This window comes from Rhinoderma darwinii, chromosome 10, assembly GCF_050947455.1.
Source record: "Rhinoderma darwinii isolate aRhiDar2 chromosome 10, aRhiDar2.hap1, whole genome shotgun sequence".
Lineage (NCBI taxonomy): Eukaryota > Metazoa > Chordata > Amphibia > Anura > Rhinodermatidae > Rhinoderma > Rhinoderma darwinii.
In genome coordinates, this window is record NC_134696.1 from 57,224,774 (window position 1) to 57,285,721 (window position 60,948).

A 60,948-nucleotide genomic window follows, 5' to 3' on the forward strand; every position below is an offset into this window, starting at 1 on the left:
TTAGCAGTGTACAGGGACTCAAATCTGACCATGAACAAGTTCTCATAGCTCAGGGCAAATATAGTCCCTACAGCCGTCCCTTAAATCTGTCTTTTGATCATTGATTCTAATCTAATTTTGACTAGGAGGTCTAATATCTTTGTCTTTTAAAATGTAGTATATAAGTAATCTTTCAACTACTGTATGTGATATGGAATACCACCAGTAGCAAGGTTCTCCTAAAGCTCAACTATAGTCCAGTAATTGGCAACTTGGTAAATATTTTTCAAGTAAGTGAATAAATGCCCAATATTGTAGGCCTCCCTGTATTTTGAGAGTTTTTTTTCCTACTTAAAGGACTTATCTAGTTTATAAAACCCATTTTGATGTACCCTATTAAGCAGTTACAAAAAGCGTATTTTCGTTTGGAGGACCTGTCCTGCATTACACAGACAACCCATTGATATGAATGGGCACTCTGTAATGCTTAATTTTACCTGTGGTGGCGCTGCAGGGAAATTGAACACTTAATGCCAGGTTTCCCCATAGATTACAGCTGATTCATGCGGGTCCCGTTTGGGGGACACTTTGTGATCAGCTTATTTTCAAGAAACCATTATAACAAGTAGGGATTGTTCAAGGCAGAGAACACATTTAGAGTTTATCTATTGTTATTTTTATGTCTAAGTACGTAGGTCACGTGTGATTTCATTTTATAATATATCTCTATGGCTGTGTTCACGCCCTCCTTCATTCTTTCCCATCAGCCTTCAGTTGTTTTTGATGGTCAATAAATGAAGAAAAAACAAACCAGATAAGTCACAACTGATCATAACAGATTCATCATGGTTCTTGTAAAAACGGAAATCTTGATGCAAATGTAAACAGTCTTTAACCCCTTCCCAATATATATACGGTGTTGTCGGCAAGGGGTTACCGCAAATTTCTGTACAGTTACAGTGCAGTGATGGTGCGTGTTCAGAAGCCAAGCCCGCACAATAACCAGCGGATGTCAGCTGTATGGAACAGCTGACACACTGCTGCAATGGTCAGGACTGGACATTGCTCGGATCCCGGACGTTTAACCCTTTAGATGCCACACACAATAGCGACCGTGGTATCTAAGTGGTTAGTAGCGTATTGCGGCCCCCCCCCCCCCCGCAATCACGTAGGCTGCTATGGCAACCAGAGGTCTAACAATGGCCTCCAGGTCTGCCATTTACTGAAGGGCCTAAAAGGCTTCCTATCAGTGTAAAACTGACAGTTATAAACACATTGCCCTACATAAGTAGTACAATGTATTATAACAGCGATCAGGCATTTGGACATTCGAATTCCCTAGCAAGACTAAAAAATGTTTATAAAAATCTAAAAAACAATAATTATTATTACTTATTGGAGGAAAAAAAAAAACTACACATAATTGGTATAGCTGCGTCTGGAACAACCCGAACTATAAAACTATTAGTTATTCTGTACAGTTACAAATTGCCATACCCGGGAGCACCCGCTTAACAATTTATGGAGTGTGTCTCTCTAGTGGCACAACAAATTAGCAACTGAAATAGCATATCAGTGAAAACATTTTAATTTTCACTTGGCACCATCTCCTGCGGATTCATTTCTGGAAAACACGTGTGGTCAAAATGCTCACTACACTCCTTGATAAATGCCTTAGGCGGTGTAGTTTCTAAAATGGAGTCACTTGTTGTCTACACTGTGGTGGTAACTCAGGGGCTTTGTACAACGCCCGAAAACCAATACAGCAAAATTTGCGCTCCAAAAGCCAAATGGTGCTCTTTTCATTCAGAGCCCCACTGTGTGCCCAAACAGCAGTCTATCACCCCATATCGGGTATCACCGTACTCGGTAGAAATTGGGTAACATATTGTGGTATATTTTTTTCTCCCATTACCCCTTGTGAACATGAAAATTTTTGAGCTAAAATTACATATTATTTCACAGCCCAATTCTAATAAAATCTTTGTATCACCTGTGGGGTCAAAATGCTCAGTACACCCCTAGATGAATTCCTCAAGGGGTGTAGTTTCCCAAATGGAGTTACTACTCAGGTGTTTCTACTTTACTGGTACCTCAGGGGCACTGCAAATGCAATAAGACGCACAGCAAAATCTGCGGTCCAAAAGCAAAATGTCGCTCCTAATCTTCTAAGCCCTGCCGTGTCACCAAACAGCAATTTATGACCACATATGGGGTATTTCTGGACTCAGGAGAAATTGCGTAACAGATTAGGACATGTTTTTCTCTGCTTACCTATTCTGAAAATGAAATATTAAAAGAAAATATATTCACTGCCCAATTCTAATAAATTCCATGAAATACCTGTAGGGTTATAATGCTCACTATACCCCTAGCTAAATGCCCTAGGGGTGTAGCTTTCCAAATGAAGTAACTTTTGAGAGTTTTCCACTGTACTGATACCTCAGGGGCTTTACAATTGCGACATGACGCCCAAAAACCAATACAGCAAAATCTGCACTCTAAAAATGGTGCTCCTTCCCTCCTGAACCCTGTAGTGTGCCCAAACACCAGTTTATGACCACATATTGGGTATTGCTGTATTTAGGAATAATTGCGTAACAAATTTTGGTGCTTTTTCTCCAATATTCCATGTAAAAATGAAAAATTTTCGCTAGGACTACATAATATAAAATTGTATATTTTTTAAATATTTTTACAGTCTACTTCTAATAAAATCTATGAAACACCTGTGGGGTGAAAATGCTCACTATAATCCTTGATGAATTCCTTGAGGGGTGTAGTTTCCAAAATGGAAAACACAGGCTACCGAGGTCACATGAGATGAACCATCTTCACAGTAGAGCGCCTGGACACTGAGCAGTCGGCAGAGCAGGAACGCGTTGCTGTGACAACACCAGAGAGGTAAGTATAGCCTATTTTTTCTGGCTGCCTTTTTCGCAAATCACCCTCCATGACAGGACCACAGGAGGTAGGACCCTGCCTCTAATAGGGACAAGGGAAAGCACAAGAGGTTAAATAGCCCTCTCCACCATTCCTCCTCAGTGTTGTTTCCTGTCCCTATGGGGCAACAAGAGTTGTTTCCAATAGTTATACAAAAAACGAGGCAAGAGAAAATCAATCTAAGGCTGGGTTCACACGACCTATTTTCAGACGTAAACGAGGCGTATTATGCCTCGATTTACGCCTGAAAATACGGCTCCAATACGTCGGCAAACATCTGCCCATTCATTTGAATGGGTTTGCCGACGTACTGTGCAGACGACCTGTTTATTACGCGTCGTCGTTTGACAGCTGTCAAACGACGACTCGTAAAAATACAGCCTCGTCAAAAGAAGTGCAGGACACTTCTTTCAGACGTTTTTGGAGCTGTTTTCTCATAGACTCCAATGAAAACAGCTCCAAAAACGGACGTAACAAATGCCGCGAAAACGGCGCGAAAAACGCCACGAAAAATGCGAGTTGGTCAAAAAACGTCTGAAAAGCAGGGTCTGTTTTCCCTTGAAAACAGCTCTGGATTTTCAGACGTTTTTGGTCACTACGTGTGCACATACCCTTATTCTGATCACTCCCCTATGGTCAAAAAGGGCCTGGTTCGATCTCCTGAACAGTCTGAAAATAACAGATCCTTGGATTTTACCAACACTCCCAGATCTTCTCGATCAGCGACCAATCCTACATTCAGATCCGCAGAAATTCCATTTAGCGGCCTGGCTTCGGAGAGCCTGATACTAAGGTCGGATTCACACGAACGTGATTTGCGTCCGTGCAGCCCGCGTGGTTTTCATGCGGCTCGCGCAGACCAATACAAGTCTATGTGGCAGTGCAGACAGTCCGTGTTTTTTGCGCAGCGTTAGTCCGCTGCGTAAAACTCGTGACATGTTCTATATTTCGCAGTTTTTCGCGCATCACGCACCCATTGAAGTCAATGGGTGCGTGAAAATCACGCATTCCCCAAGGAAGCACTTCCGTGGGACAAGCGTTATTCGCGCAACAGCAGTAAAAGAATGAATGTAAACAGAATAGCACCAAACGGAGTGTCATAATGATGGCGGCTGCGCGAAAATCACGCGCATATGAACAGGACACACGGAGCTGACACGCTGCTGCCACGCGCGCAAAACGCTCACATTCGTTTGAATCCGGCCTCAAAGCCAGAGGGTTATCAGAGGTCTTCATAAAGACGCTACAAAAAAGTAGGAAAGGGGTCACTAATGAGGCATCAATTGAACAGATCTGCAAAACAGCAACCTGGTCACCTGTTCACACTTTCACAAAACATTACAGACTAAGGCCCCACGCACACGAACGTAAAAACGCCCGTAATTACGGGCCCATAGACTTCTATTGGCCACAGATACCATCCCGTTTGCTTACGGGAAGGTGCCCGGGCTGTTGAAAAATATGGAACATGTCCTATTTCAGGCCGTAATTACGGCACGGGCAGGCCCATAGAAGTCTATGGGGCTACCGTAATTACGGGTGGCTACGTGTGTGCACCCGTAATTACAGGAGCGTTGCTAGGTGATGTCAGGGGCTAGTCACTGTCCAGGGTGCTGAAAGAGTTAACTGATCGGCAGTAACTCTTTCAGCACCCGGGACAGTGACTCCCGCTGGAGTTAATAGTATTAAAAGTTAACTTACCCAGAACTCCCTGCTTCTTCTTCCAGTCCGGCCTCCCGGGATGACGTTTCATCCCATGTGTCCGCTGCAGCCAATCACAGGCTACAGCGGTCACATGGACTGCCGCGTCATCCAGGGAGGTCGGACTGGATGTCAAAAGAGGGACGCGTCACCAAGACAACGGCCGGGGTACATATGAACTTCTTTTACTTTCAATCGCTGTGGAAAATCTGCCCGAAAGGGCTGCCTCTTCTCTCTATCCAGCACTGATAGAGAGAAGGGGCTGCCGATTAGTGCAGAGAAAACGGGTCCGTAAATACGGGTGGAATACTGGTGACAATGAACCCGTATTTACGGGCACGAGTCCGTAAATACGGGTGGAATACGTGTGACAAAGGACCCGTATTTACGGGAGGAAAAAAGTAAGTTCGTGTGCATGAGGCCTCTGATTTCCAGTGAGAATCTTTTTTTTGGCAGGAAGATTCTCAAGCTGTAGTTTGTGTTTTTTGCGGGACGAGTTGTATTTTGTAATTGTACCATTTTTAGATGCTTATAATATATTGATTAACTTTTATTAACTTTATTTTAGGAGAGAATTTAAAATAAGCAGCTATTCCAGCATTGATTTTCACGTTATAAATTTACGCCGTTTACTATGCAGCGTAAATAATATGTTAACTTTATTCTATGGGTCGGCACGATTACGGGGATACCAAATATGTAAAGGTTTTATGTTTTCCTACGTTTGCACAATAAAAACCCTTTTAGAAAAAAATTACTTGTTTTTGCATCGCCGCATTCCAAGAGCCGTAATTTTTTTATTTTTCCATCAATGTGGCCGTATGTGGGCTTGATTTTTTCGGGCCAATGTGTAGTTTTCATTAGTACTATTTTAGGGTACATAGGACTTATAGATTAACTTTTATTTAATTTTTTATGGGGGGGTATGGGAGAAAAGAGAGAATTTTGCCGTTGTTTTTTGCGGTTTTTTTGGACGCCGTTCATCCGGCGGTTTAATTAATGGGTTCATTTTATTGTTCAGGTCGTTACGATCGCGGGGATACCATATATGTGGATGTGTTATTTGTTTTTACACTTTTACTAAATAAAACCACTTTTTGGGCAAATTGATTTTGACTGTCATTTTTTTTTTTTTTCACAAACTTTATTTAACTGATTTACATTTTTTTTTTAGTCCCATCAGGGGACTTCACTATGCGATGTGCTGATCGCATATATAATGCTTTGGTATACTTAGTATACTCCGGAATCGCTTAACAGGCATTTGCTGAAGGCAGACCTGGGGGTCTTTGTTAGGCCCCCGGCTGCCATGGAAACTCAACGGCGACCCGCGATTTGTTTGCGGGGGCGCCGATGGGGTGACAGAGGGAGCTCCCTCCCTCTGTTAAACACATTAGATGTCGCTGTCACTATTGCCAGTGGCATTTAATGGGTTAAACTGCCGGAATCAGAGTGCGTTTTGATTCCGGCAGTAGCAGCAGGAGCCAGGCTGTGTATAACAGCCGTGCTCATGCCACTGATCGCGTGGGTACACTGGCACAGGACGGATATATCCGTCCTCCTGCGCGAACTAGCAGCTGCAGAGGACGGATATATAAGGAGATGGGCGCTATAATGTAGGTGACCGTGATGCTTTTTATTCAGAAAAACAATCTATTTTCACCACATTAGGAGCGATTTTAGATTTATGCTAATGAGTTGCTTAATGCCCAAGTGGGCGTGTTTTTACTTTTGACCAAGTGGGCGTTGTACAGAGGAGTGTATGACGCTGATCAATCAGTGACCAATCAATCAGAGACCAATCAGTGACCAATCAATCAGAGACCAATCAGCGTCATGCACTTCTCTGTTCGGTCCGGGACTTGCGGCCGAAATACGTTCCGTCCTTTACGGACCGATCATGCTCGTGTGAATCCAGCCTTACACACAACAGAAAAAACCATGCAGATTTTAGGGTGTACGGCAGCATGCTTATTATGTTGCCCTGGATTCCCCCCAATAGAAAGGGTGAAATCCCCAACATATAGAGCATGTGCGGATATTAAAATCTGCGGCCTGCATGAAAACTCTCACATTTATTTGCTATCGCTCAGTCTTAGGTTATGTTCACACGGCCTATTTTCGGCTGTTTTTCGGGCCACAACGGTCTAAAAGCGTCAGAAAAATCGGAAGCAGAACGCCTCCAAACATTTGCCCATTGACTTCAATAGGAAAAACGGCGTTCTGTTCCGACGGGCCGTTTTTAAAAACGGCCGCCAAAATTAAGTGCAGGTCACTTCTTGAGACGTTTTTCATAGACTCTATTGAAAACAGCTCCAAAAACGGCCGTACAAAACGCCGCGAAAAACACGAGTGGCTTAAAAAAAATCAGGAGCTGTTTTCAAGGGAAAACAGCTCCGTATTTTCAGACTTTTTTAGTCTAGCGTGTGAGCATAGTTCACACAGAGTTTTTTTTACACTTTTTTTACACGGAAACCGCGCCAAAAAACGGCCGAAAATGCCTCGATTTCAATGGGAGGCAGACGCGGTTTTTACCACGAACGGTAGAAAAACGCTGCCGGTAAAAAGAAGCGACACGCCTTATCATCGGGCGTTACGCCTCTGACCTCCAATTGACATCAATGGGAGGCAGGAAAAAAACGTAATTCACTGCGTTTTTGCCTGTGGAACTCAATGGGCACGAGCGAAAAACGGCTTGCACGTAGATCAAAATCTGCCTCAAAATTCCGTTTTCTGCCTGCAAAGAACTCCGTGTGAACAGGAGTGAGTATATTTATTGAAAGCTGCACTGATTTTGGTTCTGCCTGGTTCACTGTGGTTGTAGTGAGTGACTTTAGGTGTGAACGTGGGCTGACAGTCATACAGTATAGCGTCTTTTCCACTAGAAGGTGTGAACGTGGCCGCAATACTCGGTTGTACAAGACGCCGGTTTTTGCATGACCGGCCAAACGTCCCCTCCCGGCGCAACATAGCAGCGCAGTTCCTGTAGGGGCAGTGAAAGCAGCCGCTCCCCTCCCCTCCGGAGTCCTCCCCTCCTCCCACACACAAGGCCTAGCACACAACACAGCCTCGTCCTGCCTTCTACACCGGCACTCTGTCACACCGCTGCTTCACGGCCCCGGCTCCGTCATGAACGTCTTCAGGTTCCTGGGGGACATTTCCCATCTGTCCGCCATCCTCATCCTGCTGCTGAAGATCTGGAAATCCCGCTCCTGTGCCGGTAAGACATAGCACAGCTCCGGTAGGATGTGGGCGCTGGTAGCGCTATGTGCCGGATCACGGGGGTAGCTGTGGTAACCTGCGGTCACTGTGCGTTATACCGGCAGGACTGTGCGCCGGGTATGAGCGGCTCATGGCAGGACGGAGGGAGGGATGAGCGGGGCTGATGACGTGGACGCTCCATTATCCTCCACAGATCAATGTATGGAGGCTGCCGGGAGGGCTAGAGCTCCGTGTATACAGACTGTTCACAGTATATCCTGCATTATCATCCACAGCTGCAATCACAGTTCTGCTTGTTCAGTGTCTGCACGGCGCTGTTCTGGGAAGTGTAGTTCTTACACCGGACTCTGTACAGTAGTCACAGGTGCACAGTCATCTGTCCCAGAATGCAGTGCAGCACAAAGCATTGTAGTATAGGAGGCCAGGTATGAGGGCTATTCCAGGACTTTGATATTGATGTCCTGCTCTAAGGATAGCTCGTCAATATCAGATCGGTGGGATCCAGCAATGGACCGCGCTGCTCCCCCTTCATTGTTTACCAGGCATAGCACCGCACATTTGGTAGCGGCTGTGCCTGGTATTGCAGCTCAGTCGCATTTGTTCCGCTGATCGCTGGGAGTCGGACCCCCACCGATCTGATATTGATGACCTATCCTAAGAATAGGACATCAAAGTCTCGGAAAACCCCTTCCTGTCATTTGACATACATGTACGTGATAGTCGGGAGGGGGAAGTGTGGAACGGGCTGAGCTCACGCCATACACTGCGGGTGTCCGCTGTCTATTACAACTAACTTCTCGCTTGTAAAGGCCGGGAATAGAGATTAACCGCCTAGATGCTGCGGTCAATATCGACTGCAGCATCTAAGCCATTAGACAGAGGGGGTAGGGTTAGTGTCCCAAATGCTGACCTTGGATAATTGTGCACGATACCGAGAAGGATATGGTTTTGTTGGGGAGTAATCTGCTGCTGCTCCACCTGTTTACCGTAATCGCTGTACGTCCATTCAAGTGAGATCAAGAGTATGAGAAAAAATCCAGGTATGATGAGGTCAGTACTCCTCCGAATAGTAGATTCATCCTGGGCCTTCATCAGGTATAAACACAAGTGCAGGATTCTAATAAAGTGTAGCTCCTAACATTTCTAGCTGGCTCTTACACCTAGCTTAGGCCCAATTCACATCACGTTTAGGCCTTCCGTCAGTCAGAGGTATAAGTCGGGAAGACCCCTGACTTATACCTCCAACAAAAGGCCCAAGTGTATCCCACTGTATGGGGCATACAGTGAGATACGTCACCCAGGGACCGGCCCTGGGAAAACTCCTGATATCACTGTCCATGTATGTGCTGTGACATCAGGAGCAGTGCTGTAGTCCTGGGGCAGAGTGCTAGCTGATGCTCTGCAAGGGGACTCCCGCAATGGGATACTTCTGACATCACTGTCCAGATATGGTCAGTGACGTCAGGAGTTCCCTATCGCTGGAGTCCCCAAGCAGAGCATCAGCTATCTCCCTATCCCAGGACTACAGAACTGCTCCGGATGTCACCGTACATACATGGACAGTGATGTCAGGAGCTCCCCGAGGCATACGATTAACCTATACCTGTGACGGAATCCATACAGTGGCATCTGTCACCCATAGACTTCCATGTTAAAAAGCATATATTGTGTGGTATACGTTTTTTTTGTGCGATTCCCTCTAGATGGAATAGCGTAGTCTTCTATGTTATGCAGTCCTTAAAAAAAAAAAAAAAAGTATACTAGCCCAACGGAAGCCAAAAGGACACACTTTTGGTCTGCGTCAGGATAATGGAGCCCAATGAACACATTTATCTTGTACGTAGGGAGCTTTCCTGACATACAAGATGAACGTAGGATAATAACATGGTGTGAATGGGGCCTTACATTTGTCCAGGCCTGAATTAGCTATAGGTTGGGTTCACACTTGCTGTTTTTGCCATGTCAAATATTTTACTGTAATAAAAAAAACAAAAAACATGTGGCTAATGTACGGAAGAAATGTACAAGTGAACCCAGCCTTATCCTGTTCTGGAGAACCCCTTTAGGCTTGTTCAGACCTGACAGACCTGCCACTTCACATAACATTTTTTGCACTACATTAAACGTATACGCCAGCTTCTGACGGATACGTTAAATATAGGCTGGGACAGATACCTTTACAGTGGCATTTGTCACCTTAGACTGTAATGATGTCTGTTAAACGGATGCCATTATGGGCTGTGGGTTACAGATGCCATCCTTAGACTCCTATGGTATGACATATACGTATGCCACACAGTAGCATACATCACCGGTAGGCTCCCATGTTCCAGTTCAGGACCGGGCTATTTTGCACCTTCAGGACCAGACACCGTTTAGCTATTTTTAGCACGTGTTAGTTAAATGGCTATAACTTTTTTATTTGTTGGGCTAACGACGTGATTTGTGCGACGTTTTTTCCGTAGACAATGCAGGTTTCATTTTTTATCGTTTTTATACACATCCTTTTTTGCTATTTTAGAATTTTTATTCATAAAGTTTGAAAATAATAGTAAAAAAATAAGCTTTTTTAAGTTTCAGCTATTTTTTTGGGTAATAACATAGTTTTACCCTAAAATAGACCTTTTATTTGTGATCGTCATTGTTTACTGTAAACTTTAATATATTACATGTCTATATTAGGGTAATTGGGTCAGCGCTAGCGTTACAACAATGATTGGCTGGGGGGGAACAGGTTTTTTTGGGGTGGGTATTTTATGTGTATTTATTATTAAATTTTTTTTTTTGCACTTTACTTTACTATTTTTTTATTACTATGGTCTGTCCCTCAAAGGTCAAAAAAGACCTTTGGGGAACTTTATATATATTTTTTCTTTCTTTTACACCATGTTTTTCCACTGTAACTGGATCTGCACAGCAGCCCCAGTTACAGAGGAAATCAGCCCTCTCATAGTGACGATTGTCACTAATAGGGCTGTGCTAGGTCTAGTAAGACCCAGCAGCAGTCTGTCAGTAACGGCACCCGGTGATCATGTGACCAGTCACATGATCACCGGGAGGAATAGAGACAGCGCCGCCGCTGCTGTCTCTATTCACATACACAGCGTTCATTGAGCGCTGTGTAAAAGACATTGGAGAAGACAGAAGCAACGAAAGCTGCTTCTATCCTCTCCTCCGGGTCCCCGGCAGTCACTGACAGCCGGAGACCCGACATTCAGCTGCCGATCGCGCGGGCAGCAAGTTAAAACCCAAGCCGTAAAAAGTCTATGGCTCGGGTTTTAAGGACCCTGACCGCTGGCCGTAAAAACACAGCCAGCGGTCGGGAACCAGTTAGAAAAAAATAATAATAAAAAATGTACCGCACAGATGTACACGTTAAACATAGGAAATGAACGTAGTGTGAAGGGCGGCCAAACCTAGCCCCAAAAAATTGGCTTAAAAGCCACATGCAGTTTTTAATACATTCTTTGCAGTGGATCTGTGGAAATGTTACAAGAATTGCTTCTATGGAAAACGGTTTTTCACGTGATTTTTCTTCCCCCTGGGTCAACACCACACAGATGGCAGGAATAGGGCAGGCTGTGATTTATCCATATAATGTGAAGGACGTTTTCTTAAGTCTTGTCCAGCTACATATAATCTACAGACGATCTGTCCACACCCGATGCTGGATGTGAACAGAGCCATAACATTTTAAAACGCATGTAGAAAACTGCATGTGTTTCCAGCGTAAACGCTGTGTGTGAATCATGCCCTAAGGGGTATTCCTATCACAAACATTTGACATATCAATTAAATACACCACAAATGTCCCACTGGAGAACAGTGGGGTCCTGCTTTTCCTGTTATGGAGAGTGGAAAAGGGACCTTCTCTTCCTATACAAGAATCAGTAGGGGTCTTAATGACTATTCCAGTCAATGTGCCATAAATGTTTGTCATGGGAAAATCCCTTTAGTAGTTGTCTTAGGCCAAATTCACACGAACGTGTGTGTCTTGCGCGCGCAAAAAAACGCAGCGTTTTTTGCACGTTGCAGTTCCGTGTGTCATAAGTGTTTGCTGCGTGATTTTCGCGCATATGCCATCCTTATGACATTCGGTTTTGAGGTTTAGAAAAATAAATGAAGGAAGTGCTTTTATTTTTCCCTTCATTTCTTAATTTACTATTGCGCGAATTACGCGCGACACACGGAAGTGCTTCCGTGTGCTGTGCGCGATTTTCACGCACCCATTGACTTCAATGGGTGCGTAATGCCTGAAAAACGCCCAAGTATGGGACATGTCGTGAGTTTTACGCAGCGGACACACGCTGCTTGAAAATCACTGAATGTCTGAACGCCCCCATTGACTAACATAGGTGCGTGCGACGCGCTCGAAAATCACGGACGTGAACTACGCTCGTGTAAATAAGGCCTTGTGGTTGTGTCATCCTCAGACAAATTCATGTCTCTGGTAAAGAGCTGTTCTGCGGAAATTCATTATTTTACACAAGATTATTTTTTTTTTTACTACAAACAACAAGTAATAAGGTCTGGATTTTGTATTTCTCTGATAGAAAACCCATTACTGATAAATTTACTTCTCTATTAATTAACACAATTCTAGTTCTAGTGTCGGATGTAAAATGGTCTTCTACACATTTTATTTTGGAGACACTTGTAAGAAGTTTTCCCAGACACAGACATCGATGGCTTAGGATAAGAAATGCCATTAATGTCTGATTGTTGGGGGTCCGATTAATGGAACCCCCAACGACGTCTAGAACCAAGGGGCTGCTGCATCAAAGGGTATTCCAGTAATAACAAATTATCACCTATCCGCTGGATAGGTAACGACTGTATGAATGGTAGGGGTCCAACCTATGGGACCCCCACAAATTGCCATAACGGGGGTCCTGTATGCCGCGTTTCACACCAGCTGCAATACCGGAGCCAGGAGAAATTGAATGGAGTGGCTTTCGAGCATGCACTGATGGAAACTGCCGAGCACAGCGCACGTGCCAGGGATTGAAATGAATGGTCGACCATGTAATGCATCGAGGGGCAAGTTCGGTTAAGTTCTGGCTCTTGGAGGGGTTCGTCCATATGCCCTAATAGGCAGGCAAGACCCCTCTGATGCCAAAAATTAGATTGGATCTTGTCTTAATGCAGCCGTAGCTGACAAGAAGGCTCGGCTCCGTAAATAAAAAAATGGCGGACTATGGTTTCTGCTCTAACAAATTATATAGTGTACAGAGGAACGTTCATGAATGAGCGCATAAGGTTTTATTGTTCTTGGTGGAGGTAAGCTGTCCTGACATGACTATTCCTGTTTGCAGGTGCTTGTCCGTTTGTGATCTGTTCACAATATACACTTGCATATACTTTATGATATGATATATGTGCAAATCCAGCACTTATAGGGGGAAATTTATCCCTATAGTAAAGTTGCAAAAGGGCCCAAAAGTCTCAAATTGCGCTGGAAATGGGTGTGCAATATGGGGCGGGGCGGCAGCAACCTGTCAAATTGATAATAATTTACGCCAAAAACTGGCATTAATTATAGGGGAGCTAGTGTAGATTTGACTCAAAATTTTAACTGGATCACTGCTGTTTCCAACCACCCCCATTTGTCAACATACTGCAATCTTCTTTTCCTTCATCTGGTCTGTATCATGGGAGCCTAAGGGTGATGGATGCCACTGTATGGCATTCGTCAGAGATATATATTAAACTTATACCTCAGGGAAATTTCCCTGGGCTGAAGTCCATAGGAAAAGCATCAGGTAACACTCTGCCTGGGGATTATGGCCCTGCGGAAGCCCTTGATGTCACAGTCAATATATCGACAGTGATGTCAGGGGTTTTCAACTACAGTGTCCCCGGTCAGAGCAACGGTAACGCACTGGCCTGGATCTTCGGGACTGGAGAAGCCCCTGATGCTACTACTCTGGCAGGGGACTCCGTAGTTGAAAGCTCCTGACATCACTGTCCATATATGGACTGTGACATCAGGGGCTTCCCAAGGCACAACTTCAAGTAGCGCTCTGCCTGGGGAGTTCGGGCGATGTATTCCACCATATGACTTTAGAGTGGGATACAATGCTACCTTCCATCGGCGGTAGATGTCGGAAGGAAAAAGACTAGATGTGAAGAGGGCCTTAGAAGTATTTACTAAATCAGACCTCTTCAAAAATCCTTTATAATCTGAAACGCATGAGTTTATTGTTAATTTTGGAGCCTACGAGTGCTGGTATTACCTAATACATTGTGGTTTTCGAGCCTCCTGAGCTTCTAGTTGTCAGCTACAAGGACATTGCGGGTGAGCCGGTTACCTCACAGTACTGTAGAGTTAGTGATGTTTTTATATATTATATAGTGGACTATAGGAGAGCAACTTTGTGTTTTTCTGTTTGATTTGGTATCATCGAGATGAAATGTGGTGTAATATCCTTGCAGTCCATAGCACATTATTCACTGAACTGGCTGTATTCTAAAAGTTTTGCAGCTGTGAATCTTATGAGATTTCTCCCAGAAATGTTTCCTTCGGTGTCTTTTGCGCAAAGTCTTGGGGTTCTGCAATTTGACATTATTCACAGATGAAAGGTTTTCAGTAGTGGCAGCTGATTGTATCGTCCTGATTTACAAGGTTCATGAATATAAGAACGGTAGGAGGTTTACTTCTATTGACTGCATTGTTTTCTCCAGCGATTCCACGGGAAGTCTTACTTTTTCAGGTATTTAATAAAAATTAAAAAAAATGAATGTGACCTAAATATCTGATAGATGTGGGTCTGTAACTCCCATAGAACAGAGGGGAGAGAGTTGGTCACATGCACGTCTGCCTCTCCACTCATTCTCCGCCTGGATGCGGCAACATTGATCACACATCCGAACCCTGCTCTCCGTTCTTGAGGATCAGTGGGGTTCCCAGACCCCGCTTATTAGTCTTTTATAACATGTCCTATTGACACATCATTAAACTTTTTTTTATTGCAATCGTATTAAATTAAATGTAAATGTATTACAACTCGTTAATTGTTTGTTGTTGGTTAAAGATTAGAAACATGTTTTAGCGTCTGTGCATCATCTTGTCTGGCCGACATCTTTCCCTCTTTTTCCCTTGCGTCTGTGGCGGATATGGCTCCCGGAGCATGTGAACGCTATCTCACGTACTGATCTGGAGCCTACATTTCCCATCATGCCCCTGACTGTGACGCAGAATGGGGCAGATTCATCGTCACATTTTATCATCAACACAATGTGCAAAGAACGGCGCCGAAAACAGACTGTAGACCAGTGGTAGGCAACCATGGTGAGGCAGAGATCTACTATAATAATACAGAGAAGGAGCGACCTTGTACACTGTACTTATACAGGGTGCTATTTGCACATCATGATTTAGATTTTTCACAAACCTACAGTTGCAAGAAGTAAGTGAACCATTTGAAATTACCTGGGTTACTGCATTAATTACTTATAAAATGTGGTCTGATTGTTATCTAAGTCACAATTATAGACAAACACAATATAAATAATAAAACACAAATATTTGTAGAGTTCATGTCTTTTATTGAGCCCATTGAGTAAACGTCCACAGTGCCGAGAGAAAAAGTAAGTGAACCTCTGTGTTAAAGATTTCTCCATGAGCTAATTAGTAAAAGGTGTAAGTGTGGGATTCACAGGTGCTTTGCCCATTAAATTAAGGCACACAAAGCCTGGTTACTAAGAAATTTATTCTTTAAGAAAGATTGGTTAGGCTAGAGGCAAACAACTTTCAGAAGACGTGCTATAAAGATGCATGATGTTGGAAAAGGCTACAAAAACATGGCTAAAGACCTAGGTGTACACTGTACAAAGAACCCAATGGTAGCAAAAGACCTACTGAAAACTACAAACTGCAACGGTTCACGTGTCCACTACTAAAAAAACACTGAACAAGAATTGTGTTCATGGAAGGACTCCAAAAAAAACATTGCGGCCCATCTCAAGTTTGCCCTAGACTGCCTGGATGGTCTCCAGCTCTTCTGGAAGAAAGTTCTATGGACAGATGAGATAAAAGTGGAACTCTTTAGCACAAATGCACAGCCCTATGTTTGGAGGAAAAAGAACCGTGCACGCCAACACCAAAAGCTCATCCCAGCTGTGAAGCATGGTGGAGGGAGCAGCATGGTCTGGGGCTGCTTTTCTGTCTTAGGGCCTGAACAGCTTCTGATCATTGAGGGAACTATGAATTCAATGGTATATCAAAACGTTTCACTGGAGAATGTGTATAATTGTGACTTCGATAATAATTACACCCAATTTTATTAGTATCTATACAGAAACCAATGCTTACTTTTTGTTTGTCTGTAAATGTTGCAATTACATTTTAGGTCTGCAAATCTTTTAAAAGTTTAGTTTAACTGAGGCATTAGTGACTAGTGATCTGCTCAGGACCTGTCAAAGATTACCATCTTAATCTACTGGTTGCCTAACTAGGGTGTAGACTGTGGAATATGAGCACACTGCAGACACTGACCTCCGGTACAGGGAGGAAGGGATGCTCTACACCTGCGGGCAGATTTCAATCACCTAACCGAAGTCAAAAGGATAAATAGAATAGAAAACTTTATTGCCAACTATGACATTTACAGAATAGAAAATCCGTCATTTACACATTGGAAAATGCAAAAAGCACAAACAGTCGGCCCATATTGGAAAATAAACTAGTATGAACAGGGGATTAAAAATGAAGGAAGAAAAATGAGTAAACAAATAACAATTCTAGGACATTTTTGGTGAGTTTTAACAAGATTACAAAAAAGAGAAACAAAAGCTTCTTAAGAATCAAGGCTAAGAAGAGTCCATATATATATATATATATATATATATACACCACAGACACAACACGTCATATATGGATATTATGTCATTATTTATCAATCGCATATAAACTCCATTTTTTGGATCCAGTGCTGCGGATATCGGAGGTGAAAGCACTACAGTCAAGATCGACTTAGGCCTCGTTTACATCAGCGTCGGGTTCCCTTTGAGGTTTCCGTTCATCCGTTCTGTCAGATGAACGGAAAGCCAAACGGAAACCATAGCTTCTGTTTTTGCATTACCATTGATTTCAATGGTAATGCTTCCATTGCAAATGGTTTCCGTTTTGTTTCTATTCCGTAAGGATTCCTTTTTTTTGCGGAAACGGGAGCGTAGTCGGCTATTGTTGTCTTTCTGTTCATGGGTTCCTTCAACAGAAAGATCGAACGGAACCCAACGCCGATGTGAACGAGGCCTTGGCCACAGCAAGCACAGCTTGGGGAAACTGATTCTTAGCACCGGATACACAGCCAGCTATTGGATTCTGCACACACTTACTTGTTTTTGTTTTATGTTTCACTATTTTGGTTTTCGTATTTATTCCTTTTTATGTTTTCCCCTTTTTTTTCCTATAACCTGTTTTCCGTATTCACTGTGTTGAGGAATCCGTTCATGTTTTACTTTTTGCATTTGAAATGGAATATTCTGTTTTATAAAATAAGTGTAGACCTGCCTAGATTAAAAATAGATTTGACATCCAGCAAAAAGTCTTCCGTGGTTTCTCTATATTAATTGCAGTTGCATTATTTTCGCAGCAAAGACATCAAAATTAGTTCCTCCATAATAGTTCCAAAAACAGATTTTTCAGGAACCTGTCACAGTACAGCTTCCTTTTAGATAAGCGCTCTGTACACATCAGAGTCATGGCTGCTGTGTACAATCGGATCCATTGACAAATCGAAATTCTGAGAGACCCCGTTGACTTATATCTGTTGGGGCTCCGGTATTTTGCAAATATAACAATATTTGTAGTGACCTGCATCGACAGCATCAAAGTCTATGGTTATAGAACATATAATTAACTTTATGTAATATGGATATTGCTGCAATTATAAAATGGACTGAAATGCATTACAATATAAACTAGGGCATGCATTTATTATGCAGTTTATGCCAGATGACTTGCAACAAATTTGCATTAAAATTTGCGACATTTCTTGTCATTTGACAAATTAGAAAAGTGACAGGCATGAAGCGTGCGCCTTTTAATAAATTAAACACATATTACTCCAACCCCTAGAAGCCAGAATGCTGGCGAAACGCGCGTCGGGTGCTCAATCCTTTTAATCTTTCCCTGGTGTAACACATGGCCATAGCTGCCTTATACAGGCCAATGAATCACTATTGCTTCCTACCTGGGTGACAGCAGCTAATTACAGCCGACAGCTAACAGCACGGCAGTGCTGTTCAGCATAGCGTATCCTGCGGTCACATACGAGCGGCTGGTTGTACGCCTCTTCCAGCCGCCGTTCTAATCTGACCGCCGGTGTAATTGCCGTGCGGCTCCCTTATTGCTGCCTACCCCGGTCAACCACGGGGACAGGGCCACACACTTAGCTCAGGTCCACTTACAGTGGATCTGCGCTTTGGCATATTGTCTGTGCCGCGTCTGAGTTCACACTGGGCGCGAGCACAGCAAGGGATTCACAGCTGATCTCCACGCTACCGCTCTGGCTCACAGAGCGGCGGCGTGAGAGTGCAGCTGTCTGCTCACCATTCACACCCTCCACGGCAATTTTGTTTGCAGGCACAGCAGGATAATCACTCTGATTCAGCCGTGTCCTACAGCAACATCACGGGCACGAGTGGTTTTTACTACTCTGACCCGTGTGCTTTAGTGATAGTGCTGGTCAGCATAGCGCATCCTGCTGTCACATACGAGCGGCTGGCTGTATGCCCCTTCCAGCCGCCGTTCTAATCTGACCGCCGGTGACACTGCCGTGCGGCTCCCTTATTGCTGCCCACCCCGGTCAACCACGGGGACAGGGTCACACACTTAGCTCAGGTCCACTTACAGTGGATCTGTGCTTTGACAGGGTGTCTGTGCCGCGTCTGAGCTCACACTGGGCGAGGGCACAGCAAGGGACATACGGCTTATCTCCACGCTACTGCTCTGGCCCACAGAGCGGCGGCGTGAGAGTGCAGCTGTCTGCTCACTATTCACACCCTCTGCGGCAATCATGTTTGTAAGCACGGCAGGACATTTACACTGATTCATTACAGGGCCGTGTCCTACAAGAACATCACGGGCACGAGTGGTCCTCATTACTCTGACCCGTGTGCTTCATGTTCACACTTTGCTGCAGCACAGCTCCAGGTGGTGTTATTAGCTACCCTGCCTAATTTTTGGACTGCCGCAATCTGAGAATACAATTGCTGGTTTGGAAGCATAGCCATATGTGTTCTTTGATGAACAACTTTGTTATGAATTACAAACCATAACAACCTCATTATACATGGCCTAGGTATGTGAGTTTGGGGGTCACTCACACATACCTCTTACACCATCGGACTTTTTAGTGCTTATTTATTTTAATGCATATTAATAAAAGTTACATATTAATTTCAGATCACATACTTTTTCTCCTTCCCTTTCCCTTATACATATTACTCCCAACTATCTCCTTTACTTAAATGGACACTAATGTTTCAAACAACTTATTCTAGTCTAAGGGCTTATTCAGATGAACGAGTGTAAACTGAGACGTAAAAAACTGAAGTGTTTTAGTCGTGCAAATTCTGTGTGAAGTTACTGCCACTAGGTGTCTCCCTCCCTGTAATCTGCTGTCCACCTCCTATTGTCAAGCATTGGCCAACCCTGGTTACAGAGCAGAAAAGACGGGCTGCAGAAGGTGGGGTTCTATAAAGAGTTTGCGGAGAGGGGAAGGGGGGCAAAGAGAGGTGAGTCCGCAACACGCTGCATGTAAGTCTATGGAGGGGGAGGAAGTAGGAGCAGAGGGGAAACGCAGAGACGCTGCTAGTAAGATGTAAACCCCAACCCAGTGCTGGATTCTGAGCTACACTACAATTTTTTTGTGTATGATCTCCATGCTGCTTCAGCTTATATTTTTATATATATATATATATATATATATATATGAAAATCCCACAGCACTCCGTGTTAGTGAAAAAAATGGTGGTTTATTAAGCCAGCACAAGCTGCAACGTTTCCGTCCTGCTATAGAACCCTTATCAAGCTTGACCTTTATCTTGCTTGATAAAGGTCCTATAGCAGGATGGAAACGTTGCAGCTTGTGCTGGCTTAATAAACCACCATTTTTTTTCACTAACACAGAGTGCTGTGGGATTTTCTTCAATATTGATCTATAGCCCCTGGATCGGGATTACCTGCTTGCACCTGAGACCATCTTGGAATTGCATTGTGAGTGCTGCTGCTTTTCCATTGTATGTGTGTGTGTGTGTGTGTGTGTGTGTATATGTATATATATATATATATATACACACACTACTGTTCAAAAGTTTAGGGTCACTTAGAAATTTCCTTATTTTTGCAAGAAAAGCACAGTTTTTTTCAATGAAGATAACATTAATCAGAAATACACTCTATACATTGTTAATGTGCTAAATGACTATTCTAGCTGCAAATGTCTGGTTTTTAATACAATATCTACATAGGTGTATAGAGGCCCATTTCCAGCAACCATCAGTGTTCTAATGGTACGTTGTGTTTGCTAACTGTGTTAGAAGGCTAATGGATGATTCGAAAACACTTGAAAACCCTTGTGCAATTATGTTAGCACCGCTGTAAACAGTTTTGCTGTTTAGAGGAGCTATAAAACTGACCTTCCTTTGAGCTAGTTGAGAATCTGGACCATTACATTTGTGGGTTCGATTAAACTCTCAAAATGGCTAGAAAAAGAGAGCTTTCATGTGAAACTCGACAGTCTATTCTTGTTCTTAGAAATGAAGGCTATTCCATGCGAGAAATTGCCAAGAAACTGAAGATTTCCTACAACGGTGTGTACTACTCCCTTCAGAGGACAGCACAAACAGGCTCTAACCAGAGTAGAAAGAGAAGTGGGAGGCCCCGCTGCACAACTGAGCAACAAGACAAGTACATTAGAGTTTCTAGTTTGAGAAATAGACGCCTCACAGGTCCTCAACTGGCAGCTTCATTAAATAGTACCCGCAAAACGCCAGTGTCAACGTCTACAGTGAAGAGGCGACTCCGGGATGCTGGCCTTCAGGGCAGAGTGGCAAAGAAAAAGCCATATCTGAGACTGGTTAATAAAAGGAAAAGATTAATATGGGCAAAAGCACACAGACATTGGACAGAGGAAGATTGGAAAAAAGTGTTATGGACAGACGAATCGAAGTTTGAGGTGTTTGGATCGCACAGAAGAACATTTGTGAGACGCAGAACAACTGAAAAGGTGCTGGAAAAGTGCCTGACGCCATCTGTCAAGCATGGTGAAGGTAATGTGATGGTCTGGGGTTGCTTTGGTGCTGGTAAAGTGGGAGATTTGTACAAGGTAAAAGGGATTTTGAATAAGGAAGGCTATCGCTCCATTTTGCAACGCCATGCCATACCCCGTGGACAGCGCTTGATTGGAGCCAATTTCATCCTACAACAGGACAATGACCCAAAGCACACCTCCAAATTATGCAAGAACTATTTAGGGAAGAAGCAGGCAGCTGGTATTCTATCTGTAATGGAGTGGCCAGCGCAGTCACCAGATCTCAACCCCATAGAGCTGTTGTGGGAGCAGCTTGACCGTATGGTACGCAAGAAGTGCCCATCAAACCAATCCAACTTGTGGGAGGGGCTTCTGGAAGCATGGGGTGAAATTTCTCCCGATTACCTGAGCAAATTAACAGCTAGAATGCCAAAGGTCTGCAATGCTGTAATTGGTGCAAATGGAGCATTCTTTGACGAAAGCAAAGTTTGAAGGAGAAAATTATTATTTCAAATAAAAATCATTATTTCTAACCTTGTCAATGTCTTGACTATACTTTCTAGTCATTTTGCAACTCATTTGATAAATATAAGTGTGAGTTTTCATGGAAAACACAAAACTGTCTGGGTGACCCCAAACTTTTGAACGGTAGAGTGTGTGTGTGTGTGTGTGTGTGTGTGTGTATGTATATATATATATATATATATATATATATATATATATATATATATATATATATATATATATATATGATAGGGGAGCAGGATTCTCCTCTTCTATGTGTGCTGTGTATAGAAGACATGATAGTAGTCAGGCTCCGCCCACTAGTTCAGAAACAACTGAAAATTAGAGATAGAGCCTGCAGAGGGAAAAACGGCTAAATAATGCCACATACAACATATAATGGCCAGAACTACGGTCGTTCCGCATGTACACACATATGACCGCTTATTCTGAAAAGTTAGGTACACTCTAAAGTGTCAGTCCAGTTAAACTCTCCCGCCTGAACTAACAGGGCATGGAGAGAAACTCCAACACTGGGCGCTACGGTTGCCTGCAGAGTGTCAGGCACAGGTCCAATTAATTAGAATTGGACCCGTGCACAATACTCTCTGGGCGTTGTATGTTTGCCACGGCAATAGTACCGCCCAGCGTGCAGAGGCGTCTCTCCATAACTGAACTGACACTTTTAAACTTGTCGTAAGATACGCCAGTCTTAGTAAATGTGGGCATAGGAGTTTATTGACTCATCCTCTCTTTTTGCAGATCTCAGTAGGTGATGCTTTTATTCTTCTTTTTGTTTCGTAAGACATTATTGATCACACTAAGAAAGCATTCATTAACATACATCCTCTCATACCTGGCTACACATCATTGTAAATGAAATTGTGAACGTTATGACACATGCACAGACTAATAATATATACTCCTGGAGCCATTAACTGTGCAAGCCGTGTTCAAGAGGCAGCAGTAAAGAAGGCCCCAGGGATATCCACACTAAAGCTGCTTTGATAAAGTGGATCGGACCATCCCCAGTTGCATAGTAGAAGGTATTCTCAAGGAATCTTAATTGAAATTTATATTGACAAACAGGTTGTTGCATTTTATTTCAGATATTAACCCCTTCCCTCTTTAGCCACTTTTGACCTTCCTGACCGAGCCTCATTTTTCAAATCTGACATCTGTCACTTTATGTGGTAATAACTCCGGAATGCTTTCACCTATCCAAGCGATTCTGAGATTGTTTTCTCGTGACACATTGGACTTTATGTTACTGGCAAAATTTGCTCGATATGTTCAGCATTTAATTGTGAAAAACACCAAAATTTAGCGAAAAATTGCAAAAATTAGCATTTTTCTCAATTTAAATGTATCTGCTTGTAAGACAGGCAGTTATACCACACAAAATTGTTTCTAATTAACATCACCCATATGTCTACTTTAGATTGGCATCGTTTTTTGAACATCCTTTTATTTTTCTATGACCTCACAAGGCTTAGAACTTTAGCAGCAATTTCTCACATTTTCAAGAAAATTTCAAAAGGCCATTTTTACAGGGGCCAGTTCAGTTGTGAAGTGGCTTTGAGGGCCTTATATATTAGAAACCCCCAAAAAGTCACCCCATTTTAAAAACTTCACCCCTCAAAGTATTCAAAACAGCATTTAGAAAATGTCTTAACCCTTTACACATGTCACAGGAATTAAAGCAATGTAGAGGTGAATTTTACAAATTTCATATTTTTTTGCAGAAATAAATTTTTAGTACAATTTTTTTTATAACACAGAAGGTTTTACCAGAGAAATGCAACTCAATATTTGTTGCCCAGTTTCTGCAGTTTTAGGAAATATCCCACATGTGGCCGTAGCGTGCTACTGGACTGAAGCACCGGCCTCAGAAGCAAAGGAGCACCTGGTGGATTTTGGGGCCTTATTTTTGTTAGAATAAATTTTAGGCACCATGTCAGGTTTGAAGGGCTCTTGCGGTGCCAAAACAGTCAAAATCCCCCAAAAGTGACCCCATCTGGGAAACTACACACCTCAAGGAAATTATCTAGGGGTACAGTGAGCATTTTGACCGCACAGCTTTTTTACAGAAATTATTAGAAGTAGGCCGTGAAAATTAAAATCAACATTTCTTCAAAGAAAATGTAGGTTTAGCGATTTTTTTTTTCTCATTTTCACAAAGACTAAAGGAGAAAAAGCACCGTAAAATTTGTAAACCAATCTCTCCCGAGTAAAACAATACCCCACATGTGGTAATAACCGGTTGTTTGGAGACACGGCGAGGCTGAGAAGGGAAAGAGCGCTATTTGGCTTTTGGAGCTCAAGTTTAGCAGGAATGGTTTGTGGAGGCCATGTCACATTTACAAAGCCCCTGAGGGGACAAAACAGTGGAAACCCCCCACAAGTGACCCCATTTCGGAAACTACGCCCATTGAGGAAATTATCTAGGGGTATAGTGAGCGTTTTGACCCAACAGGTTTTTTGCATAAATTATTGGAAATAGGCCCTGAAAATGACAATCTAAATTTTTTCAAAGAAAATGTAGGTTTAGCTAATTTTTTCTCATTTCCACAAGGACTGAAGGAGAAAAAGCACCGTAAAATTTGTAAACCAATCTCTCCCGAGTAAAACAATGCCCCACATGTGGTAATAAACGGTTGTTTGGAGACACGGCAGGGCTGAGAAGGGAAAGAGCGCTATTTGGCTTTTGGAGCTCAAGTTTAGCAGGAATGGTTTACGGAGGCCATGTCACATTTACGAAGTCCCTGAGGAGACAAAACAGTGGAAACCCCCCCACAAGTGACCCCATTTTGGAGACTACACCCATTGAGGAAATTATCTAGGGGTATAGTGAGCTCTTTGACCCCACAGGTTTTTTGCAGAAATTATTGGAAGTAGGCCCTGAAAATAAAAATCAACATTTTTTCAAAGAAAATGTAGGTTTAGCTTATTTTTACTCATTTCCACAAGGACTGAAGGAGAAAAAGCACCACAAAATTTGTAAAGCAATTTCTCCCGAGTAAAACAATACCCCACGTGTGGTAATAAACGGCTGTTTGGAGACACGGCTTGGCTTAGAAGGGAGAGAGCGCTATTTGGCTTTTGGAGATCACATTGAGCAGGAATGGTTTGCGGCGGCCATGTCACATTTGCAAAGCCCCTGAGGGGAAAAAACAATGAAAACGCCCAAAAAGTGACACCATTTAGGAAACTACACCTCTTTAGGAATTCATCTAGGGGCGTAGTGAGCATTTTGACCCCACAGATGTTTCATAGAATTTATTAGAATTGGGCAGTGAAAATAAAAACAATCCTTTTTCTTCAATAAGACGTAGCTTTAGCGCAAATTTTTTCATTTTCGCAACAAATAAAGGAAAAAAAAGAACCCAACATTTGTAAAGCAATTTCTACCGAGTACGGCAATACCCCATATGTGGTCATAAACTGCTGTTTGGGCACACGGCAGGGCTCAGAAGGGAAGGACCGCCATTTGGAGTGCAGATGTTTCTGGATTGGTTTCTGGGCGCCTGTGGGCCCAAAACAGTGGAAACCCCCCAGAAGTGACCCCATTTTGGAAACTACACCCCTCAATGCTTTTACCTAGGGGTGTAGTGAGCATGTTAACCCTGCAGGTGTTTTGTAGAAATTAGTGTGAACTCGATGTTGCAGAGTGAAAATGGGATTTTTTCCACAGATATGTGGACAATATGTGGTGCCCAGCTTGTGCCACCATAACGAGACAGCTCTCTAATTATTATGCTGGGTTTCCTGGTTTTAGAAACACCCTACATGTGGCCCTAATCTCTTGCCTGGACAGTCGACCAGGCTCAGGAGTGAAAGCGTACCATGTAAAATTGAGGCCTAATTTGGCGATTTACAAAGTATTGGTTCACAACTGCAGAGGCTCAGATGTGAAATAATAAAAATAAACCCCTGGGAAGTGACCCCACTATGGAAACTGCACCCCTCAAGGCATTTATTAAGGGGTGTAGTGAGCATTTTCACCCCACAGATCTTTTCCATAAATGAATGCGCTGTGGATGGTGCAAATTAAAAATTTATATTTTTCCCTAGATATGCCATTCAGTGGCAAATATGTCGTGCCCAGCATATGCCACTGGAGACACACACCCCAAAAATTGCTAAAAGGGTTCTCCCGGGTATGACGATGCCATATATGTGGAAGGAAACTGCTGTTTGGGCACGCTGTAGGGTTCAGATGGGAGGAAATGCCATTTGGCTTTTGGAGCGTGGATTTTGCTTGGTAGTAGTTTTGTTTGGAGTCTTACTGGTGTTTCCGTTTATAATGTAGGGCATATGTAAGCCGGGCGGAGTATATAAGGGGCATAGTCAGGTGGTATAATAACGGGGTAAAAAAAAACAATAAAATAATCCATAGATGTGTGTTACGCTGTGAAGCAATCCTTTCTGCACAGGCCGGTGTCGCACTGATAAATGGTGTCATTTCTTATCCCCCTTTTGGTCCACACTCCGCGCCTTTGTAGTTTGGGGAATTTTGCTGGGAAGTGTTGTCCTGGTATAATACGGGCACCGTCGCTCCAGCGGATATGTTTGGGCCCTCCCTTTCCTGGTTCCCTAATTTTAGGTCCTTGAAAAATCGCCTCTTCAAACAGAAGAAATGTTCCCCTCGGGCACAACTGCATATTTTTTTATTTCCTGACTTATTGGAGCCATAACTAATTTTATTTTTCATAGACGTAGTGGTATGAGGGCTGGTTTGTTGCGGGATGAGCTGTAGTTATTATTGGTACCATTTTGGGGTACATGCGACTTTTTGATCACCTTTTATCCTATTTTTTGGGATGCCAGGTAAACAAAAAAACGCAATTCTGGCACAGCTTTTTTCGGGTTTTTTTTATACAGCGTTCACCATGCGTTATAAATTACATGTTAACTTTATTCTGCGGGTCAGTACGATTCCGGCGATACCTAATTTATAGAACTTTTTCATGTTTTACAACTTTTTTGCACAATAAAATTACTTTTGTAAAAAGAATGTATTTTTTCTGTCGCCAAGTTGTGAGAACCATAACTTTTTAATTTTTTTGTCGACGGAGCTTTATGAGGGCTTGTTTTTTGCGGGACGAGCTATAGTTTTTATAGGTACCATTTTTGGATACGTGCGACTTTTTGATCACTTTTTATTCTAATATTTGTAGGGCAAAGTGACCAAAAAACAGAAACTCTGGTAACGTTTTTTACGGTTTTTTTTACGCTGTTCACCGCGTGCAATAAATAATATAATATTTTGATACCTCCGGTCGTTACGGTCGTGGCGATACCAAATACATATGGTTTATTATTATTTTTCAATAATAAAGGACTTGATAAGAGTAAAAGGGGATTGTGTTTTATTTGATTACTTGAAACTTTTACTGTTTTCAAACTTTTATTTTGTGCACTTTTTTTTACACTTTTTTTACACTTTTTCTCAAGTCCCACTAGGGGACTTGAAGTTCCAACGGTCAGATTTTTTTTTTTCTAATACATTGCACTACCTATGTAGTGCAATGTATTAGATCTGTCAGTCATTCACTGACAGCAAGCCGATTAGGCTTCGCCTCCCGGCGGGGCCTAAATCGGCTTCCGTAATGGCAGAGCAGGAGACCATTGTGTCTCCTGTTGCCATAACAGCAGTCGCCAGTCCCGATTGCCTGTCAGGGCTGGCGATCTGCTAGTAACCGCTACGATGCAGCAATCGCTTTCGATTGCTGCATCGAAGGGGTTAATGGCAGGGATCGGAGCTAGCTCCGGTTCCTGCCGTTACAGGTGGATGTCAGCTGTACAGTACAGCTGACTTCCACCGCTGATGACGCCGGATCAGCTCCTGACCCGGCGCCATCTTGCCGACAGCTACGGAAGCCGATCAGGCTCCGCCGCCGGGCGGATCTTGACCGGCTTCGGTGCTAGGCAGACCGGGAGGCCAGTATTAGGCCTCCGGTTGCCATTGCAGCCACCGGAACCCCGGCAATTTCATTACTGGGGTTCCGATGAGCTGCAAACACCTTAAGTGCAGCGATCGCGTTTGAGCGCTGCACTTAAGGGGTTAATGGCGGGGATCGAAGCTAATTTCGGTCCCCGCCGTTACAGCCGGATGTCAGCTGTAAGATACAGCTGAGATCCGGTGATGATGGGACCGGCTCAGCTTCTGAGCCGGTCCCAAACATTTGGCGTACATGTACGGCAAGATGCGGGAAGTCAGTACTTTCCATGACGTACATGTACGGCAAATGTCGGGAAGGGGTTAAAGAAATGTTCTGGAACATAAGTGTCAGGAACATTTCTTTATTTATTTATTTATTTTTTTTACCTTTCTTCTTGAAAAACTACCAAGCGCACAAAACAGTCATCCTGACAGTGATAAAATAAACTACGTAGGGCGAACAGAATAATGTGTGAAATCCGCAAGGCAGGGAGGAGGTTTCTCTTTGTAGGACAAGCACAGTCATTACAGGTAGAGGACGACTATTATTCCCTATACACGTACATGAGACTTGATGTTTTGTAGAATGTAACAGATATCAATATATTATTTATCATGTTCGTTTCTCTCTCTTAGGCATCTCTGGGAAGAGCCAGATCCTGTTTGCAATTGTATTTACCACTCGATACTTAGACCTCTTCACTAACTTTATCTCCTTCTACAATACTTCTATGAAGGTAATACTTCACCATCATGTTATATACTATATCACCATCATTGTGCACAAATCCCCACCGTTTATAGAACGTTGATTATCATAAACTGTTTTTGCATGTTTTTACAATATCTATATGTAGTTTGTATGTTCTCTCCTCTTCTGGGTACTTCAGTTTTCTCCCCACTACAAAATCCAAGCGACAGGTTAATTGGCTTCCTCTGAAATTCTGTGTGAGAATTAGAATGTGACATCCCCCCCCCCCCACCCACTGGGGACAGCGACTTATGACAATCTCTGTACATTGCTTTGCAATATGTTAGCACTATATAAGTAACTTTCTATTAAGATCCTTTGGCATGACTGGTAAGAATACTGGGACACTAGGTTTCAGCAACTTCTTCTCAATGGAATTCCATGTTTTTTAGGTTAGACCTGATACCTTTATTCTGCTGGTCAATATGATTACGCCGATACCAAATCTATATAGTGGTTTTTTTTTCGCAAATCTCTTTTTATTGAGTTTTAACACAAGAAAACAGATTCAAATATTAAACACTCGATACAGAGGAGTATTGCCAAAAATAAATGGTGGGTATATCAAGACGGCACGGAGGCCTTTGTTGGAGATTGAGATTGAAGAAATCAATTGTATCTATAGTTTTGATAGAAACACAATACAAACAACGAACTATATACAAGTTCCTATTTAAATTAAATATAAAGCAATGGGATCTGAGATAGTGCCAGATTAGATGACCTTCTAGAACAAGCAACCTTCTTTCCTTGGAAGTGTGATGTATTGGCTAAATGTAAAACATATAGTGGGAGTGATGAGGAATTGGGATAGGCTGTTGTTTCCAATAGGTGAGCCAAGAAAGCCAGAGTTTGTTGAATTTGTGGTGTCTACGCAATTCCCAACTTAGGAGTTCTTCCGTATCTACTTTCCTTATCCAATCTTGTACTGTAGGGTTTTTTTTAGATTTCCAACGAAACGGAATGAGTAATTTGGCTGCTGTAATAAGTTGTGTAAGCAAGTTATGATGGTTGGGTCAAAATTCTTCTGAGGGCAGCCAAAGAAGAACCAATGCTGGGGAGAAAGATACATGTTGCTAAGTAATTTGGGAGCACAGATCTTCTATTAATTTCCAGTAAGGCTGTATGCGAGGTCAGTGCCACCATATATGAGAAATAGAACCCCTGTGCTCCTTACAGCGCCAGCATCTATCTGTTATAGTAGGGGCAAATTTTATGCAAGAAGGTAGGGGTTCTGTACCATCTTGACCGTGTCTTAAAGGAATTTTCCTGAACGCGGACACATCTAGAGAATCCCTGAAAATTGTGTAGAATGCCTCAAACTTCAGTGTTGGAGAAAGATGCACCCAATTCTGTTTCCCAGACGACAAGATAGTTTGGTTTTTCCGTTACTTTTTCGGAGAGCAGGTTAGAATATATTTTCGAGAGTTGGCCCTTTAATGGGGAGGTAAGTAGTAAATATGTCTTGAGCCACGAAGGCTCGACAATGTCAGGAAATTGTTATAAGAAATGTATGCAGCTATTGTGGAAGCTTGGTTCATCTAGGAATGTTAAGTTAGATCTATCAGAGGTGGTGAGTAAATCTTCTAGTTTAGTGATTGTTTTGCCTTTAAAAGTTTCTAGTACATTTTGTTTGGGCAAAGATCTCCAAAAGGAAGAAGAAGTCCTATGTCCCTGCAGATAGTTTGGTAGAAGTTGTAGTGGTGCTAAAGCTAGAATCTTTCTGGGAGGGGTAAGGCAGAAAAATTGGAACTGCTCGAAGGACATACAGCAGTTGGGGTAGAATGTTGGTTTTGAGATTCTTTCGACCCACCCATGACAGGAAAGTTATATTAAGGGATGTGTCTAACCTCACCGCCCCCATACAGGTCCGATCGAAGACAGTGGACGGCAAGTGGTGTAGGCCATTCCCCCTTCACAAGTGTCTCCTCGAGTAGCTGTGCGCTTGCGTGTGAGGGGGGAGTGGCCTACGCCACTTGCCGTCCGCTGTCGTCGATCGGACCTGTATAGTGGCGGTGATGTTAGACATCGCCGCGCCACATCCTGTCTGATGACGCAGAACAGGAAGTGGGGTGGCAGCCATCTTTGTACCCAACGCATGTCACCGACGTTGCCCTCTCCTACCCGAGAATTTGCGTCCTACATTTTATTGGTCAGTTTGACTTCAAAATGGAGATCCCCGCTGGGATGACGCCACCACCGTCTGGCGTAATTTCCTGTGCAGGAGTTCCAACATAGGTATGTGTTCATTTGTGTTAGTTCTCATGGTCTCTTATTTTTATTAATGTATGTGCACATGGCCATGCGATGATCCACCTTCCATTGCCATACGGATACATTGAAAAGTGTGCTTGTAATTCGATTACTTTTGTCATTTATTGCTGGGGGCAGTTATTTGGCTTTTACTACATTTGTTCACTTACATTTTTGCTTGTGTGTATGGTTTTTTACATGCATGACCTGTATTCCATTATTTTACTGTTGGTCCTGACAGCTAGTTTGTAACTTGATCATTATCGCTAGCTAGAATTTTTTCCATGACGAGCTCTATCGGACATTGAATTTGCACATAAACCTTTTACATAAGGTCTCATTCAAATATTTCCATCTTTTGCATCCACATACCAGTAAACTATGTCATTTTTCACATATCTATTGACTCCAATACATACTCCTGGAACAGGCTGACACCATCATTTGCATTATATGACTCTTCTTTCTTTCTTTTTTTTTTTTTTTAATCCTTTTTGTATACAAGTCTTTAAAGGAACAGTGTCATCACAAATTATTGTTTTATATGTTAAAGATGTTAGTGCTTTATTAAAAACGTTTATATTCATTTGTGTGTTTGTGTTTTACTTTTTCTTATTTTTACACTTTTTCTTCCCTATGGGGGCTGCCATTTTTTGTTCCATTTCTGTGTGTGTCGATTAACGACACATACAGACATGGAATACGGCAGCCACAGTCCCATAGGGACTGCGAACGGCTCCCGTCCCATTGACTGCAGTGTACGGCGTCTGTGTGGGAACTGCGCATGCGCAGCTCCCACACAGTCCTATTCGAAATTGGCGCCGTCCGGCGCCATTTTCCTGTGGACCGGAAGTCGCGGCCGGACAGTAATATTACTACTTCCGGTCGCGGCTTCCGGATTTGTGCACTTGCACCAGCGGCAGCAAACGGAGCGGACGGGCCGGAGGGAGCCGCGGCGGCAGGAGCAGGTAAGAGATTTCAATGTATGTTCGTGTTTGTGTGTGTTTACTACTGTATGTAAACCTACTACACTGTGTGTTAGCTCAAAAAATGGCGACACACAGCGTAGGAGGTTACACCGTTCAAACCCCTCGTTTATCCCGGCACTAGCCAGGATAAAGGAGGGGGGGATGCTGAGAGCTCACTAGAGCGAGGGCTTTTAACCCAATGTTGCAATGCTGCAATTTTGGGAACAGCTCCATCTAGTGACCAAAAATGGGTAGTATTATAAATTAGAAATAATTTATAATATTTCCTGGACTCGTGCAAAAAAATAAAAAAAATTTGAACAATGTTTAATCACCCACACACTAAATGTTTAATTTTTTTAAAAAAAAACATGTTTTTCTGGCAACACATTCCCTTTAATAAAGTAAAAACTTTTTACATTATATCATGATCATTGTGTAATTATTGACCCACTCGATTTGTAGGTTTTTGTCTTTACAGTGATATACGTTGCTACCTTCCATTGGAGGTATACGTTGGGGCTGCTTCTGATGTATACATGTATACCTCCAATGGAAGGAAAAAAATATGATGTGAACAGGGCCTTATAATCTAATAAACCGTCAGCTTATTTGTGGAGGATAAAACTTTGTTTTCACCTATCTTTTATGTTTTGTGTTTTAATAAAAACATTTATGTTCTCAGCTTGTATATGTTGGAAGTTCGTATGCCACAGTATGGATGATCTACAACAAATTTAAAGCTACTTATGATGGGAACCATGATACCTTCCGTGTGGAGTTCCTTATTGTTCCTACAGCTATTTTGGCTTTCCTTGTTAATCATGACTTCACTCCTTTAGAGGTAAGGAAACATTATATTTATATTTCTTTATTGTTTTGGTTACCTAGTGGTGTATGTGTGTATGTTAATCGACACATACAGAGATGAAAAAAAAATGGCAGCCCCCATAGTGAAGTAAAAGTTAGAAAAAGTAAAACACAAATAAAATTAATTTTAATAACACACTAAGAGCAAATTGATATAAAAAAAAAAACTTTTTCGCGACACCCGTCCTTTAAGAAAATGTCAAAAGCCTTTTTTTGCTGTGCTGTAAATCAAAGAGACGCTAGAGAAGTGGTCAGGATTCTGTATACACATCCGGTCCTGGCTGGAGGTAATGTATATTCATTGTCATGACACTGCAGTAACGTTATAGTGTGTTTATGTGACTGCAAATAGCGATCTAGCTATATCTCTATGTGCTGTGTAAATGAATGGGGAGAAGTGTATGACGCTGATTGGTAACTGATTGGTCAGCGTCACACACTCCTCTGTACAATGCCCACTTGGCCAAAAAGTAAAACACGTCCAGTTGTTTAAGAAACTCATTAACATAAAGCTAAAATAGGTTATAACTCCATCAAAAATGATAGTTTTTCTAAATAAATAAATCCATTTACCCGATGAATTATTTTCTTTATCTTTCTCACTGAAGCAATGGTTGATATTAATCTGCAAAATTATATTGTTACTATATATACCGTTACTACTATCGTGATTACACATATGGTACTTATATTTACTTATATATTCACATATATAATGTTCATACTGTGTCCATGTGGTTTGACACTTAATTTTCAACATCATCATTTCCCTTTTCCATTCCTTTAAGCAGCATTCATTCTATCTTACAATTCTGTTTAATAACACAGACATAGATGCAGCCTCATGATATGATATCATATTTTTTCGAACACATCTCATTGATTAGCTGCCTCTTCCAGTCTATGTATTTATACATCTACCTAAGGATTAGCTACTATATATTATTAATTTATTCGTAGCATTATCATATGTGCAATTTGGACAGTCTAAATACCTGATGTCCTATAATTAGGAACCACTATGCATTCTCCTTTCTATAATCAGATTCCACTACCTGTCTGAAACATTCGCTGCAGAAGTGTGTAGACATGCGCACACTCACCTCCTTACGAGATTGTCAACGGAATCGGCTGTTTCCCAGCTCCGCCGTGATGCCCATGCGCGCCCTGTATGCACTGATTGGTGTACCTCCCAGTGCTCCTGATTGGACAGCCTGTATGCCTATCTTACTGGGTGGGGACTCGTCTCTTTTCAGGCAATTGCATTGGTTCTGAACACTGGCGTACTCACCTGTTTGAATGCCTGAGGTTCTAAAGGAAGGGAAACTCGAGCACGCGGTTATTAGCCCCATTTAATCCCCTGAGGACGCTGCTTGTGTGGAGAAACATGTCTGGGGGCTATCGTGTTTTTAATATCGATGTTAGACTTGCACTTTCACTGCAATCCAATCGCTAAATCAGCGGATAGTTCAGCAGTCTGCAGCTGCTGACTGAAGCAGTTACACTCCATCACCACAAATATCCATTTATATGCTACGGCAACCTACTCTGACCTGATACGTTGTGCTAGCCTATCTTGGCTAATTTTTATTTACCTTATATGTTGTACGTCTTTCCTTGGACATTTTAAACTTACAGTATTAAAAGTTATACTTTTATTTTTTTCATTATTGAAGTAGTTGGGAACTAGGGTTTCATTGTGCCTCAGGCATATTAGTTTCTTAAAGTTTTGAGACTGACACCAATTTTGGTTTTCACAGTTTGCTGCTTCAGTTTTTATAGTAACAATTTGCATTAACTCTAGATTATTATGAAGACTAAACAGTTGATTGCAAAGTCTTTGCTTGCCATAAAAATTAACTTCATCACAAAAATCCAATTTCCACTGCATTTCAGCCCTGCCACGAAATGACCTTCTTACATAATTTCAGTGATCTTCTCGTTGGCTCAGGAGAAACTGTTAATGAGGACAAGGCAGCCGATATCACATTGTCATGCTAATTGAATTATAAGAGCAGACTGGTTGCTTTAACCCCTTAATGTCTAAGCCTGTTTTGGCCTTGTGGACACAGCCAATTTTTGCAAATCTGACGTGTCACTTTGTGGTAATAACTCCGGAATGCTTTTGCCTATCCAAGCGATTCTGAGATTGTTTTCTCGTGACATGTTGTACTTTATGATACTGAAAAAATTTTGTCGTTAAATTCAATATTTATTTGTCAAAAACACCAAAATTTTGAGAAAATTTGCAAAAATATGCATTTTTCTAAATTGTAATGTATCTGCTTGTAAAACAGATAGTAATACCACACAAAATATTTACTAGTTAACATTTCCTATATGTCTACTTTATATTTGCATCGTTTTTTGAACGTGCTTTTATTTTTCTAGGACGTTACAAGGCTTAGAACTTTAGCTGCAATTTCTCGCATTTTCAAGCAAATTTCAAAAGGCTATTTTTTCAGGGACCAGTTCAGTTCTGAAGTGGCTTTGAGGGCCCTATGTATTAGAAAGTCCCCAGAAGTCACCTCATTTTGAAAACTGCACCCATCAAAGTATTCAAAACAGCATTCAGAAAGTGTTTTAACCCTTTAGGCGTTTCACAGGAATTAAAGCAAAGTAGAGGTGAAATTTACAAATTTCATTTTTTTTCTTCGAAAATTCATTTGTAATACATTTTTTCTGTACCACTGAAGGTTTTACCCAAGAAATGCAACTCAATATTTATTGCCCAGATTCTGCAGTTTTTAGAAATATCCCACATGTGTCCCTAGTGTGGTAATGGACTGAAACACAGGCCTCAGAAGCAAAGAAGCACCTAATGGATTTTGGGGCCTCCTTTTTTTTTAGAATATATTTTAGGCACCATGTCAGGTTTGAATAGGTCTTGTGGTACCAAAACAGTAAAGACCCCCCAAAAGTGTCCCCATTTTGGAAACTATACCCCTCAACGAATTTATCTATGGCTATATTTAGCATTTTGACCCCACAGTTTTTTTGCTTTATTTATTTGAATTAGTATATGAAGATGAAAATCTACTTTTTTTGTGAAAAAACGTAGAAATTTTAAATTTTTACAAGGAATAAAGTAGAAAAAACACCCCAACATATGTAAAGCAATTTCTTCCAATTATAGCAATACCCCATATGTGGTAATACACTGCTGTTTGGACCCACAGCAGGCCTCAGAAGGGAAGGCGCACCATTTGGATTTCTGATTTTGCTGGAATAGTTTTCAGTGCCGCGTTTGCAATGCACTGGAAGGATGAAAACCGTGGAAACCCCCCAATAGTGACCCCATTTTGGAAACTACACCCCTCAAGGAATTTTTCTAGGGGTAAAGTTAGCATTTTGACCCCACAGTTGTTTTGCTAAATTCATTGGAATTAGTCTGTAAAGGTAAAAATCGACTTTTTTTCTGTAAGAACTTAGAATTTTTACAAGGAATAAAGGAGAAAAAGCACCCCAACATTTGTAAAACAAAAAGTTCTCCTGATTATGTAAATACCCCACATGTGGTAATAAACTGCTGTTTGGACCCACACCGGGGCTTAGAAGGGAAGGAGCGCTATTTGGCTTTTGGAGCACAAAGTTAGCTGGAATAGTTCTTGGGTGTCATGTCGAATTTGCAAAGCCACTGAGAGACCGAAACAGTGGAAGCCCCCCAAAAGTAACCCCATTTGGCAAACTACACCACTTAAGGAATCTATCTAGGGGTATAGTGAGCATTTAGGCCCCACACGTCTTTTGCAGAATTTATTAGAATTAGGCTGTGAAAATTAATATCAACATTATTTCCACTAAAATGTTGAATTTTTTAAATTTCACAAAGGATAAAGGAGAAAATGCCGCCCAACATTTGTAAAGCAATTTCTCCCGAGTACGGCAATACCCCACATGTGGTCATAAATGTTTTTTCATTAGAAAGTAATTAACCCTTTCCGAACTGATCCATTTTTTGCTTTTTTCTTTTTCGTTTTTCCTCCCCGCTTTCCGAGAGCCACAACTTTTTTATTTTTCCGTCAATAGAGTGGTGTGAGGGCTTATTTTTTGCGGGACGAGCTGTAGTTTTTATTGGTACCATTTTTTGGTACATAAGACTTTTTGAGCACTTTTTATTACATTTTTTGCTAGAGCCAAGGTGACCAAAAAACTGAGATTTTGCCGTTTAAAATTCTTTATTTTTCACGGCCTTCACCGTGTGAGTTAAATAATGGTATATTGTAATAGCTTGGACTTTTACGGACGCAGCGATACCAATTTTGTTTTTTTTTTTTGTTTTTTTACATTACTTTAGAGAAAAAATGTGAAAAGGGTTTCTTTTTGGACTTTAAATATTTATTAATTTTTTTTCCACTAATAATAACTATTTACTTTTTGTTTTTACATATTTTATTAGTCCCCCTAGGAGACTTGAACCACCGATCGTTAGATCACTGGTAGAATACACTGCAATACTAATGTATTGCAGTAAATTGTGATTTTTACAGGCTCCTGTAACAGCGTGATCGCTGTTTCTGTCCGTTAGTCCCGGGTATCCGCTGTAATACACAGCAGACACCCGCAGCGTATGGCGTGGGCTCAGCGCGTGAGACGCTCCATATATCACCCCCCACACACCACGACATGCTATTAAGTCATGGTGCGCGAAGGGTTTAATGCGCAGCGGATGGTGCAGAGTGAAAATTACAATTTTCCACTGATGTGCCATTTTAGTGCACTATATGTTGTGCCCAGTTTGTGCCACAAATACCACATAAAATATTAACCGGGTTCTCCCGGGTATGGCGATGCCATATCGGTGGACGTAAACGGCTGTTTGGACACGCTGTAGGGCTCAGAAGGGAGGGACGCCATTTGGCTTTTGGAGCGCATATTTTGCTTGGTAGTAGCTCTGGCGTTGTGCTGGTATTTCAGTTTATAATGTGGGGGCACATGTAGGCTGGGCAGAATACATCAGGGTATATATAATAAGAGGGTATAATAATGGGGTAAATAAATAATAATCCACAGATATGTGGCCAGTGTCGCACTTATAAATGGCACCCGATCCTATCCGCTTTTGGAACGCTACACATTTTGCATCGCCATAATCTGGGAGCCGGAACTTTTTTAATTTTTTCACCACCGGAGCTGCATGAGGGCTTATTTGTTGCGGGACAATCTGTAATTTTCATTGGTACCATTTAGGGGTACATGCGATTTTATTGATCACTTTTTTTATGCCATTTTTCGCCAAGTCAGGTGACCAAAAACCATAAATTCTGACAATGATTTTTATTTATTTTTGACGGCGTTTACCCTGGGCTATAAATGACCATTATATTTTATTCTGCAGGTCGGTACGATTACGGCGAAACCATATGTATATAGGTTTTTTTTATGTTTTGCAGCGTTTTATCTAGAAAATAAATTATTTTTTGTGTCACTATATTCTGAGAGCCATAACTTTTTTATTTTTCAGTAAAAAAAGCTGTGTAAGGGCTTGTTTTTTGAAGGACGGGTTGTAGTTTGTATCAGTACTATTTTGGCGCACATGCGACTTTTTGATCATTTTTTTTATTGCATATTTTGGGAGGGGTGGTGACCAAAAAATAGTGATTCTGGCATTGTTTTTTGTTTTTTTTGCGGTGTGCACCGTGCGGGAAAAATAATATTATAGTTTTATAGTTGGGGTCGTTACGAACGCAGTGATACCAAATGTGTGTACTTTTTTTGAAATGTTCATTTTTTTCCTATAATAAAATACTTATTATAGGAAAAAAAAGCAGTTCTTGTTTATATCACTTAGAACTTTGATTTTTACACTTTTTTTTTTAAAACATTTTTATTCTTTTTTTTTTTTTACTTTTTTCACTTGTCCCACTAGGGGACACATAGACTTGCAGCTCTGATCGCTGCTGGAATACATTACACTACACACGTAGTGTAATGCATTCCAACTGTCAGTGTGACGTCACAGTCACACTGACAGGAAGCCTACGATGACCACACTCCGGCTGGTCCTCATAGGCTTCTGTACATGGCAGCCCGGAAGCCATTGTCCGGCGTCCGGTTGCCATGGGTACCATCGCCAGCCCCCGTGATTTCACGTGGGGGCTGCCGATCGGCGCTAAACACCTTAATTGTGGCGTTCAAAATCGAACGCCGCAATTAAGGGGTTAACTGCCGAAATCAGCGGCGATGGGCCGCTGATCGGGAACGGGGAATGCAGGGCAGACACCCTGCACAGCTAACCGCCGCTGCGGTATAGCGCCGCGCGGCGGTTAACTTTCAAAGCACAGACGTAACTGCACGTCAAGGTGCGCAAACTTACTGCTCACCTCGACGTACAGTTACGTCAAGGTGCGTTAAGGGGTTAAAAGGAGGATGGTGCTGGAAATCATTGCCTTCTGTTAACCATGGTTACCTCCAAGGAAACACGTGCAGTGATCATTGCTTTGCATCAAAAGGGCTTTAATGGCCAGAACATTGCTGCTTGTAAGATGTCCCCTAAATCAACCATTTATTGGATCATCAAGAACTTCAAGGAAAGAGGATAAATTGCTGTGAAGAAGGCTTCAGGGCACCCAAGAAAGTCCAGCAAGTGCCAGGACCGTTTCCTAAAGAGGATTCAGCTAGATGATCTGTTCAACACCAGTGCAGAGCTTGCTCAGGAATGGCAGCAGGCAGGTGTCAGTGCATCTGTACGTACAGTGAGGCAAGGGTTTTTGGAGGCTGGCCTGGTGTCAAGAAGGGCAGCAAAGAATCGACTTCTCTCCAAGAAAAATATCAAGGACAAACTGACATTCAACAGGAAGTACAGGGATTGGACTGCGCAGAACTGGGGTAAAGTTATTTTAGTGGGGTTTCTTTTCATCCAAGGGAGTCGGCTCACGCACAATTTTGCCTAAGACCATTCTTTATTCATGGAAGTGTTATCTAAACATCCTCCAAGAGCAACGATCCAGGAGCAATTTGGTGATGAACTATGCTTTTTCCAGCATGATGGAGCACCGTGTCACAAGGCAAAATTGATAACTAAGTGGCTCGTTGAACAAAACATTGAAATTTTGGGTCCATGGCCAGGAAACTGCCCATATCTCAATCCCATTGATAACCTTCGGTCAATCCTCAAAAAGCGGGTGGACAAACAAAAACACAGAAATTGTGATAAACGCCAAGCACTGATTAGTGTCACGTTGGATACGTGGACCCACTGGGCCGTACCGCCTTGACGGTATGGCAGCTGGCCAACAGGGCACAGGTCACAGTCCATAGTTCGTATAGTGTACCTGTGGCAGCTCGGACAGTAGCAAGACCGGCTCGGCTGGGACTAGGCAGCAGGTAGGCGTCGGGCGTGGAGTAGCATGTCAGGCGTGGTAGACAGCACAGCACGACTACAGCTCAGCACGGCGCTTGACCAGGATAGCACGGGATACAGGTACAGGAACGGGGAACACTGGGAACTGGGAAACACTAGGAGACTATTTGCTTAGACAAACTTTGGGTACGAAAACAACTGTCAGGCATGGGAGGAAGTGGCTGGGCCCTTCTTATAGTCCAGGGTACTCATGGGCTAATTTTGACATTTAACTCCGGTGCGCGCGCTGGCCCTTTTGAGCAGGCACGAGCGTGCGCGCGCACCCTTCGGGACCCTGCCAAGGTAAGCGGAAGTGAGCGCTGGCGTTCCTGAGGAGGAGACTAGGGCCAGCGCTCGCAGACCGATGGCTGCGGCCGTCAGGAGGTTAGTGAGCCTGATGGCCCGCGGCCATGGACATGACAATTAGGCAAGAATGGGTTGCCATCAGTCAGGATTTGGGCCAGAAGCTGATATCCAGCATGCCAGGGCGAATTGCAGAAATTTTGAAAAAGAAGGGTCAACACTGTAAACATTGAGCCTTTGCATAAACTTGATGTATTTGTCAATAGAAGTCTAAACTTATGAAATGCTTATTATTGTACTTCAGTATACCATACAAACATCTGACTAAAAGATCTAAAAATTTGAAGCAGTAAACTTTGTGAAAACCAACATTTGTGTCAGTCTCAAAACTTTTGGCCAGTACTGTTAAGGTATGTGCACACGATAACTGCATTTACGTCTGAAATTACGGAGCTGTTCTCAGTAGAAAACAGCTCCTGCATTTCAGATGTAATTGCTCGTACTTTGCGAGGCGTCCGTTACGGATGTAATTTGGAGCTGTTCTTCATTGGAATCCATGAAAAACGGCTCAAATTACGTCCCAAGAAGTGTCCTGCACTTCTTTGACGAGGCTGTTATTTTACGCGCCGTCTTTTGACAGCGACGCGTAAAATTACAGGTCGTCGGCATAGTACATCGGCAAACCCATTGAAATGAATGGGCAGATGTTTGCTGATGTATTGGAGCCGTGTTTTCAGGCGTAAATCGAGGCGTAAAACTCCTCGTTTACGCCTGAAAATAGGTCGTGTGAACCCAGCCTTACATGTAACAGATATCGCTAAAGAAGCATTCAGCGGATTTTACACTAAAGATTGGGTACAGACAGGATAGGGACACTGTAAAGTGTACAAACTTAATTGATGTTTGTGTGTGGTGCGAGTGCTTGGTGCGACTTATTTGACTCCACGATGCAGATGCTGATAAACGTCTGCGTCGTGAAGTCAGTAAATGGCCTGATTAGGCGAAGAAACTCCTTTTCTGAAAAAACAAAAAGACCCTCCCAAATGTATCAAGTATGCTCTCTAGAACTCCTAGATTGATAAGGGGTGATAACATGAAGAAAATTTTGTTACCCCTTCCCTGGGGTCATCTACAGCCATACAGGGACAGGAGGAGGACGGCCGCTATTCCTCCTCTCTCTGCACGCTACCAGCACGCCCTGCTGGCCACCCCCTCTCCTCCTCCACACAGGCTGACATGGGGGCTGCAAATATATGCAGCTCCCATTTCAACCTGCTCTAACTCAGGTCTGGATCGTAGCCAAAGCTGTGATCCAGGGCTTGTCTAAATCTTACCTTTCAAACAAGCCCTGGATCTCCGCTCTATTTAGGGCCTGTTCCTAGTTAGAGCCGTTAAACTCCTGAGTTCAAGTGAGAGCTGCAAGTATATTCAGCTCTCACTTCAAGCTGCTTTAGCTCCGACTAGAGCTGTGATCTAGGGCTTGTGTGAAAGCTAGGATTATTTCTGCCCTGGATTGCAACTTTAGCTATGATCCAGTATGAGTTACAGCCATTAGAACCAAGGACATATCGGATACATCCTTGGCTACTGGAATAACTTCCTGTCAGGATGATACATCCTTGGCATGTAAGGAGTTAATGGGTAATCCATTTTGGGCTACCTTTTACATATATGCCAGTGGTCCCCCTTTTTTTTTTAAGTAGATTTCTGCTCTCCCTAGAGAGGGGGGGATCCCCCCCCCCCCACATACACACACTTACTATACAATAATTTCTGAAGTGCAGTCCCTGTTGATGTCTGTGCCGGAACCAGATATTGGATCTGACACTAGGTTCTGTTACTTTAGCAGTGGATAATGGCACAGAACACAGTATTTTATAGTAAATCAATATTGAGTTTATATAAAAAAGAAAACAACAATGTGTAAACAAATGAAAGCAGGATTGCTATAATGCATGTGTGAACTTGTTTTTATACAGGGTGGACCATTTATATGGATACACCTAAATAAAATGGGAATGGTTGGTGATATTAACTTCCTGTTTGTGGCACATTAGTATATGGGAGGGGGGAAACTTTTCAAAGCTGGGTGTTGACCATGGCGGCCATTTTGAAGTCGGCCATTTTGTATCCAACTTTAGTTTTTTCAATGGGAAGAGGGTCATGTGACATCAAACTTATCGAGAATTTCACAAGAAAAACAATGGTGTGCTTGGTTTTAACGTTACTTTATTCTTTCATGAGTTATTTACAAGTTTCTGACCACTTATAAAATGTGTTCAAAGTGCTGCCCATTGTGTTGGATTGTCAATGCAACCCTCTTCTCCCACTCTTCACACACTGATAGCAACACCGCAGAAGATATGCTAGCACAGGCTTCCAGTATCCGTAGTTTCAGTTGCTGCACATCTTGTATCTTCACAACATAGACAATTGCCTTCAGATGAGCCCAAAGATAAAAGTCTAAGGGGGTCAGATCGGGAGGCATTTCTTCTGCTGTGTGGCTATCAGTGTGTGAAGAGTGGGAGAAGAGGCTTGCATTGACAATCCAACACAATGGGCAGCACTTTGAACACATTTTATAAGTGGTCAGAAACTTGTAAATAACTCATGAAAGAATAAAGTAACGTTAAAACCAAGCACACCATTGTTTTTCTTGTGAAATTCTCGATAAGTTTGATGTCACATGACCCTCTTCCCATTGAAAAAACTAAAGTTGGATACAAAATGGCCGACTTCAAAATGGCCACCCTGGTCAACACCCAGCTTGAAAAGTTTCCCCCCTCCCATATACTAATGTGCCACAAACAGGAAGTTAATATCACCAACCATTCCCATTTTATTTAGGTGTATCCATATAAATGGCCCACCCTGTATATTAGCTAAAGTTTTTTTTGGACAATAAACCGTGTTACTCATTTTAGATGTACTAAATATCTATCATCTACTTTTAATTTCACAGATTTTGTGGACATTTTCCATCTACCTGGAGTCGGTTGCAATTTTGCCCCAGTTGTTTATGGTCAGCAAGACGGGGGAAGCAGAGACCATTACCAGTCATTATCTCTTCGCTTTGGGAATTTATCGTACCCTCTATCTTTTTAATTGGATTTGGCGTTACCAGTTTGAGGGATTCTTTGATCTCATTGCAATAGTTGCAGGAATTGTACAGACCATCTTGTATTGTGATTTCTTTTATCTATACATCACCAAAGGTGAGAGAACTGTGGAGTTTACTTGTAGCATTGGAACTGACAGATTGGATCCAGAAAATGAGACCGTGGGGGAGTTGTATCAAAACTGGTGCAAAGGAAAAGTGAAGTAGTTGGCCATCGCAACCTATCTTATTCCACCTCTCATTTTCCAGAAGCCCTGTCAAGCAGTGACCTGATTGGTTGCTATGGGGAACTACTTTTTTTCCCCCCACCTTTTTTGATACATTTCTCTTCATCAATGTTTTGTCTGACCAGCTTGAGTGCTTAGCAATGTGTGACCTGTTAAAGGAGTATTATCATCTTGGACATTTATGACATTCACAGGACATGACATCAATATCCGATAGATGCGATTCCACATTTAGACCCCACATCTATCTCTAGAATGGAACAAGGTCTGACTGGGTCGGGAGGGCCCGCTGCCGCTGCTATCTGGCCAGTAGGTTACGAGGTGACCAAAAGTATGAAAACAGACGGGCTCGCTGAGCTTCTGTTTCCATAGAAGTAAATGACCGATATTAATGGTGGATAAAGTGAATAAAGATCTAAACGCTTCTTAAATGGCAATGAGGGTTAAAATTATATTTACATGAAAGAAACATAGAAAATTGTCAAACTGACGCAAAGTTGGCACTAGGATATGTATTTTGGCTTTGGGTCAAACCGCTAGGTCTGAGAGAGGTTGAACTTGATGGAAATGTGTCTTATTTCAACATAAGTAACTATGTAAGGGCCTGTTCACATCACATTTTTTCCTTCTGGCGGAGGTATACATCAGGAGTAGTCCCAACGTATCCTCCGACGTATCCCACTGCATAGATATACAGTGGGATGCGTCGCCCGAACTCCCCGGGCACTGTACTATTTTAACCTGTTGAAGACGCCTGTATGCTCATCATGAGTAGCTAGACGTTGCTGCATCATGACGACCATAGACATCGTGCTGATCGCGCGGGCACATGTGTCTTAAAGCGGAGATCAAAGAAACATCTGATCTCTGTCATTAACCCCTTAAATGCCACGATCAAAGCTGATAGTGACATTCAAAGGATAACAAGGGGGGACCTCCCTTTGATCACGTCACAGGGAATCCTGATTCCGATTGAGGGACATACCTTATATGGCCAGAGAGCCCAGGGTCCATTGAAGGACCCCAGGGCTGTCTGACCATGTTTCCTGTGTAGTATCAATACATAGGCTAATGTACTGACATATAGATATATGCCAGTACGTTAAAAATTAAAAATCCCCCTATGAGATAAAAAAAAAGAGTAATGTTCAATAAAAATTAGTCAATAAAATACACACATGCACATTTATTTATTTTTACAATAAGTTAACTTTATTATATATGTCCCTGATCATAAAATAATATACACATATTTAGTATTGGGACGATCGTAACAACCTGCACAATAAATTTAGTGTCAGTTTATGATTATTGATGTATGCTATAAAGAATTTTTTTTTAAAACTGCAACGTAACTGGGTTTTTTGTCCTGCATTTTTGCCAAATTTAAAACTTTTATATAAATAAATGATAATGTAAATCACCAAAGAATTGAACCTACATAAAGTACGACTCGCCCCGCAAAAAACAAGGTCTCTTACAGCTACGTCGAATCAAATATAAAGTTATGGTAGCTGGAATGCAAAGAGGAAAAAAAATCTAAAAATTTCTCTCTCAAGTCCAAAATTGGCCCAGTCCATAAGGGGTTAAGCGCGGAGTCCGGGCAAGCCCCTGACTTCACTGTCTATATATTGACAATGATGTTAGGAGCATGGAGTCCCCTGCCAGAGCATCACAAGCGCTCTTGCTGGGGACTCATGTCTTGAGAAAGCCCTTGACGTCACTGTGCATATATGAATAGTGACATTAGGAGCATGAAAAACCCAGAATCCATGGCCAGAGCATCGGCAACGCTCCGGCCGGGGATTCCGCTACTGGAGAGAGCCCCTGACGTCACTGTCCATAAATGCACAGTGATGTCAGGGGCTTTAAACTACGGAGTCCCCAAGAAGAGCATCGGAAGCACTCTTGCTGGGGACTCCGAGACTGGAGGACCACCTGACGTCACTGTCCATATTCTGTCCCTGGGAAAGCTCCCCAAGGTATATGTTTTTTTTTGCGTGATCCCTCACGATGGAATAGGGTAGTATACTATAAGATTCCACACTCAAAAAATAAGGTTTACCGACATATAACAGCCCGACGGAGGCCAAAATTACACTCTTTTGGCCTCCATTGGGCTAATGGAGCCCGATGGACATGTTTAGCGTGTACATAGGGAGCTCTCCCAACCTACACGCTAAACGTAGGGCCAAAACGTGATGTGAACAGGCCCTAATGTGACTGAGCTAAGGGTTCTCATCAGCTTATTGACAGAGTACTTTACAGGTTTTTTTTAACAACTTGACAGAGGACAACTGAAAGATTTTATCACCACTTTGCTGTGTAATTGTGGACAATAGAATTTAAAGGGAATGTGTTGCCAGAAAAACATGTTTTTTTTTTTTTAATTTAACATTTAGTGTGTAGGTGATTAAACATTGTTCAAATTTTTTTTATTTTTTTCACGAGTCAGGAAATATTATAAATTAGATTCTAATTTATAATATTTCCCATTGCTGGTCACTAGATGGAGCTATTCCCAAAATTGCAAAATTGGGTAAAAAGCCCTCGCTCTAGTGAGCTCTCAGCATCCCCCCCTCCTTTATCCTGGCTAGTGCCGGGATAAACGAGGGGTTTGAACGGTCTAACCTCCTACACTGTGTGTCACCATTTTTTGAGCTAACACACGGTGTAGTAGGTTTACATACAGTAGTAAACGTACACAAACACGAACATACATTGAAATCTCTTACCTGCTCCTGCCGCCGCGGCTCCCTCCGGCCCGTCCGCTCCGTCTGCTGCCGCTGGTCCAAGTGCACAAGTCTGGAAGCCGCGACCGGAAGTAGTAATCTTACTGTCCGGCCGCGACTTCCGGTCCACAGGAAAATGGCGCCGGACGGCGCCAATTTCAAATTGGACTGTATGGGAACGGCGCATGCGCCGTTCCCACACAGACGGCGTACACAGAAGTGGATGGGACGGGAGCCGTTCGCAGTCCCTATGGGACTGTGGCTGCCGTATTCCATGTCTGTATGTGTCGTTAATCGACACATACAGAAATGGAACAAAAAATGGCAGCCCCCATAGGGAAGAAAAAGTGTAAAAATAAGAAAAAGTAAAACACAAACACACAAATAAATATAAACGTTTTTAATAAAGCACTAACATCTTTAACATATGAAAAAAAAATTTGTGATGACACTGTTCCTTTAAACTTAATAGTTATTTTTTCTTCCCCCAATTCTAGTTCTAAAGGGAAAGAAGCTCAGCTTACCAGCATAGGAAGACAAAGCATGCAATGTCCTCTTCTGCAGTCTGACACTTTCTGCTATGTGGAGAGGAATTACGAAGGGAAAAAGATGTGTATTACATAAAAAGCATAAACTCCAGGGCGGAATGACACAGGAGCTGCTTTTCATTTCCACTGCTCCTCAAGAAACACTAAAGGAAGGAATCCTGAAGAAGAAAATTACTATTAAGCTGGCTGATTTTTTCTTAAGAGACGGACTTCAGTGTGTCAGCTGTCTGTAGTTTGGGCCTCAACAATCTAATGAGACACTTTCAAATTAGAATTCATTTTTGTCTATTTTTTTAATTCTTTCATTTCTTATTTTTCATCCCTAGTCTCTTGCTGGAGGTGTAAGGATTTAGAAAAAAAATTACCCAAACTGAACCCCATATTTTTTTTAAAATGCTTATTAAAGCTTTGTAAGCCAGTGTAGCTGAAGCCTTCTCTTCCTTTGATAATAGAATCACATGAAAAGTTTTTGCCTTTCCCTTTTTGAAAACTACAGGTGTTTAAAAAATGGGTAAATTGAAATTTCAGATGTATAATATTAACTGGGCAGATTATATTGTATTTTTGGCAAAAACCGCACCAAGAAATTTGATAATTTTTTTTTTTAAAATATTTGACTACAGTCTTTCTATGCAATCTTACATTTTTTTATATTCATTAAATGATATTAAATATCACTGCCCTTCCTTTATGTAAGTTTATCTAAACTCCCCTCCAGATGGGAGTTTTTTTTTACAGCGACACAGCAATCCTTACATTAAGATTTTGTGATTTATTTAAAGCATTTGAAGTGTTTTGCTTTTTATATTGTCTTAAAAAAAAAACAACAACTTTGGAACATGATCAAATGTTTGGCCCCAAAAACAATCGAACTTGTAAAGGGAATTAAAGTTAAAGGGGTTGTCCCTCCATAACACCTATCCACAGGTGATGTGTTTCATCGCTGGGACCACAACTATCACAAAAACAGGGGTTCCGAGTCCCTAGGTTGAACGGAGCACGTGGTTACTCCCTTCATTCATTATGGGACTGACTTGGCCAAACGTTGTACTCCGCTATCTATCTAAGTCAGTGCCACGGAGAATGAATGGAGATGTTTGACCCACACTATGTTAAAGACAGGGACTCGGGACCCTCATGATTGGTGGGTTCCACCATTGGAACCCCCACTGATCAAACACTTATCACCTATCGGTTCAGTTTTAGTTCACATGTTGTGGATTCAGTCAGGATTGGATTAAATCCGGACAGAATCTGCAACCGTTCAGCCGGCAGTGCCTTTGAATGGGGTATTTTATAATATTTTATAGGCCATCAATATAAGATTTGTAAGAGTCCAACTCCAGCATCGCTGCCGATCAGCTGTTTAAAGGGGCTGCGGCTCTTGTACAAGCACTGCAGCCTTTCATTGTTTACATCAATTTCTTTTTTTGTTCGCACGTGTACACGCAGTTACCATGCACAGCCTCTATAAAAGTATCGCAGAGTTGTCCCATGCAAGTGAATGTCGACAATAAATAGGCAGCGGCGCTCGTATGATAACAAAGAAATAGTTAATCTGATGAGACCGTGATCAGTTTGCAGTACGTATGACTGAAATAGAATGATCATTAATTTAGAAACATTTTTAGAAATTTCTGTTGTGAATTATCTTTAAAATCCATGGCAGAGTTTTTTTTACCATGCCCTAGCACTCAACATTTTTATTTTTTGAGGTGCCGGAGTACTTTTATTTTCTTTGCAATCATTTTATTTTTACGTTCTGCAAACTGATTGTCTCGGTTGTTTCTTTGCAATCTTTATTTTGTTATTCTGTTCTGATTTCTACTTTTCTTTAGGAAGACTCCGACTCCACACAGAATGTCAAAATTAGAGCCCAGTGATACGTGCTGCAAACTCTCTGCTACATCCTGCTGTGATCACTGTCTCATCAAAGCAAACAGCATTGTGGATCATACTACACCCTAATGTGTACGATCAATCTTTTCTACCCCCTCCTTATATAAGCTGTCATTTCTGCTCAGTTCTCCCTGCTCCTTGGATGATTCTCCTCCGTTTCGGCAGCCTGCTGCTTGATATCGGAGAGGGGATGCAGCTGCAGGAAAAACTGCTAGAGAGAACAGTCTGTGTGTTGGAGAGCCAAACGTTAGCTTCTACTGAACCCGACTACAGAGGAGACTGTAGTCAGTCACTAGTTTACCACAGGATTTTGTTCACAAGAAGCAAATACACCTAGATATTTAAAATGACCCCAACTTGTCTAAAGGTGAGCTTGTGCTTTAAAGTGGAGATACTGAAGAACAATGGAGCACTTTTTTAGTATATCTATTGCAGACAATCTTCCAAAATAAATGTTGGTGTTCATGTTAAAACCTTTGACATTATAACACAAATTACATGAACATAAGTCTCCATTAAAATGTGACATGTGAACTTTTGCCTAAAACTTAGTTTTCCAGGTTTATTTATTTCCTGTTACTTAGTAAAAATCTCTGAATCTTGTCTCAAAATTAAAAAATGACTAACAGCAATATCCATTACCAATTGCTCTCTGGGCCCCTGATGCTCCTCCTGTACGACCCCTGGTCCTCCGAAGCTGAAGAATAACTGAAGCTTTATAGGGAAGAAACCACCTCTACATTAGTCAGAAAATAAAGTAAGAACAAATATCAAAGCTTCAAAACTAAGTAGATTTTTTACAATAGTGTGTAAGAGTTGGCCGATCATGTTATATTTCCTTTATTTTTTGTTTTTCAGTTCTATTCAAACAAATTAAAATCTGCAAGTAATATAATTATTTTTTTGTTCTCTCACATTTACATATTTATTCCAACTTCCTTTCTGACCTCAAGGCTGTCCAGGCAGAGGCCTTCTCACGTCTTCAACCTGTCAAAGTGGGTCTGTCAGGTCTCCTATGGTACCCCATCTGAGGATAGAGGAAGAGGGGCTGAGCTCAGGGATATATAGTTTTGTAATTTGATTCAGTATTTTCCAATAAAAAGCATGTGTTTGCAGATAACACTGACTCATTTACATTCCTCTCTACACAATCTACACTCCCACCTTACTGACTTTAGTAGACTATCAGTATACAAGGATACATCTAAGGCTGGATTCACACGAGCATGTGTCAGCCCTGTATGATGCGCGGCTGCGTGCTTTTCGCGCAGCCGCCATCATTATGACACTCCGTTTGGATGTTTGTAAACAGAAAAGCACAAGGTGCTTTTCTGTTTTCATTCATCCGTTTCACTTCTGTTGCGCAAATCACGCTTGTCCCACGGAAGTGCTTCCGTGTGGTGCGCGTGATTTTCACGCACTCCATAAAACTTCAATGGGTGCGTGATGCGCGAAACACGCTCAAAGATCGGACATGTCTTGACTTTTACGCAGCGGACTAACGCTGCGTAAAAATCACGCAACTGTCTGCACGGCCCCATAGACTAATATAGGTATATCACGTTCGTCTGAATGAGCCCTAAGACTGAGGCCCTCCTGCTAAACATACCTCAGCCCCAACTTACCCTTCATTAGGTTCACTACCAGTGGCAAGACACATCCCTTAAGGACGGATTCACACGAGCGTGTTTAGTTCGGGATATACGGTCCGTATGTCGGCAGTATTTCCCGGACTGAGCACACTGCAGGGAGCCGGGCTCTTATCGTCATCTATGACGCTAGGAGTCGCTGCCTCACTGTGAGAAATCTGTCCCGTACTGAAAACATGTTTTCAGTACGGGACAGTAGGTCCGCGGAAAGGCAGGGACTCCTAGCGTCATAGATAACGATGATGCTAGGAGCCCGGCTTCCTGCACTGTGTTCGGTCCGGGAAATGCGGCCGACCTGCGGACCGTATATCACGCATTGAACACGCTCGTGTGAATCCGGCCTAACTCCTTGGCAAAATCCAACGTACTATTAGGGTATGTGCACACACAAAATACAAAAATACAGAGCTGTTTTCAAGGGAAAACAGTTCCTGATTTTCATTCGTTTTTTAATCGGTCGCATTTTTTTCTTGGCGTTTTTCAACGGCCGTTAATGTCGTGACATGCACTTATTTTTCGCGGCCGTTTTTTAACTTCGTCGGAGCAGAACACAGTTTTTCCCATTGAAATCAATGGGCAGATGTTTGGAGGCGTTCTGCTTCTGATTTTTCATACGTTTTTCGGGACGTTTACGGCCCGAAAAACAGCTGAAAACACTCCGCGTGAACCTTCCCTTAGGTTTGATTTACGCCATGACAATATGGTGCAGGCGCAGAAGCTGACCTCGCACCATAAGCGGCTGGTGCCAGCTGTTTCTAACAGACACACGCCTTCAACGGCCAGGATCGGACATAACTCCGATCCTGGACGTTTAACCCCTCAGATACCAAGGTCATCTGAGCGGTTAGACAGAGGAGGTGGCCTCCCTCTCCTCCAATCGGTTGCCGTGGCAGCAGTAGGCTTATTGAAGGCTTCCAGGCCTGCTATCCGGGATCTATTATTACGCATTGTTAGGCTGGGTTCACACACCCTATTTACGGACGTAATTCGGGCGTTTTAGCCTCGAATTACGTCCGAAAATACGGCTCCATAGCGTCGGCAAACAACTACCCATTCATTTGAATGGGCTTTACAATGTTCTGTGCCGACGGTCATTTTTTTTACGCGCCGCTGTCAAAAGACGTAAAAAAGACGCCTGCGTCAAAGAAGTGCATGTCACTTCTTGAGACGTAATTGGAGCCGTTTTCCATTGACACAATGGAAAAGCAGCTCCAATTACGTCCGTAATGGATGCAGCGAAAAACGCCTGCAACATGCCATTACGTCTGAAATTCCGGAGCTGGTTTCTCCTGAAAACCGCTCCGTAATTTAAGCCGTAACGGAGGCTGCCGTGTGAACATACCCTTAGAGGCAAGGCTTAATAGTAGAGCACAAATAAAGGCAATACATAAGTATTGCAGTGCATAAGCGATCCAAAGATTGCATTAAGTACCCTCGGAGGACTAATAAAAAACAAACTTTCCATTTTTCACATAAGTATGTAAGCAATAAAATAAGCAAATATAATTTGTATTGCAGTGTCCATGGAAGTTTAAATTATTAAAATATGCTGTTATTTAACCTGCTGGGTAAACAAAGCATTGCTGTGTTTTGGTCACCTCGCTTCACCCAAAAAAATTAATTGTGATGAAAAAGTTGCATATACTCCAAAATAGTATCAATAACAACTATATATAATCCCGCAAAAAAAAAAACAAGCCCTCACTCTACCACATAGATGGAAAAAAACAAAAAAGTTATGGCTCTCAGAATATTGCAACACAAACCTATTTTTTGTGTCTACAATGGGTTAAAGCATACCTAACTTTTCAGGTGACATTTCAGAACAAGCTGCCATTGTGTTTACATGAGGAATAATACTATTTGACCATGATATGACTGACATATGGCATTTTTATCTCTATTTTTCAGTTGTCTATGAGCTAGTGGGCAGAGCCTAAGGCTGGGTTCACACGACCTATTTTCAGACGTAAACGAGGCGTATTATGCTCCAATACGTCGGCAAACATCTGCCCATTCATTTGAATGGGTTTGCCGACGTACTGTGCCGACGACCTGTCATTTACGCATCGTCATTTGACAGCTGTCAAACGACGACGTGTAAATTGACTACCTCGGCAAAGAAGTGCAGGACACTTCTTTGCAACGTAATTTGAGCCGTTCTTCATTGAAGTCAATGAAGAGCAGCTCAAGATTACGGGCATAAAGCGAGGAGGAGCTTTTACGTCTGAAACGACGCAGCTGGTTTCTCCTGAAAACAGTCTGTCTTTTCAGACGTAAAAGACAGTTCTCGTGTGCACATAACCTAAGGGTATGTTCACACGACAGCGTCCGTAACGGCTGAAATTACTGGGATGTTTCAGCCTGAAAACATCCCCGTAATTTCAGCCGTAACGGCATGTGCAGGCGCTTGAACGCCGCGTCCATTACGGACGTAATTGGAGCTGCTATTCATTGGAGTCAATGAATAACGGCTCCAATTACGGCCAAAGAAGTGACAGGTCACTTCTTTGACGCGGGCGTCTATTTACGCGGCGTCATTTGACAGCGGCGCATAAATATACGCCTCGTGTGAACAGACAAACGTCTGTCCATTGCTTTCAATGGGCAGATGTTTGTCAACGCTATTGAGGCGCTATTTTCGGACGTAATTCGGGGCAAAAACGCCCGAATTACGTCCGTAATTAGTGCGTGTGAACATACCCTAAGAGTATGTTCACACGGTTAACAAAAACGGCTGAAAATACGGAGCTGTTTTCAAAAGAAAACAGCTCCTGAGTTTCAGCTGTTTTTTGCGGCCGTTTTTGTAGCAGTTTTTCTATTGAGTCAATGAAAAATGGCTCCAAAAACAGCTCAAGAAGTGACATGCACTTCTTTTTACGAGGCGTTTTTTTACGTAAAAACGCCCTATCTGAACGGAATGCCATCTTTCCCATTGAAATCAATGGGCAGATGTTTGTAGGCGGTCAGACCCCGCATTTTTAGGCATTTTTCTGGGGGGTTTACGGCCCGAAAAACGGCTGAAAATAGCCCATGTGAACATACCCTAAGGGCTATCATGTCTTGTTTACACCTTGCATATATAGAAGAGGAGAATCCTGCTCACATGGAGCGTGGAGGACATTATACAGAGTAATGAGCAGTGCAGCTGAGAATCCAGCACTGGGGTAAGGTAGTAAGGCCGGGTTCACACGTAGCGTAAATACTGCAGATTTTCCGCAATGTATTTCATTGTGGAAAATCCTCAGCATAATACAGTAGCAGCAGAGTGGATGATATTTGAACAAATCTCATCCACACGCTGCGTAAAAAATACGCTGAAATTTTTTTTATAAATTGACCTGCGGTGCAGTTTTTTAATCCGCAACGTGTCAAGTTATGCTGCTGAATTCCTGCTTTTCTGTTTTGCAGCTTTCCCCATTGAATTCAATGGGGAGGTAAAACCCGCAACAAAAAGCATATGTTGCGATTTTTGCGGCGGAAAAACTGCGTTTCCTGTTCCTCCAAATGAATGGAGCGGCACTTTGCACATGCGCCCTGCTGCTCCATTCATTCTCTGGCATACCAGAGATAGCCGAGCACTGTACTTGGCTATCTCCGGCAGTCCCATAGACAGTGAATGGAGCGGTAATGCGCATGAGCAACCTGCCGCTCCATTCATTCGGAAGAACGGGACCAACATTCTCGTGATCTGAAGTGGAAAATAAAATTTTGCAGAAAGTGTCTAAACCTTTAATGTGGGAAAGCAACAATATTGTAATGTAAATAGATAAGTTAGAATACAGGATCAATTAGAGCGCATTGCTAGGGCAACAACACGATCTGTAGTGTCTACAGAGAAGTCAAACCTAGGCCATGAGGGCAGAGGACATATAGATTAGCGGATTAAAATGGCAGGAAATTACTTGTAGGAGGTGTGCCCTCAGGGTTATGTGTGCTCAGATTTAGGCCTCATTTACAAGAGCGTGTGCGTTTTGCGCACGCAAAAAAAACGCAGCGTTTTGCGTGCGCAAAAGGCACTTGACAGCTCCGTGTGTCATCAGTGTATGATGCGCGGCTGCGTGATTTTCACGCAGCCGCCATCATAGAAATGAGGCTAGTCGACGTCCGTCACTGTCCAGGGTGCTGAAAGAGTTAACTGATCGGCAGTAACTCTTTCAGCACCCTCGACAGTGAATGCCGATCACAATATACAGCAACCTGTGAATAAAAAAAAGACGTTCATACTTACCAAGAACTTCCTGCTTCCTCCAGTCCGGTCTCCCGGCCGTTGCCTTGGTGACGCGTCCCTCTCTTGACATCCGGCCCCACCTCCCTGGATGACGCGGCAGTTCATGTGACCGCTGCAGCCTGTGATTGGCTGCAGCCTGTGCTTGGCCTGTGATTGGCTGCAGCTGTCACTTGGACTGAATTGTCATCCCGGGAGGTCAGACTGGAGGAAGAAGCCGGGAGTTATCGGTAAGTCAGAACTTCTTTTTTTTTTTACACGTTCATGTATATTGTGATCGGAAGTCATTGTCCAGGGTGCTGAACCAGTTTAACTCTTTCAGCACCCTGGACAGTGACTGTCTCCTGACGTCGTGTACCGGAAATTTTTTTGCCAAGTTCGGTCAAAACGAGTTCGGCCGAACCCGGTGAAGTTCGGTTCGCTCATCTCTAAGATACTCCGTTTGGATGTTTGTAAACAGAAAAGCACGTGGTGCTTTTCTGTTTGCATTCAGAGTTTGACAGCTCTTGCGCGAATCACGCAGTTCGCACGGAAGTGCTTCCGTGCGACCTTCGTGGTTTTCACGCACCCATTGACTTCAATGGGTGCGTGATGCGCGAAAAACGCAGAAATTTAGAACATGTCGTGAGCTTTTTTCAGCGCACTCACGCTGAGCAAAACTCACGGACTGTCTGCATGCCCCCATAGACTTGTATAGGTCCGTGCGACCCGCGTGAAAAGCACGCGCGTCGCACGGACGTATATTACGTTCGTGTAAATGAGGCCTTAGGCTGTTCTTATAAATGTGCAGCAGGGCAAAAATGTAAAGGGCATGTTGTATATAAGTGAAGATATGTGAATAAATGTTGTATGTAAGAAATAAAACATAGATTTCCAACAATTCTACACTATAAATAGATGAAAACCCCATTAGAAGATGGTGAAAGAGTTTACTTGAATACATGAGTAGTTAGATAAATTCATCAAGGGAATATTAGTAAATGTAAAAAATATAAAATCTATTAAAATACATAGAAAACAGAAACAAGTAAAAATATTGGTACAAGACGTAAAAAAATTACAAAATGATTGGGTAAATAGGCAAGGATAATACAAGGAAACCAACTGAAAAAAAAATGCTATATTCTATATCTGTATATAAATACATATATATAAAACGGATTCAAGGACAACAGTGTTAAAGGGGTGTTCCCATCTTGACAAATATACCTATAAAGATTAACAACCTAAAATTAGGCATTTTTGTAAATACCTTCTTTTCTTAAATGCTGTACTTTGAGAGATATCCTGGCTCCATCTTACTGACAGCCCCTCTTTGTTTATTGCTCGTTGCCTAGGGATCCGGCCACCACTGCTTTTCTCTGGCGGTGGCCGCGCTTGCGCTGTTCTACCTCTTTATTTTGCAGTGAGGGTGGCCGGGATCTCGGGAACGAGCATGCTAGAGCATGCGCAGTAGCTCCCTGCCCGACCACCTCTCGGGTTCTGTTCAAGTCTATAGGACGGCCCCCAGGCATGCGCAGTAGCCCTGGAGCCGTCCTGTACTCGGCACATCAGTAAAGGCCAGCCGAAATAGCTGAGCCCTTATCAGAACTAGGTATCTAACATTGTCTGTTACGTACTTATGCTACACAGCAGCATGGACTGACCGCTGTCCGTGGTATAAACTGGACATAAATTAGCTGTATGAGACAGCGTCCTGCTCGGTCTCCTGTGCTCTCATCTGCTGTAAGGAAGATAGCCCTGTATCAGTGTGTCAGCGTATCAGTGGGGGCTGCTGTACTGCCGATAGAAGCACAGGAGACAGAGCAGGATGCTGTCTCATAGAGTTGATTTATGTGCAGCTTAGGGTATGTTCACACGGCGGGGGTCCGTAACGGCTGAAATTACGGGGATGTTTCAGCCTGAAAACATCCCCGTAATTTCAGCCGTACCGGCATGTGCAGGCGCTTGAACGCCGCGTCAATTACGGCCGTAATTAGCGCTGCTATTCATTGGAGTCAATGAATAGCGGCTCCAATTACGGCCAAAGAAGTGACAGGTCACTTCTTCTACGCGGGCGTCTATTTACGCGCCGTCATTTGACAGCGGCGCGTAAATATACGCCTCGTGTGAACAGACAAACGTCTGCCCATTGCTTTCAATGGGCAGATGTTTGTCAGCGCTATTGAGGCGCTATTTTCGGGCGTAATTCGGGGCAAAAACGCCCGATTTACGTCCGTAAATAGGCCGTGTGAACATACCCTAACAGAGCAGAGCGGCTTTATTGACACCAAGCCGCTCACGCCCCCTTTTAGAAAATATAACCAGCACTAGCTGCATTATCTAGTTGAGGAAAAAGGGAGTTAGGAAATGATTATTAATTTTTTTTTAGAGCTGACACTCCAGCCTTGCCGGTCAGCGGACCATCGCCGCTGATTTCGGCAATTAACCCCATAAATGCGGCGACAGATTGCCGTCGCCGCATTTAAGTGGTTTGAAGCACATCGGCAGCCCCCACGAAGTGATCGTGGGGGCTACCAATGCTTGTCGTGGCAATCGGAGGCCAGACAATGACCTCCGGGTTGCCATGTACGGAAGCCTCGGAGGAGCAGCCTCCGCCTGTCCTCCGAGGCCTCCTGTCAGTGTGACTGTCACGTCACAATGACAGTTGGAATGCATTACACTGCGTGTGTAGTGTAATGTGTTCCAGCAGCGATCAGAGCTGCAAGTCTAAGTGTCCCCTAGTGGAACAAGTGAAAAAAGTAAAAAAAATAATAAAAATGTTTTAAAAAAGTGTAAAAATAAAAGTTATAAGTTATATAAACAAACACTTCATTTTTTTCCTATAATAAGTTTCATTATAGGAAAAAAATGAACACGTTAAAAAAATGACACATATCTGGTATCACCGCGTTCGTAACGACCCCAACTATAAAACTGTAATGTTATTTTTCCCGCACGGTGAACACCCCAAAAAAAGTCAATAAAAAAACGACACCAGAATCGCTATTTTTTGGTCACCACCCCTCCCAAAATACAGAATAAAAAGTGATCAAAAAGTCGCATGTACCCGAAAATAATACCGCTAAAAACTACAACCCGTCCCGCAAAAAACAAGCCCTTACACAGCTTTTTTGACTGAAAAATAAAAAGTTACGGTGAATATGGTGACACAGAAAATTAATTATTTGATAAAAAAGTGATTTTATTGCGCAAACGCTGCAAAACATAAAAAAACCTATATACATATGGTATCGCCGTAATTGTATCGACCCGCAGAATAAAGTAAAATCGTCATTTATAGTGCACGGTGAACTCCGCAAAAAACAAAATAAAAAACATTGTCAGAATTGCTTGTTTTTGGTCACCCGGCTTGCAACATTTTTTAATAAAAAGTGATAAAAAAAAAAATCGCATGTACCCCAAAATGGTACCAATGAAAAGTACAGATTGTCCTGCAACAAATAAGCCCTCGCACGGCTCCGGTGATGAAAAAATAAAGAAGTTCTGGCTCTCAGAATATGGTGATGCAAAATGTGCAGTGTTTCTAAAAGCAGGTAACATCCGACACCACTTATCAGTGCGACACCGGCCACACATCTATGAATTATTTATTTACCGCATTATTATACCCTCTTATTATGCCCTGATGTTCTCCACACAGATTACATATTCCCCCACATTATAAACTGAAATACCAGCGAAACCCAAAACAGAAAAACTACCAAGCAAAATCTGCGCTCCAAAAGCCAAATGGCGCTCCCTCCCTTCTGAGCCCTGCAGCGTGCCCAAACAGCAGTTTGCGCCCATATATATGGCATCGCCATACCCGGGAGAACCCGCTTAACGTTTTATGAGGATTTGTCTTCAGTGGCACAAACTGGGCACAACATAGTGCAATATTCACACCATCCGCTGTGCATTAACCCCTTTGAGCACTATGACTTAATAGCACGTCATGGTGCGGGGGTGATGTATGGAGCGGGCTCACGTGCTGAGTCCGCTCCATACGCTGCAGGTGTCGGCTGTGTATTACAGCTGACACCCGGGACTAACGGACAGGAACAGCGATCGCACTGTTACAGGAGTCTGTAAAAATAACAATACACTGCAATACATTAGTATTGCAGCATATTGTACCCGCGATCCAATGATCGCTGGTACAAGTCCCCTAAGGGGACTAATAAAATGTGTAGAAGAATTAAAGTTATTAGTAGTGAGAAAGAAAAAAAGTTTAAAGTTAAAAAAAAAAAACTTTTCCCATTTTTCTTCTAAAGTAATGTAAAAAAATAAACAGAATTGATATCGCTACGTCCGTAAAAGGCCGAACTATTACAATATACCATTATTTAACTCGCACGGTGAACACCGTAAAAAACTGAAATAATTTAAACCGCCAAAATCGCTGTCGTTTTCGTTTTTACTGCACGGCGAAAGCTGTAAAAACGAAAACTCCCATAAAATGGAATCAGATTTTTTTCCTATATTCCTATATTTTCCTATTTTTTTTTCAGTTTCCCAGTACTTTTTATGGCACTTTAAATGGTATCAATAGAAACTACAGCTCCTCCCACAAGAAATAAGCCCTCACATCACTCTACTGACGGAAAAAGAAAAAAGTTATGGCTCTTGGAAGGCGGGGAGTGAAAAACGAAAATAAGAAAGCAAAAAATGGATCAGTCCTGAAAGGGTTAATTCATTTCTAATGAAAAAAATGTATGACCACATGTGGGGTATTTCCGTACCCGAAATAGCTTTACAAAAATTGGTTGTTTATTTCTCCTTTATCCCTTGTGAAAATGAGAAAATTCAACATTTTATTGGAAAAAATTGTAATATTAATTTTCTCCACCTAATTCTAATAAATTCTGCAAAAGACCCGTGGAGTCTAAATGCTCACTATACCCCTAGAAAAATTCCTTGAGGGGTGTTTCCAAAATGGGGTAACTTGGGGGGTTTCCACTGTTTTGGTCCCTACAGGGCGTCGCAAATGCGGCATGGCACCGAAAAACAATCCATCAAAATCCGTGCTCCAAAATCCAAATGGCGCTCCTTCCCTTCTGAGCGCTGCCATGGGTCCAATCAGCAGTTTATTACCACATATGGGGTATTGCCGTAATCAGGAGAAAATGCTTTACAAATGTAGTGGTTCTTTTTTTTCTTTATTCCTTGTAAAAATTTAACATTTCTATGCTTTTAAAGAAAAAAAGTTGATTTTCATTTTCACTGCCTAATTCCACTAAATTCTGCAAAAAAACCTGTGTGGTCAAAATGCTAACTCTACCCCTAGATAAATTCCTTGAGAGGTGTAGTTTCCAAAATGGGGTCACTTTTGGGGGGTTTCCCCTGTTTTGGTCTCTCCAGGGTGTTGCAAACGCAACATGGCACCGAAAACCAATCCAGTAAAATCCGTGCTCCAAAATCCAAATGGCCTCCTTTCCTTCTGAGCCCTGCTGTGGGTCCAATCAGCAGTTTATTACCACATATGGGATATTGCCGTAATCGGGAGACATTGCTTTACATATGTTGGGGTGCATTTTCTTTATTATATTTTGTAAATATTAAAAATTTCTATGTTTTTTCAGAAAAAAAGTAGATTTTCATTTTTACAGACTAATTCTAATAAATTTAGCGAAAAACCTGTGTGGTCAAAATGTTAACTGTACCCCTAGATAAATTCCTTGAGGGGTGTAGTTTCCAAAATGGGGTAACTTTTGAGGTGTTTCCACTGTTTTGGCACCACAAGACCTCTTCATACCTGACAAGGTGCCTGAAATATATTCTAAAAAAAAGGAGGCCCAAAATCCACTGGGTGCTCCTTTGCTTCTGAGGCCTGTGTTTCAGTCCATTATCGCACTAGGGCCACATGTGGGATATTTCTAAAAACTGCAGAATCCGGGGAATAAATATTGAGTTGCATTTCCCTGGTAAAACCTTCTGTGTTACAAAAAAAAATGTATTACAAATGAATTTCGGCAAAAAAAATAAAATTTGTAAATTTCACCTCTACATTGCTTTAATTCCTGTGAAACGCCTAAAGGGTTAAAACACTTTGTGAATGCTGATTCGAATACCTTGAGGGGTGCAGTTTTCAAAATGGGGTGACTTCTGGGGATTTTCTAATATATAAGGCCCTCAAAGCCACCTCAGAACTGAACTTGTCCCTGAAAAAATTGCCTTTTTTCTTCCTCCTCTCCGGCACTCATGTACGCATGCGCAGTAGACTTTATGTTGGTTGCTAGACGTTACTATAGAGCTGCTTGACAGCCGTTCACGTGATATCTACATCACATGACTTAGTGCTAGGCATGCGCCGTTGTGTTACATGGACACCGTGGAAGGAGTAATGTGATGCATTACACACCCGCTGCTATGTTCCTTCGTTTTGGGTGAGTGCCAGATGAGTGCCAGCATTTGTATACTAATTCATTAATATATGTTTATACGTATTGCTTCCTTTCACCTGATACCTCACAGCTGTTTTGAATGTTTTGATCCAAATTAGGATTTTGTGCGGTGACTTTTACTG

General features: G+C 42.3%; 1 protein-coding gene and 1 long non-coding RNA gene across 2 annotated transcripts; one reads left to right on the plus strand and one right to left on the minus strand.

Moving 5' to 3' along the window:
• The first annotated feature begins 7,615 nt into the window (after positions 1 to 7,615).
• On the plus strand, positions 7,616 to 49,683 carry KDELR1 (KDEL endoplasmic reticulum protein retention receptor 1). Its single transcript, XM_075839955.1, has 5 exons — positions 7,616 to 7,843; positions 28,189 to 28,289; positions 32,210 to 32,368; positions 43,002 to 43,254; positions 46,614 to 49,683. The coding sequence occupies exons 1-5, from the start codon at positions 7,753 to 7,755 to the stop codon at positions 46,646 to 46,648; spliced, it is 639 nt and encodes a 212-aa protein (XP_075696070.1). The 5' UTR covers positions 7,616 to 7,752; the 3' UTR covers positions 46,649 to 49,683.
• Positions 48,481 to 56,012, minus strand: LOC142662076 (uncharacterized). Its single transcript, XR_012850867.1, has 3 exons — positions 55,693 to 56,012; positions 49,479 to 49,590; positions 48,481 to 49,277 (listed from the first exon to the last, which is right to left on the minus strand). It is a non-coding gene; the product is annotated as an uncharacterized LOC142662076 (long non-coding RNA).
• Between the last annotated feature and the right edge of the window lie 4,936 nt (positions 56,013 to 60,948).

Coding starts and splice junctions, on each gene's coding strand:
- KDELR1 (XM_075839955.1), top strand. CDS start 7,753: ATGAACGTCTTCAGGTTCCTGGGGGACATTTCCCATCTGTCCGCCATC. Junction 7,844..28,188: donor GAAATCCCGCTCCTGTGCCG/GTAAGACATAGC, acceptor TCTCTCTCTTAG/GCATCTCTGGGAAGAGCCAG. Junction 43,255..46,613: donor TTATCTATACATCACCAAAG/GTGAGAGAACTG, acceptor CCCCAATTCTAG/TTCTAAAGGGAAAGAAGCTC.